The following is a 72,089-nucleotide window of genomic DNA, read 5'->3' as shown; positions in this document are numbered from 1 at the left end:
TGTGCCAATGATGCTCGAACAAAACTAATGAAAAGATCTTCTGACCTTACTTGGTCCGTATCCTCTATTTTCTCCCTAATCATGTACCCATCCAGGCGCCTCTTAAATGTTGCCAATGTGCCTGCTTCCACCACCTCCTCTGGCAGCACGTTCCAGGCACCAATTCTGCATGAAAAACTTCCTCCACACATCTCCTGAAACTTTCCCCCTCTCACTTTGAGCCTGTACCCCCTCGTAATTGACACTTGCACCTCGAGAAAAAACCTTTGACTATCCACCCTGTCTGTGCCACTCAATTTTGTGGACCTCTATCAAGCCACCCCACAGCCTCTGTTTCCAGCGAAAACAAACCTAGTTTATTCATCTTCGCCTCAGTCAACACCCGAGACCAGGTAACATTCTGTGAAGATTTCCCAATTCTTATACTCAGTGTCTCGGCTGATGAAGGCAAGCGTGCCATGTGCTTTCTTAATCACCTTGGCCACTGTGTTGCCACTTTCAGGGGAACTGTGGACCTGCACGCCTAGATCATTTTAAAGTTCCTCAGGGTTCTGCAATTTATAGTATAATTCACACATAAATTTGATCCTCCAAAATGCATCACCTCACATTTGTCCACATTAAACTCTATCTGCCATTCTGTGCCCAAATCTCCAATCTATCCTGTTCTATCCTCTGACAATCCTCCACAATAAATCGGCAACTCCATCAATCCTCATGCCATCTGTAAACTTACTCAGACGACCCACATTTTCTTTCAGAACATTTACATATACTACAAACAGATCCCAATGCTGGTCCCTGCAGAACATTACTAGCTACAGATCTCCATTCCGAAAAATACCCTTCCACCGCTACTCTGTCTCCTATAACCAAGCCAGTTCTGTATCCATCTAGCCAGACCATCCTGAATCCCACATGATTTTAGTTTTTGTACTAGTCTGCCATGTGGGACCTTGCTAAATGCTTTACTAAACATACATCTCATTCACTTGCTCTTGTTTTACATACCTATCACTTCAGTCATAGTAGTAGGGAAAAAGCTTCATTGACTGAAATCAGTGGAAAGTGGCAATCCCGTGTGTGGACAACAGGCAGAATATCTTGTTGGCTGCAATCTGAATTCAAATGGGCCACACTTGGCCCCTGGGCCATAGGTTGCCCACTGCTGGTCTCATGAGTAAATATCTGCTGTGGTGCTAAACAAATCAAGATGGGGAAAGGCCTAAAGTATCCATTCCTGATTCCTATCTAGAATCCTTGGCTACAGTAAGGAATGGTGCTTAGCTATTATCCTCCATCTCCTCCCCATCCTTCCTTCTTTGAGTCTTAAAGACTTCCAATAGTCAGTATTTCAGCTTGGCTGTATGTTACTGTCAAAACATTTTCCACTTTTGATCTTACCTGTATTTCAAAACATCATTTCAGATTTGAGTATTGTGTGAGATTAAAGATTGTCTTGATTAAAGATTCAAACATAAACAAGAGGGTCCTTCCATTTTACAATGTATCTAAGAGGAACATTGAGCTCAGTGTCTTCCTTTCTTGAATTCAATATTAATTGGTACAAGATCATATTTAATTTTTTCCTAGCAGCATGTACAAATCTGTGAGATACAATACTTTCTTACCTCCTGTTCTTCAATTGCTTTCCCTTCAATATTGTTATAATTCAGGTCAGAAACTCCAAAAAAAATGTTTTATGAAGTCTGCCCGGATCATACATTTTGCAATTTGAACTTGGCTAGGATAAGCATGAGATGTTTCACTTCAGGTATGATTCAAGTGGCCCATGAGGGAGTTTTTAATCAAACGAAGTTTATTTAAGAATACAGTTAACATACAGTAATTACTTTTACCAATTACAAACAAGAAAAGCATGATTTGTATAACCTTTGACAAATATGTGAAATATTCCAACCAAACTTCCTTATAAACATTTCCTGCCAGAGGTTTAACGTAGAAAATAAGAATGCTCACGTGATGCTGGAACTTGGGTCCTTTGGTTGAAGAATTGAAATGCTGTCTTCCCAGCCTTAGAACTTCAGTAGCCCTCTAGGTAAAGATAATGCCATTGCTTGCCATTAGCTTTCAGCCAGTGAACCACTGCAAGAGACAGAATTCTCACTCCAAGAAGGCAAGACGGCCTGCTTCCAGCTAGCCAGCAGAATCTACAGTACCAGGGAGAAACACAAACACTGCTTTTCAGTCTGATGTCCGAACACCTTCTACAAAACTGAAAAGAACGAACTCCTGTCACCTGACCTGTCAATCATTTTTCCCCCAACAATATAAAAGGTTGTAAAATCCTGGAAACAGCATGAAGCCTAGAGCAAAAGTAAACTAAACTCCATTTAAACAATTAAAGCAGCAATAAAATAACTTCTAAGCAGACAACTCAGCAGCAATGAAAAGAGAACTTGCTTAGAAACTGCAGAGAACACGATTAAAGCAAAATACATTCCTGAAAGGCACACTGGTGTCACAATATAATGCTCAAGATTTTGAAGTTTCTCTCCCTGTTTTTGTTCTATTTTGACCAACCTGGTTCTTCTCATGGAGCATTGTTCTTCAATTTGTAGAAAGATGAAAAGAAAGGGCTATTATAAGATTGCTAAGCTCTGCGAGGTTATTTGTTTAATTAGCTTTGATGTAGAATTCTCTTTAAAATCAGTGGAGGGCAGGTTTTTAGTAACTGTAATTAGGTGTCTTAAATTCTTTGTAGTTTAAAAGGTATGTGTAATACAAGAATTAGTTCGCATGTATCCTCTCCAATTTGCTCTTATTGTAGAAGATCTATCTTCCAGACACTTCAGGCATCCCTGTGGCATTTCCTGGTCTAAAACAACAAGATAGCCTTAAGTTTTTGGTTTCTCAGAGGTTCATTCCCATCTTTTTTGAGCAGGGATGTGGCTACATTTTCTTATGAGTTATTTTTTCGCCTTGGGCTGGTCTTTCTCAAGCCCACGTGGGTGGTCAGCCTCGTGGCATCTCGTAGGTTTCAGCTGCCATTGCAGAGCAAAAACAAAAACAGAGTGATGTTTCTTTTCGGCTGGCCTTTCAGCTCTTGTTCCCTGTTTGAACAATGTTTCTGATACCATTTGTAGCACTTAGGTATCTAAGCTCAGCAAAATACTTGAAAAGGCACAAATCTAAAGAATGAACTTTTATCCATGAAAGTCTCAACTGCGAAAGCCTTGAGGCTCAAATCATTTGACTGAAAAATTCACTCAGAAATCTTAGCTATAAAAAAAAATCAATAAAAGATTACAATTCTATCAAATATTCTCAAATTTCCACTTGAAAAAGAGAAAATACAACATGTGACAAAAGGCAGGAGAGACTGAAAGAAGAATGGTAAGCATAAGTGGCTCTTTGAAAAATAATTTTCAGCCTATGTGGAAATAGGGTCTTGGCCCTTCCCCTTTCTTTCGATACTCATGTCAGAAATGTTGGTATTGATTTTAAGGATCATTGAACAATAAAATTCCTACAGTACAGGAGGCCCATCGAATCTGCACCGACAACAATCCACTAAGGTCCTATCCCCTGTAACCTCATGCATTTACACTGCTAGTTCCCCTGACACTAAGGGGCAATTTAGCATAGCCAATCAACTTAATCCACACATCTTTGGAGTGTGGGAGGAGACTGGAGCACCTGGAGGAAACACATGCAAACAAGAGGAGAACATGCAAACCCCACACAGACAGTGACCTGAGGCTGGAATTGAGACTGGGTTCCTGGCACTGAGGCAGCAGTGCTAACCACTGTGCCACCATGTAAAATGTGGACAGCATACTCAGGTTAAAGGCTGAGGCCAGGTTTCATTTTTCTTAGTGGTCAGCCCAAAAAGCTGGTAAGGTAATCCTCGAATTTAAATTTTCTTCATTGCAGCCATCTCATGTGGAAACGCACAGTCATTGCTATCAACTGTCCGATGACAAGTTGTGCATGCAGTACCTTTCAAAACCTATAGGTTTCTGAATGGGCCTCAGCCACAAAGAGGAGACATGACCAAGCAGTGGCATATTTCCCCCTCACTAAATTGAGCATCAAAGCGGGTCATTGGAAAACGCATTTCAGATCTTCACCATACGTCCTCTTTTCTCTGGCTGCTGTCTGACAATAAATGAGCACCGCCAGTCCTGTGATGGCCACTGTCTAAGTCACACCCTGTTGCCATCAGAATACACTTACGATACATTAAACTGATCTTCCTCCTCTTCACCCTCAACATGTAATGCTGCAGTTACGTAATGTAACTGCAATATTATGGGGGCCATTCTCCCAGCCCACTGTGCTGTTCTAAAAGTACAATAGTGGGAGACATCAACTGAGGCCGTTTGGTGGGCTCCCTGCTGAGTGCCACAGCCTCCACGTGTCTTCAGACCAGGATTTTTAGCATCATTAGTTCCACGTTGGAAATTAGCGTGGAACTGATTTCCATATTTAATTCTGGTTGAAATATCATTAGCTAGACCAGACTGAAGTCCCCAGGCCAGCTAGCATCTCCCCCTCAGCCAGGAGTGGTTCATTCCAGAGAGGTTTACTCCTGCTCTCCACTAAATGAGGAGCAGGCGGCTGACCCCGTTGAAGGGAACAGAAGCCATAGAGGCCCCCCCAGGAAGTCAGGGAGCGTGCCCCTGGGCAGTGCTAGCCTGACAGTGCCAGCCAGGCCCCCTTAGAACTGCCCAAGAGGAAAACTGCCAATGCCCAAGGGACACCTTGGCACTTCCCACTGGGCATCAGGCAGTGCTGAGGGGGCAGTGGAAAAGGGGTTATTGATGGGGTTGAAGGGTGGCTGGCTAGGTGCCACTCTGCATAGTGATCACAGGGAGGGACGACAGTGATTGGGGCAGGCCGCCCGAGTTTGGGGGGGGGGGGGGGTGGTGGTGTTGGTGTTGGTTGGGGCTGTAGGAGATGGGGGGGGGGGGTGGGGGGTGGCTTGGGGCATCCAGGGGTGTGGTTGTCAGGGAGATTGAAGCAGGAGATTGAGTGGGGAGGGTGCTGGCCTGGAAGGCCAGCAATCAGGGTTTTGGAGGTGAGCAAGGGCAGTGATGGGGTGGGGGTCAGTGGTGTCATGGGCTGGCCAGCAATCAGGAAGCTGGAGGTGCTATGATACTCTGCAGTGTTCAGAGTGTGGGAGGTTCATTTTGAAAATCCTGCTTAAAAAAAAAACTCCACTTTTTATGCAAATTCAGCCCTTAGAATGGTTTTAGGAGCATTGCCCCCTATATTCTGCATCCTCTCCTTGCCTTCTCCCCTAAAAACTCTATGAAGAGTATGTTTTGGCTGTATAGCAGGCGAGAAGCAATACTTCAAATTGTATTCCAATACCTGCGACAATAATAAATCAAGTCAAATGTGGAGGGATATCGCAGTCGGGCCTATTCTTACACTTACTCAACATTCATGTATGTGTGCGCATGCACGTTACTGAAAACCAAACAAGAATAGTTACACAATCTAACTATTTCTTGAGTCTGCACCCACCACCCTGCACGGTTGCACAGTAATTGCACTGCTGCCTCAGTGCCAGGGACCCAGGTTTGACTCTTGGCTCAGGCCATTGTCTGTGTGTAACCTGCACATTTCCCCCGTCTGCATGAGATTTCTCCCACCATCTGAAAGACGTGCTGGCTAGGTGCATTGGCTATGCTAAGTTCTCCCTTAGTGTACTTGAATAGGTGGCAGAATGTGGCAGTTAAGGGATTTTCACAGTAACTTCATTACAGTGGTAATGTAAGCCTACTTCTGACACTAATAAATAAATAAACACATCCCACTAGGCCCCCATCCACTGTCCCACACAAAAATCTGAGGTATTGTCACGCACCGCCTCCCTGCCCCCCTCCCAGCTAACCTCCACAGAGACCAAACTGTGGACAGAAGAAATCTTAACTACAATTATACTACCTAACATCAAGGACAATTGCGTCATCTACCAAGCGTGCAATGATCTTGGGACTCTGTGTAATTTCTGCTTAAACCAGATAGCAGAGTGAATATTTACTGATACGTAGACTGTTGATCACACTTGCCTCAATTCATTACATGGTCTCAATATCACTTGGAGGCCTTTTCTTTCCTGTAATCCTAATTCCCCTTGTGTGCCATTTCTGCCTGTTAGAGATGTATTTTAATATATGGACAGGGTTGTTAATTTAACTGACACGATGAGAGATAATTGCCTGTGCTGAAATTAAAATGAATTAATTTCAGTGAAATATTGCTTTTAGTCCAAGCTGCAGGAAATGCAAACCTATTCAATATGCCGCGACACCCATCTGCATAAATAACTAACAATGTAATGATGGTGGCGTGATGGACCTTTTTACAAGAGTGTTTCTAACACTCACCACAGATGCTTATAAATAATCGGACATTTCTATTCTTTCGATCACTGTTGTGCTCAGTTAGTATAATCTTTGGGCATGCGGAATTCATGTGCTCCCTGACTCGATAGAATAATTATAAAAGGTCAGCACCTCTAAATAGCAATCTATTAAATAAAGCCACCTCCATGTCCCAGAAGTATCCAACTATAGGCAGGTAATGAAAGTTCTATCCTTGGTTGTACAGAAACAAAAGGTCATGGCTGATTCTCATCTGATGAGCTTCGTTTTCTCACTAATGGCTCCTGCACCCTCATTAAGCGACACCCGAAACTCCCAGTGGTGGTTGGTGAAGTGTATAAAAATAGCAATTAGTGTACAGGCGCCTGGGGAGGAATTATTCACTGAAAGAGAACCTCTTCTGTCCATGTCTCAACTACCACCAGAACACAATGTAGGGGATAAGGTAACAGAGCAAAGTAAAGCAACCAAAAACAAAGTAGAAAATATAACTCATGCCATGTTACTCAAGTGAATCCGAATACTTCAGGTGAGAAGTCTCAAAAGGAGTTTAGAAATCTGCTATCATCTAATGTCACCCAGCTAAATTGTAGTTTTCTTTGCAGTTCTCAATTAACAGTGGCTGTAAATGCTGAACGAAGCATATTGTGTTTCATTGGACTGGATTACTTTGTAATATCTGTGATGCTCCTGTCCATAATTTTATTTTTTCCTGTGTTGGGGATTAGATCCATGGACACCTAAGCTTCTCCGAAATGGGAATTCTTCAGCTGGTAGCTTAAATAGTGCATGGTTATAAATATACAAACCAGAACGTAGCACAGCCCAATCCTGTCATCATCTGAAAAGCATACACGGAAGGTGAGAAATTGGGCTAGTGAACCCTGTTTTTTTTTGCGCACTTAAAACCAATCTGGGAGTAGTTACACAAGCAAATTGTTTTCTGACTCTGCTCCCACTGCTCTGTACGGTTGCACAGTGATTATTAACACTGCTGTCTCAGTGCCAGGGACTCAAATTTGACTCCCAGCTTGGGTCACTGCCCTTAAAACTTCAGAACAGTGTTCACAGTAATGACTATGCCAATGATAAACCTGACTGCACCTCACTGCTGACAGTGAACTTCAGGTCATTAGGACAGATGATCCAAAGCTTGGTCATTGAGGTAGGCATTATGGGGAATAATAAAGGAGGTGAGAGAGGTAGAGAAGCAGAGACGCTGAGGAAGGGAATTCTAAAATCTAAGACCTAGACAGCTGAAGGTGTGGCCAAATTGGTTCAAGTTAGGGATGTGTAAGAGGCTAAAATTGGAGCGGTGCAGGAATCAAAGAGGATTGTGAGACTGAAGGAGGTTATTGAAATAGAAAGGATGGAGGCCCATGAAGATATTTGAAAATGGTTGAGAGTTTTGAAATTGGGGCATTGACTAACCAGGAGCTGATAGATTTGAGTTTGCAGAGAGGTAACTGGGGACTGCAAGTTAGAACCATAGAAACCCTACAGTGCAGGAGGCCATTTGGCCCATCAAGTCTGCACCGATAATCCCACATCTACTGCCCCATACTTGGATGCATAGGGCAGCAGAGTTTTAGATGAATAGAGTATAAAACATTGAGAAGCCAGCAAAAAAAAAAAAAAAGCAGCATTGGAACAGTGAATTCTTGTAGTAATCTCATGAAGTTGTAAAGAGAGTAGTTCTGTGGCTTTTTCATTCCAATATGGTGATTTGAATTACTTTTCCATTTTCTTTCCCTTCCACGAGAAAGAATACCAGAATGATGCTGGAGCTGAAGCATTTCAGCTATGAAAAAGGACTGAAAAGATTGGGGTTGCTATCCTTAGAACTGAGGGTTTTGGGTTTGAGGGGGGGGTGGGGGGGGGGGGGGGGTGGCCACTTAGGTGTACAACATTCTGAGAGATGCAAATAGGATAGATAGGAAGAAAAACTTTTCCCCTTCATAGAAGGGTTAATAACGAGGGGTCAGAGATTTAAAGTAAGGGGCAGGAGTTTGAGGAAAAACCTTTTCACCCAGAGGGTGATTGGAGCTCAGAACCCACTGCCTGAAAAAGAGTAGAAGAGGCAGGAACCTTCACAACATTTAAGAATCATTTAGCTGAGCATTGAAATGCCATAGCATAGAAGGCTAATGGACCAAGTGTTGGAAATAGGATTAAAATAGATGGGTACTTGAAGGCTGATGCAGACATGATGGGCTGAATGGCCTTTTCTGTGCTTATATTTGTCTATGACAGTTTTTAGTTATATTTTAGTCCTTTTTCCTGGTACAATTAGGGAATGGGAAATTGTTTTGATGTAGATCAAGTGGGAGCTTCAAGATGTGAAATTAAACAGCACAAAACCATATCCATATATGCACAGAATATTTTTTAATTGGGCCAGTGAGCCATCATAGTTAACATAATCCAGTTGAAAAGCAGTCACATGTCAAACAAGTATTTACACATTTGCATACTAATAGAGGTCAGCAGCCAACAATTTTCAGTGAATGATGTCAAGGGGACAACTGTGTAGACACTGTACCCAGCTGACATGATGAAATATCACATCCAACGCAAAAGATCAAACTGCTTCTTGCATTAAACAGATCTTTCATATTTTTCCCCAATTAAAAAAAATATTCATTTGCAGATTTCCACATCTTGATGGGGTTTCTGCCTATCCCCAACTAAAGATCCAGCAAAAGATCAGAAAACTGAGCAACATTTCTGCCAATGTCAATTTCAGCTTTCAGCTGTGAAGGTAAATGATTTGTCACTGCAAATTGACCTCAGTGCCTTTGATCCACTCTCTGCTATTTAATTGGTAAATGTTCAATGTAGAATTGTAGCATACTGGTCAAGAAGCTTTGATGTCTATTTCAGGTGAGCTGATGGCTGTCGTCTCCCCCAGCATTGAACAAACAATTGGTTTCAGTGCCATGGAATAACAAGGGTCAAAATCAAAACCACCCTTGGGGCTCCTGTTCCTAAACCCAACAGATGGACTCCCTACAGAAGGTCTATATGGTTGTCATTTTGGTAAGAATATTTTCCACTATGCAAAGGCTATCAAACCACATGAAGAAAAAGAAAGGTTCGGATAGTGCCCAGTGTCTTTGCAGTTCACAGAAACATAGGCCAGAATGTTACGGCCATTCGCGATGGCAGAAATTTCCCATCCCGCAGCAGTGAACAGAGATTTGGCTGGGCACAAATTCTTCAACTTTGTTGCATCAAGAGTGTGGCATGTACAGCTGATAAGATCGCACCCATGGAACAGAATCACAGAATTATACAGAACAGAAGGAGGCCACTCTACCCATGGCAGCTATTCAGTAAAGCTATCCAATTAACCCCACTGCTGTGCTCTTTCTCTACCCTTTACAAAACTTTTCTCTTAAAGTCCGCAGCACCATGGTTGACTTAGGGATTGGGGGGAGGGGAGGGGGGGAGAGCAATGGGAAGGGGATGAGATGCAGGAGAAATATTGGAAAAACAATAGTGATCAAGGATTCAATAGTTAAGAGAACAGTCAGGCATCTCCACAATGGCAGGCATGAATCCAGGGTAACATGTTGCCTCTGTAATGCCAGGATGTCACTGAGAATGGGGACAGAAAGAGCTCAACCAGATATTGTAGCCCATAGTGGCACCTGCAAATCCAAAGATGGATGGATACAGAAAGAGTAGAAGAAGATGTGACTGAAGAGGTGATGCAGGAGGGAAAGTTTTAGATGCTGGGGTGTTGGGACACGTTCAGGGGGAGATGAAACCTGATCAGGGCAAAATGTTTGCACTTAAAACAAAGCCAGGACCAATATCCCTCTGAGATGATTCACTAGTGTTACTGGGGAGGATTTTAACAAACTTGACGTGGAGATGCTGGTGTTGTACTGGGGTGGGCACAGTAAGAAGCCTCACAACACCAGATTAAGTCCACCAGGTTTATTTGGAATTTTGAAGTGCTGCTCCTTCATCAGGTAAGCAGTGAAGGAGCAGTGCTCTGAAAGCTTGATTATTCCAAATAAGCCTGTTGGACTTTAACCTGGTGTTGAGACTTTTAACAAACTTAGCAGGGGTGTTGGAAATGAGAGGAAAACCAGGGATAGAATTCTCTTTTTTTGGCAGATTGATGCAGCAGGATGGGAAAAATGGCACTAAAGCCAATGACCCCAATGGTGGCTCTCTCCACCATATTGTTCAGCTCATAGCAAAAGTGAAAGAATGGGTCTCACAACACCACTCAGGTTTTAAAAGATTGGACTGCCTACAAGAAAATAAACAAATGTCCCAGAATTCCCCAATATTCCCTCAAAGGAACACCATCATCCCCTCACCCACAGAACCTCCCCCCACTCCACCCCCTCCACCCAGTACATGCAACTCAACTCCACAAACTCCCTCCACAATGGACCTCAACCCCCTAACAATGCTCCCTATTATTATCTATTCTATTATCTATTAGGGACCTAAGAATGCATTTATGCATGGAGGCTGAGGTATTAAATCAATGCTTTGCACCTGCTTTCTTCAACTGCACCCAAACCACCACCTCTTTAAAAAGCACCCCATTGTCCTGTTATGGTTTTTCCTGACAATTATTGATCCCAATTTACCTGGACCAGATCTATTCTCACCTGCACTGAAATTGTCTTTCATCCAGTTCCATATTTTTATTTTAGACTACTCATTGTCCTTTTCCAATGGTGAATGGATCAAGCATAGAAGCCTGATAATCAGATGTGACATGTTTTAATTGGGATTCTAGTGCTCAATGTCAGTATTCCCATCACATCACAGGCAGGGGATAGGAACAATTGCTGTGGGAAATTCTAACAGTATAAGCTGCATTTTGGGCATCCTACAGGATTTTCCACACCTGCCACTGATCCTGCCCACCAAAAACAGGAGCAGAAAATCCCCCCCAGGTTTCACAAAGGATTGAGAGAGACAGATAATGCCCAATAGGGGTCTGGGACAGAATCTATTTAGTTAGAGCTAAGAAACAATAGAGGTTATTGACTTCCAAAGATCTCTATTTTTAAAGATTCTAATGGCCACCAACTAGTGGGAAAGATGTAAATAAACAAACCTGCAAGGACATTCCTGAGAGGTGCAAGAATTATGGAATATTTATAATGGGAGGCTTCAACTTTAATAATATGGAATAGTAATAGTGTAAAAAGGCAGAGGGAGAAAAAAAGAGTTTCTGCAGGATATTCAGGAGATTTTTTTCCCCCCCAGTGGCCAGAATTATATGGTCGACCACACCAGCAGGATCTTCCCATCCTACTGCAGCGAACAGAGACTTGGCTGGACACCAATTCTCCAACCCCGCTGCAGCGGAAGCGTGGTGTGAATGGCTAGTAATATTACGCTCAGTATGTTTCCAGTCCCATGAGGGAGGGGAGGCATTGCTGGATCTGGTGCTGGTAATGAGATGAGACAAGTGAATCAAGTATCATAAGAACATAAGAAATAGGAGCAGGAGTAGGCCATCTAGCCCTTCGAGCCTGCCCCGCCATTCAATAAGATCATGGCTGATCTGTCGTGGCTCAGTTCCACTTTCCCGCCCTCTCCCCATAACCCTTAATCCCCTCGCTTATCAAGAACCCATCAACCCGCTTCTTAAAAATATTTAGCGAGGCAGCCTCCACCACTTCAACGGGCAGAGAATTCCAGAGATTCACCACCCTTTGAGTGAAGAAGTTCCTCCTCAACTCCGTTCTAAACCGCCTCCCCTTTATCTTGAGGCTGTGCCCCCTAGTCCTACTGTCTTTTTTGAGCGGGAAGAGTCTCTCCACCTCTATCCTATCCATCCCATTCATCATCTTATACATCTCAATGAGATCTCCCCTCATTCTTCTAAACTCTAACGAGTACAAGCCTAGTTTATTCAGCCTCTCCTCATAGCTCAATCCCCTCAACTCCGGTATCAGCCTAGTAAACCTCCTCTGCACTCCCTCCAAGGCCAAAATATCCTTGCGCAGGTGCGGCGCCCAAAACTGCACACAGTACTCCAGCTGCGGCCTCACCAATGCCCTATACAGCTGCAGCAAGACCTCCCTACTTTTATATTCAATCCCCCTCGCTATGAAGGCCAGCATCCCATTCGCCTTCCTGACCACCTGCTGCACCTGCAAGCTGGGTTTTTGCAACTCATGCACAAGGACCCCGAGGTCCCTCTGCACCGTCGCCTGCTGCAGTTTTTCGCCACGTAAGTAATAGTCCTTCCTACCAAAGTGGAGAACACTTAGGGGACAGTGATCACAGTGACCTATAGCTTAAGTGAGCAATGGAAAAGGACAATGAGTAGTCTAAAATAAAAATATGGAACTGGATGAAAGACAATTTCAGTGAGGGTGAGAATAGACCTGGTCCAGGTAAATTGGGATCAATAATTATCAGGAAAAACCATAACAGAACAATGGGGTGCTTTTAAAAGAGGTGGTGGTTTGGGTGCAGTTGAAGAAAGCAGATGCAAAGCACTGATTTAATACCTCAGCCTCCATGCATAAATCCCTTCTTAGGTCCCTAATTGGCTTCTTCTTTCACCAACATTTGAACAATTCCATGTTTAATCCTCTCCTCCAATTCTTTTTTGGAAAATTACAGCTGAATTTGCTTCTATCTACCTTGTAGACCATGCATTCCAGAATACAACAACTCATTGTAATGCTTCCTCATCTCACCTATTGTTACTGACTGTTTTTTGCCATCGGAAACAGTTTCTCCTCATGTATTTCTTTCGAAATAATTCATGGGCCTGAATATTTGGGATGGAGAGCAAGCTGACTCCCCCATCTGAAGAATCGCTGGGGATGTGTGCATCAGTGCATAAGATGGCATCTGGGCTGTCTGTGTTGACAGGGATGCGCTCCCCACCAAATCAGACAGTCCAGGTGCCACTTACACTCGAACTAGATCAGCTGGTGGCTCTCCAGCAATAGCATTGGCGGTGGCTGGAAGAGGAACTACACCAACCACCAGAGACAAAGACAAATTTCCTGTTCTGCCAGCCACACGAACCATAGTGGGCAGGAACCTCAGGCAAAGGTTTTCTAGTCTTTGGGCGACTGCGAGTGGAAAATCCGCCCAAAGTCCCGGGAACTGGAGATCAGAAGTGAAGGGAATTTGGGGTCTCAAGACATGGAGGATAGGGAAGCCCCAGGGGGAGACAAGAAGGGAGTGATCAGGGTCTTGGGGGATAGACCAAGGGGGGACAATTGGAAGTGGCACTGGATGTCACCAGACTTTAAAGAGTGACCAGATTCCCAGTCAAAAGAAGGCCTCTGCAGCACCCTGCTTCCCATCAGGATCTAATGTTCCTTCTTTCCGAGATCTCCTTAATTACAATTAATTATGATCAGTTGAGGTGTGGGAAGGAAAGATCAAGTCCTGACACAGATCATCACTGGTTGTAACAGTATGTTCCATATAGTTTGCCACATTTTCCAATTCTGTGCCATTGGCAGATTTTGAACTTGCGTCCTGTCCAGATCTTGTGAACAAATCTACCTATTATATTTGAGGGGGAACACCACTAAATGGACACATTTTAATGGAAGCATGCTAAAAAAGAAAATGAGATATGACTTTGTTGTGTCCTTTAGATTGAGCTAATAGGTTCAGTTCCATCAGCAGGCAGCTCTATTCTTGAGCATAGACCATGAAGAGTCGGCGGACTTTACTTTGTAAGTTGCTCATTGACAATTTATAATGTGCATTAGTCGGCTTTCAATATCAGCACTCATGAACCAGAATTTGTTATTAACAAAGACAGGCTGCGTGCCAAATGATTATTGGCAATGTCTGATCAATACAATATTGTGACTTGAAATTACAGTTCCCTTCATTGAAGACTGTTTGCCTATCACTAAATATGGAATTAACAAACTGTCACTGGGGGCATAATCAAAACTTGTTTAAATGTGGCACTTAATTTCTCAGTTCTGGTATTAAAAATCTCTGCTCACATATCATAGAGCTAATGCCAGTAATATATGAAACACAGATAATTGGGGGAGTTCTCCCATCCCGCCCACCATGGAAATTGTAGCGGACAAGAGGGCAGATCATGCAAAGGTCCATTGCCCTCAGGCCAAAATTTTCCAGTATGGGGTGAGTGTGACTGGAAAATCCCACCCATGTGTTCATTGTACAGTTTAATCCAAATTTGTGGGGTATTAGGTGGCTATTTTAACTCGCAAACCTCACTTAAAAGTTGCCGATCCAGTTCCCTCTCAGAGCAGTTGGGGGTCAGCGGGATCCAATGCAGTGTGAACTGGGGCTTGAGCAAGAAAGTTGCAGGAGCTTTTCTGCAGGTTGGACATTTTTGTTAAAGCCTCCTGCACTTCATTAAAATAGTGGGATCTACTGGAGAGGGCAGCCAGTTCTAGGGCGGGATTTTATGGCCTCGCTCGTGCAAGACCAGAAATCCCTGCCTGAGGTCAACAGACATTTCCATTGTCCACCCCTCGCATGCTCAAATTCTGTGGCAGGCAAGGCAGTAGAATTCTGGTGCCAACATCTCATTCACAAAATGGCATCCCTGAAAGTGCAGTATTCCCTTAGTACTGCAGTGGAATGTCAGCTTAGATTGTTGTACTCCAGTGGGGTGGCACTTGAACTCAGAACCTTCTGAGCTCAGGAGGAGAGTGCTACTGACTGGAAAGCTGCTGATAATAAAGCTTTGAGTGAACACCAAACTAAATAACTCAGACAGAAATCCATCCTTTGTTTAAAAAAAAAGCAGCCTTCCAGCTTCAGGGTACACCTTTACCTTTCATCTTGAGAATGTTTCACGTTTAAATGGGTAAATTGCAAATACATAAAATTGTGCAACCAGAAGTATAAAAACACAAGGGCAACAGAGCACAAGCCTGTTGGAGTGGTGTAGGCAAACAGATAGGTTGAACTGTTGCATGTAGTATCAGTAATTCAGAGCAACAACAGTACATCAGATTTAATCCATGATGAACAGATTGGTGCTGATGTTTGTTATGAGGACAGTTGACGGCAACAGTCAAACCAATCAAAAAGCATTGTCAAAAGTTTTATTATATTGCTGCATTTTGAATCTTGGAGGTCACTTTCATCATAACGATTTTGCCCATAAAATTTGTTTCTTGATCAATATAAGCATTCTAAATATCAATTTCTCCCCCGCTTTCAGATTATCTGTCCGAGTGACATCTCTAATTATAGCAGTATAATTGACAACTCCAGTGGTTGCACTCGACAGTAACATGTATTGAGTGCACTTATGATGTTCAACTATTGACCAGTTTCTTCTAATTCAATTTCACTCCCAATATATGCCTCGCATACTATGGACTCTGACCTGCTAGAGGGTCACTCTAGAGATGGTTTGAGTCTGACCAATTTTGTTCCCTCCCTCTGCTCAATTGGATAAAACACGTGTGTAAAACAGCTTGCACTTGCATGTTACCTTGAACAGAGAAACATGTCCCAAGGTGCTTAAAAACTATAATGAGGATACACAGAGGTAACAATTTCTAATCGCGTTCTCCTGTGTAGTCTTATGATGATACTACTTTGGTGTGATTACTGAGAAAGTGCTGTCTTCAGGACAAGATGTTAAACTAAGGTTCCTCTCAGGTGGATTTAAAAGATCCCATGGTACTAATTGAAGGAAGGCAGGAAAGTTCACATGGCATCCTTGTCAGTGTTAATCTCCCCATAACACTGAAAATTTAGTCATTGCCTCATTGCCATTTGCAGGACTTTACTGCAAACAAATTGTCTGCCACATTCATCTATGTTGTAACAGTGACTACACTGCAAACATACATTATTGGCTATGAAATACATTATTGGCTATTAACACTTTGTAATGCTCTGAAGCCATGTAAGGTGCTATATAAATGCAAATTCTTTATCTTCTGGGGCAGTTTTGGAATATCAATGCTGGTGGGTTTCTTGATCATAGCCAGTTGAATCTTGCTATGTGCAGACAATATCCAAATAGCTACTATTTTGCTGTAACATCCTAGAGTTTAGCAGGAGTGGGATGTGTTTTAGTGGTTCACCATTCTGAACAACAGCAACTCAAAATGTCAACAACGCCCTCGTTCCTTCTTAGCAAACCTTCTGGAATGTTCACATTTTATATCCCAATCTGTCTTGTTATTTAAGCAAACACATTCATCATCAGTGCACAGTACCAGACACCCACGCACTAACTAGCGAGATGCAATTTTGATGTCACTTACTTGGATGGTTTGATACCTCTGCCCCAGCTTTCATCAATCACAAGTAGAGATGTTCTCAGATCCAGCAGCATGTGGGCTCTTTTGTTTTTGAAATGCAAAAAACTGCTTGAAAGTTCTTTACAGCTTTCATGTGATAACTTATTTCTCTGGCTGCCCAGCTGTTCCCTTTTTGTGTCCTTACCTTGTATTTATGTCTACCTAGTGTCAAAGCATCAGCTGAACACACCGAGTGACTCGCTAGGGTTCATTTCCAAAAGTGGGCTCAACTTTGCATACTCTTATTTAGTTTTTAAATACTTATAGAAACTTTTATTATCTATCTTGATATTTCTAGCTAACTTTCTCTTTTACTTGAATTTCTCCCTCACTTTTGTCATTTCTTTTGTTTTGTATACTTTGTCCAATCTTCTAACCTGCCACGAATCATTGCAGGATTGTACACTTTTTCTTTCACTTTGATGTTATCTTTAACTTCGTTAGTTAGCCAGGAAGGCATTTCCTTCCCGAGTCTTTCTTTCTCACTGGAATATATCTTTGCTAAGTGCTACAAAATATTTCCTTAAATGTCTGCCACTGCATCTCTACCGGCTGATTCCTTAACAATTTCCTAGTGTGCTTTAGCCAGCTCTGACGTTATACCCTTAAAATTGTCCTCATTTATGTTCAAATCACTAGTCTTCTAGAACAAAGAAAATTATAGTGCAGGAACAGGCCCTTTGGCCTTCAAAGCCTGCACCAGCTATGCTGCCCGACTGAACTAAAACCCCCTACCCTTCTGGGGACCATATCCTTCATTCCCGTTCGATTCACGTATTTGGCCAGACACCCCTTAAAAGTCACTTTTCTGCCTCAAAATTAATGTTAAATTCAAATCATATTATGATCACTGTTAACTTGAGGTCATAACTTACCAGTTAAGTATTACCAACTCCCTTGCTGGCTGTAGAGTGGGCTGATCTGAGAGATCCATCACAAAGTCTGCATCTTGGCCTCCAGCTCTGACATGGAGTCAAAACTCCGAGATACAAACACTGCAGACATGTTTTCTCCTGTGTTATATTGGTGTTCAGGACCTCCCACATTCTCCAGTCACATTACACCTGTCCTGTCGTCGTGTGTAATAATTAATGTATAGTTAATAAATAGTGCTGCACTAAATAACGTTAACTATTGCCAAGAAACCTTACTATTAATAAAGCCTTACAATTAAGTTACACAAACTTTGAAGTTAAGTATTCACCAACAAATCAGGTATCTATTTTCCTATGACATATTGATTTCTCTCAGAACATGATTACTTTTTAATAAAATTTAGACCTTTGAGAGTTACTAAGCCACTGCATGGAGTGGACAGGAAAAACCCTTAATTTATCTCTTTGCTTTCTCCAAAAACCAATTCAAACTCAAACTGAATCCAATTCATAGTCCCCACAAGAGAGAAACACTAGATCCAAGCTGACAAGATAAGGCATTACACCTGATCTTGGGCTTGATCTTACTCTGGATCTTAGCCAAAAGGCCGACAAGTGCTAGCTCTGGAGTCATACTGTACTGGACTGGATTGCTCAACTAGGTGCTGCTGACTGCCTCCAGGTGTTTTACTTCTTGTTAATAGAAATTAAGACAGTTTTACTGACAGAGGCATCGTAAGAACATAAGAACTAGGAGCAGGAGTAGGCCATCTAGCCCTTCGAGCCTGCCCCGCCATTCAATAAGATCATGGCTGATCTGTCGTGGCTCAGTTCCACTTTCCCGCCCTCTCCCCATAACCCTTAATCCCCTCGCTTATCAAAAACCCATCGACCCGCGTCTTAAAAATATTTAGCGAGGTAGCCTCCACCACTTCAACGGGCAGAGAATTCCAGAGATTCACCACCCTTTGAGTGAAGAAGTTCCTCCTAAACTCCGTTCTAAACCACCCCCCCTTTATCTTGAGGCTGTGCCCCCTAGTCCTACTGTCTTTTCTGAGCAGGAAGAGTCTCTCCACCTCTATCCTATCCATCCCATTCATCATCTTATACATCTCAATGAGATCTCCCCTCATTCTTCTAAACTCTAACGAGTACAAGCCTAGTTTATTCAGCCTCTCCTCATAGCTCAACCCCCTCAACTCCAGTATCAGCTTAGTAAACCTCCTCTGCACTCCCTCCAAGGCCAAAATATCCTTGCGCAAGTTCGGCGACCAAAACTGCACACAGTACTCCAGCTGCGGCCTCACCAATGCCCTATACAGCTGCAGCAAGACCTCCCTACTTTTATATTCAATTCCCCTCGCTATGAAGGCCAGCATCCCATTCGCTTTCCTGACCACCTACTGCACCTGCAAGCTGGGTTTTTGCGACTCATGCACAAGGACCCCGAGGTCCCTCTGCACCGTCGCCTGCTGCAGTTTTTCGCCACGTAAGTAATAGTCCTTCCTACCATTATTCCTACCAAAGTGGACCACCTCACACTTGCCAACGTTAAATTCCATTTGCCATTTCCTGGCCCATTCGCCCAGCCTATCTAGATCCTTCTGTAGACTCTCCACACCCTCCACGCAATTTGCCGTTCCACCAATCTTGGTGTCATCAGCAAATTGCGACACCATACTCGGTTCCCTCCTCCAGATCATCTATATAAAATGGTAAATAGCTGAGGCCCCAGCACCAACCCCTGGGGCACTCCACTAGTCACCAACCGCCAATCCATTATGTATCTTTGTCACATATCCTGAGTCCCATCATTATAAACCTTTTAAAGTCATCATTAAATCTTTATTTTATATTGTCTATTTAATGTTCTTCCCTCCTCTCCTGAAGCCATTGACGGTTATTGTAAAATGATCCCTGGCTACCAACTGCCTTCCAATATCTCGCTGCCAGAGCCACCTTTATATGATAGTTGGCAGACCACATGACCAGGGAGGCTAACACAATTGAGCCCAATTCCCTGACCTCGCCAACAAGTTTTTCAGCACAGGACACTAGACAGCAGTGAGTATTCTCTTTCCCCTTCTCTTCCCTAGCAAGGGAAGGCAATGGCCTTGTGGTATTATCACTAGACTATTAATCCAGAAACTTAGCTTAAGTACTAGGGACCCTGGTTTGAATTCTGCCAGGGCAAGTGGTGGAATTTGAATTCGATGAAAAATATTTGGAATTAAGAATCCACTGATAAGACCATTGTCGGTTGATGGAAAAAACTCATCTGGTTTACTAATGTCCTTTAGGGAAGGAAATCTGCTGTCCTTATCTGGTCTGGCCTATGTTTGACTCCAGAGCCACAGCAATGTGGTTGATTCTCAACTATCCTCTGAAATGGTCCAGCAAGCCACTCAGCTGTATCAATTGCTCTTAAGGGTAACTAGGGATGGGCAATAAATGCTGGCCAGGCAGTGACATCCACGTCTCTCAAATGAATAGAATACAATAGTGCCCCATCTAATATCTCTATCAGAGCTAAGCCCATTCCAGAATAAATTTGTGAAACACTTTGTCTACACAAAAGATACTGGAAATCAAAAATTTCTCTGCCTAAAGTCTGTGGATTCTGGGACAATTGAACTTTCAAGACTGAGGTCCATAGAATTTTGTAATGTAAAGCTATCAAGGGATATGAAGCAAAGGCAGATAAATAGAGATCAGTTGTGATGTAACTGAACATAGACTCAGATCAAACTAGTGGCCTTTCATTTGTGTAAAATACAGTTTCTGTATTTAAACAAGGAGATTCAAAGAAGAAATACAGATGACAAAATGTGGGAGGAAATTTTGAGCCAGTCAGTACAAAAGAACTTACAACAGTAAGGATTCAATTTCAGTTATCATTTCAAATATCAAATAAAAACAACTTGAACTCTTCTTGCAGTGCCAGGTTTGGAAGTTCTCAAAGCTATATTTCTTTAATATCTTCAATACTCATTATTTAACTGAATTGTTTATTAGCTACTAAAATAAAGGACAAAATATATCAGGAGAATTTACATAAGCCACACTGGTAAGAAATGTTGTGGTGCAAAAAGAGACCATTCAGCTTATCGTGTTTCTGCTGGCCAAAGAGAAGAAAATAAACTGTCCATTGATCTTAATTTCCCTCCTTCCAAACCCTGGTCCGTAGCCTTGCTGATGCAGATTTCAGCCTCGACCACTAACTTAGGCAGTGAATTTCCAATACCCCCAACCCTTTGGGTTTAAAAAAAAACTTTTCCTCAAGGCCCCTCTCAATCTTAAACAATCACTTTAAATTAAACAGGAATTTGACATCTTAGTTAGGGGAAAACATGTATTCCCCATCTATCCTGTCTAGGACCCTCAGTCTTCTGCACCTCAATTAGGTCACCCCTTTGCTTCCTCTGTTCTAAAAAGCTTATTCAACCTCTTCTCGTAGTTGTAATTTTCAAGACCTCGCAACAATCTTGTAAATCTCTTCTGCACTCTGTCCAAGAGCAATTATGTCTTTTCTCTAATATGGTGACCAGTGCTGTCCACAAAATTCCAGCTGTGGCGTAACCAGTGTTTTATACAGTTCTATCATTACACCTCTAAGCCTGCTTGATATAACAGTTGATGTGGCGAAGGTGCTCTTACCAACTCTGTAGGAGCCCCTTTGCCAAAGACATTGCAGTGACTCAAGGCAGCACCTTCTCAAAGGCATCAGGGGATGGGCAATAAATGCTTATCTTGACAATAGCATCCACATCCTGTGAATGAAAGAAAGATTGTTTATCCTTAAATTGCACATTGGATGTAATTATTCATTTGTATGTTGTCAGGTTGTATAATGCCAACAAGTTTAACCATCTGATGGTGACCACTTCATGGTGTCACCATGATGGTCTTCATTCTTTGGCTGTCTACTGATTGTAAAAGAAATGAACTGGCATTGAGGTAAAATAAACCCCTTAAATTGTAGAAGTTTCTCTTCCAAAAAGACCGTTCAAACTCAAAGGCAGAAGACAAGGGATAAGGACAATGTTTTAATGTTAATGTTGGCTTTTCAATGATCAGTCAGGTGAGGGAAAGCAACAGAGATCAAAAAGAGAACTAGGAGAGGGGAGAATAAATAAAAGTGAACAGATCTATTTGTAAATCTATATTGTACTGTGAGCTTATGATAAAGCTACTGCTGGCATTTGTTGTAATATTAGTCTTCAGGATTGTAAATTGAAAATTAAAACAAAATCGGGAGAATGCCACTTGTTGGCAGTTTCTGGGTGAATTGAAAAAAGATATTTTATTTTATTAAAATCTGTTTTCCTCATTTTTTCACTAAAGGTTGCAATTCTTCCTGGGATGAGTTCAATGCAGTAAGAAGTCACACAACACCAGATTAAAGTCCAACAGGTTTATTTGATAGCAAAAGCCACTAACTTTTGGAGCACTGCTCCTTTGTCAGGTAAGTGGGAGTTCTATTCACAAATACAAACAGGGCATATAAAGACACAAACTCAGTTTACAGAATAATGGTTGGAATGTGAGGCTTTACAGATAATCAAGTCTTAAAAAGGTACAGACAATGTGAGTGGGGAGAGCATTAAGCAAAGGTTAAAGAGATGTGTATTGTCTCCAGACAGGACAGTCTGAGATTTTGCAAGCCCAGGCAAGTCGTGGGGGTTACAGATAGTGTGACATGAACCCAAGATCCTGGTTGAGGCCGTCCTCATGTGTGTGGAACTTGGCTATCAGTTTCTGCTCAGCAATGCTGCATTGTCGTGTGTCGTGAAGGCCGCCTTGGAGAACACTTACCGAAACATCAGAGGCCGAATGCCCGTGACCGCTGAAGTGTTCCCCAACAGGAAGAGAACATTCTTGCCTGGTGATTGTACTGCAGTGTTCACGGGGAGTATGCATGGTCTCCCCAATGTACCATGCCTCGGGACATCCTTTCCTGCAGCATATCAGGTAGACAACATTGACCAAATTGCAAGAGTACATACCGTGTGCCTGGTGGATAGTGTTCTCACGCGAGATGATGGCATCCGTGTCAATGATCCGGCACGTATTGCCGAGGTTCTGTGGCAGTGTTCTCCTGAAGGCTGGATAGTTTGCTGTGGACAATGGTCTGTTTGAAGTTGCGCAGTTGTTTGAAGGCAAGAAGTGGGGGTGTTGGCTTGACGAGATGTTCGTCTTCAATGACACATTGAAGGCTCCAGAAAAGATGTCGTAGTTTCTCCGCTCCAGGGAAGTACTGGATGACGAAGGCTAGTCTGTCTGCTGTGTCGCATGTTTGTCTTCTGAAGAAGTCAGTGTGGTACTTCACGGCACTGCAAGCCCACGGATAACCTCACAATGCTCCAGTTCTCCAGCTTCCACCCTAAACACGTTAAAGAAGCTATTCCCTACGGACATGCCCTCTGTATACACAGGATCTGCTCAGATGAGGAGGATCGCAACGGACACCTCCAGATGCTGAAAAATGCCCTCATAAGAACAGGATATGGCTCTTGACTCATGGATCGACTGTTCTGACGCACCACAGCGAAAAACTGCATTGACCTCCTCAGAAGACAAACACGGGACACGGTGGACAGAGTACCCTTCATCGTCCAGTACTTTCCCAGAGCGGAGAAGCTATGGCATCTTCTCTGAAGCCTTCAACATGTTATTGATGAATGCTGCTCGACAATCACCAGGCAAGAATGTTCTCTTCCTGTTGGGGAACGTTTCAGTGGTCACAGGCATTCGGCCTCTGATCTTTGAGTAAGCATTCTCCAAGGTGGCCTTCATGACATGTAACAGTGCAGACTCACTGAGCAGAGACTGAAAGCCAAGTTCCGCATACATGAAGATGCCTCGACCAGGATCTTGAGTTCATGTCACACTATCTGTAACCCCCACGACTTGCCTGGGCTTGCAAAATCTCACCAACTGCCCTGTCTGGAGACAATACACATCTCTTTAACCTGTGCTCAACACTCTCCACTCACATGGTCCGTACTTTTAGGACTTGATTACCTATAAAGATTCACATTCAATTTACAAAATAATGGTTGGAATGTGTCTTTATATGCCCTGTTTGTGAACAGAACTCCCACTTACCTGAAGAAGGGGCAGCGCCCTGAAAGCTGGTGGCCTTTGCTACCAAATAAACCTGTTGGACTTTAACCTGGTGTTGAGACTTCTTATTGTGTTTACCCCAGTCCAACACCGGCATCTCCGCATCATGAGTTCAATGAGCAGCAACAATTCTCCAATATCTCATCCAATTGGTCATGCTTTATATCAGAATCTTGACTACAGGTGCCACCAAGTTATTCAATGACATTTTAGCAGCGAGACTACGACTTCTGATTTTTAGCACTGCACACCGATGTACTCAGGTTCATGCCTACAAAGAGCAAGAGCCTGATTAAAATATATATATTATTACACAATTAAAGACCACCCTCAGAGCTCATTGAGCCAAAAGCATATTTTCAAATCTCACCAACTTGACATTATAACAGTTTCAGCCAGAGTTCCCCTGAATATAAAGGTGATCATAGCCCCAGGGGATGAGGGACATTGTCAGTCAATGCACTGAGACTACCCCTTGGCACATGCTGGCACCAAGCCATGACTTGACACCGTGACAGTGTGGGTGGGATGTCAGGGGAAGGGGACTGATGTTGTGGGGAAGGATGAGATGCCAGCATTGACTGCTGGCAGTGTGGGGGAGGGGTGGCCTTGGTTGGGAGGGTTGCCAAATGCTAGCTGTGATCACTGCAGGTGAATGCTGGCTCTGATTGGGATGGGGCTGGAGTGCATGCCGGCTCTGACTGCGATAGGTTTGGCAGGGGGTGGGATGGGGGGTGTTAATGCCTGCACTGACTGTTGGCAGAAGCAGGAGAAAGAGAGCAGCCCCTGTGAGCTCTGTGGTGGGGTGGGGTGGGGGTGTTGTCACTCTTTGGTCTGATCGGGATGCCCTTTAAACATGGCACTCTGATGTGAGTGCAGCTAGGATTTGGGTCCCCGTCCCTCTACATGACGGCATGAAACATGCTCACCTGTTTCTTTGTGACAGAGTGTACTAAGAACTAGAGTGAAAACCAACCCATTTCTGTTTTTCTTGCTGGAACCAAAATTCTACTTTTTTGGTAAAATTTCACTCATAGATCCATGACAAGATGGTGTGTGGAGGGGAACTTGCAAGTGATGGTGTTGCCATGCATCTACAGCCCTAGATGGTAAAGGTCAGGGTTTAAGATGGTATTCCTGAAGATGCCATGTAGAGCTTCTGTAGTGCATCTTACATATAGTTCACACTGTGGCTGCTGTTGTCAGTGGTGGTAGAAGTGAATGTTTAATGTGCTGGTTGGAATGTCAATCAAGTGGGCTGTTCATTTTTTGGATGGTGTTGAGCTTTTTGAATCTTGTTGGAGCTGTACTCATCCAGGTTGATGGGGGAAAAAGGCTCTGGTAATGGGAACTAATCTCCAAAACAACATGAATTTTAATTTCAGTAATCAAAGTAGGCTCCTTGTTCTGCAGCACATTATTTTTCCATCAAAATGTGTCCTTCCAGAATTGCTAATTACTACAGTTAAGGGAGACAATCATTTCAGGTGGTGAAAATAGAAAAAGGAAACTTATTTTTCCCTTCGTATGTTACTATGATGTTATTTCCTGGATGGATTAGTTGGTCCTCATTCTAAACATTGTCGTCATTGCAATTTGCAAGCAGGTACTCCATTCGAAACTTGACAGCTGTGGATAGTCACTGCCTTTTCTCAGGTACTGGAAGATTCGAGTTACTAGATGATGTGAAAATATTGCACCTGCAGGGTTTGAATATCATCATTCCTTCACTTTTGTTATTTAAAGACTCATCCTAATTTAAATCTCGAAGCAGATCCTGGAGGTGAAAATCATCCTGCTAAATTTAACCTGGTGTTGAGAGACTTCTTACTGTCATTTCAGTGGCCAATATTTTTTTGTTTTTATTCCAATTCAATCCAATCAAGTCCAATTCACAATCTCAACAAGTTGAGACATTCCCGATCCAAGCTGACAAGACAGGGCTCACACCTCCTGTCTTGGCCTTGATTTATATGTTCCAAGCTGATAGGAGGAGCTATGCCTACTCCACCAAAACTGATCTCATTTGCATCTTAGCCAAAAGGCCAAGATGCCTTTTTTTTTTAAAATTGCTTCAAATGAAGCTAAAATGTAACCTAATGACTTCAACCAAGCACAGCACGTCTATACTCTACTTGATCTTAGCCAAAAGGCTGAGATGTGGCCAATATTAAGCAACACAAAACTCTGCATTTAAAAACATTTCTGGATGTTCATGTTGCTTCTGTTTTTAAACGCAGATGGATTTACTCAATGATTCTTGAGTTGAGCAAAGAAAATGAGGGTTACAGGTGGGACATTAACTTCTTGAATTGGAGTTTAAAAAAAACTGTTTCACACAGAGGGGCTGTTAGAACTTGATGTACCTTCACCACACATGGAACATGTAAAACATGCTGCTGATTTAGCTATCTAATATGCACTGTTGCACAGTCGAGATCGACTCCAAATATTTACTTTTGGGTTTTATATGGAACAAACTATGTATACAAATTCAAGGCAAATGTGCAGACTCCACACAGACAGTGACCCAAGCTGGGAATCAAACCCGGATTCCTGGCACTGTGGGATAGCAGTGCCAACCACTGTGCCACTGAGGTGGCAGGGATGAGACTGTAGTTGGCTGCTTCACTGAGTGCAATTTTAACCCAACTTCAAGAAACCATTAAGATCAGGTGTAACCTCCCCAGATTTCACTTTCTATGGTGTGTGACGACAGGCAGGGTGTAAATTCAGGCTTTCACCTGAGCCTGTTGACGGCTGGGAGTTTTTATCTTATGCATTATGCAAAGCAAAGATTCGCTGTTTCATAAACATGGTGAGAAAAAGATCAAAAATACGCAGCCAACACACCATCGGCCTGGCAACTTCCAGAATAAATTCAGAAAACACATTTCTTTGGAAATGGAACAGAAGCCATCAAACTTAAGTCTTTTTGACTAAACCTCCATAGACTGAATTTAGACATTTTGAAAGTGTCAGATTTACTCTTCTAGTCCCCTCAGACCGATCTTTAGTTTCATCTTTCATGGCAACAGATAGTCAGATTATCTGACCCTACCAGTTATTTAGCACAAGTATGGGATAATGACAAGAATTCTTGGCATCAAAATATCATTTTTAGTTCAAAAATATTTAAACGGTGCCCATCCAGTCCAAGTCTGCTAAAAGCAGCTGCCTCAGGTTAACCAAGAAACAAACAGTGATGATTGGGAGAGTGCAGTGTACAAAACCACTTCAATTAATTATTCTCACAGAACCTTGCAGGAAATCCCTGACAACAGTTTTAGGAGGCTGTTTTTAAATTCCAGCCAGAATTTAAAATGCAAAATGATTTGGTTAATGTTTAAAGATGTCTACTTGCAACCATATTGACTTAACTTCGATTCTATTTTTGTACAGCAAAGATTTACCAGAGTAATTCCTGGAATGGCAGGTCTGTCATATGAGGAAAGACTAAGTCAGTTAGAATTTTATTCATTGTAGTTCAGAAGAGTGAGCGGGGATCTCTTAGAAACTTAGAAAATTCTAACAGGATTAGACAGGTTCAGAAAGAAAGTTTCCGATGTGGAAGGAGTCCAGAACTAGTGGTCATAGTTTGAGGATAAGAGGCAAACCTTTTAGGACTGAGGTGAGGAGAAATTTCTTCACCCAGAGAGCACGAATCTGTTGAATTCACTACCACAGAAAGTAGTGAGGCCAAAATGAGTGATTTCAAGAAGGAATCAGATATAGGAGACAATTTTTCCATCCCACTAATTTCTCAGCACAGCAGGCCAGGAGAATCATGCCGTGATCAATTTGCAGGATTCCTGCGACCGTTCATGCCATGCTGGCATCTCCCAGACCCGGATTTCTGGCAGTGTGGTGCCAGAAATTGGTTGGGAAACAGGGCTAGCATTTAAATAGCATTTTATCTATTATTTAAATGACTATTCAGGGCCCGGGATTGAATTCTCCAGGCTCGCTAGCATCTCCCAACCAGCCAGAGTATTTCACTCCAACAGGGGTTGCTAAAGCTCCCCACTTTTGGGGAACTAGTGGGATGACTCCATTGGAGTTAAGGGGCTGCAATTGGGACCCCCCCCAGTGGGTTGGGCAGCAGGGGATGATGCCCCACTCACCTCAGCATAGTCAACTTGGCAATGCCAGCTTGTGCCCTAGCATTGCCCAAGGAGCAAATACCCATGCTTGGGGCACCTTGGCACTGCCCACCAGGCATGGGGCAATGTCAAGGGGATGGATGGAGCCTATTGGGAGTGAGGCCAAGGCCTGCTGGAGGTGGGGCATAGGGGGTTATTGGTGGAGGTGGAGGATTCTGCTGCCACTCTGCATTAGGATTCAGTCAGGGTTGGAAGGAGGCCAGCAACTGGAGTGGGCTGGGGCAGGGTGGTCAGTGGGGGGTGGGGGGGGCGGTCTGCCTGCAGGGGAGTCTACCTGGGAGGGGGGCTGGGGATCAGAGCAGGCCAGGATTGGGAGGAGGGTTTGAGGCTGGTCCGTGAATAGACTGGAGGGTGCGATCAAGCCTTGGGGGACTGGGGGGTGTCCTGAGCTGGCCAGCAAGTGAGAGCATGACACTTTGGGGCCACTGCGCATCTGCAGAGGTCCACTGATTTAAGTCTCTCCAGTGTGAATAGGTCCCACTCCCTGAAATCTGATGATATTCATGCTGGTGGCCTCTATTGCACAGAGGGTGGGAAACTCTCCTTTGAAGTCCACTGGAAAATAACCACCTGAATTACTTGAGTTTTCCCACAAATCTGAGACTTAAGATTTTTGGGGGAGAATGGCCTCCATAATGTTGCGCTAAAGGGAATCAAGGAATATGGGGGAAGGCTATCAGGATATTGAATTTGATGATCAGCTGTGGTGAAAATGAATGGCGCGGAGCAGGCTCAAAGAGTCAAATGGCCTATTCTTGCTGCTATGTTTCTACATTTTATTTCATTTTGGGCACAGTACTCCAGATACTAACTTATTGCATAAAATAACATCCCATCACTCTTCTGCCAATTATTTAAAATATGTACCCTCTTATTACTAATCCTCTTGTCAGTGGAAACAGTTATTCCTTACTTACTCTCGCTACCTTTCATTATTTTTGAACAGCTCTATTAACATCTTCCTTGAACTTTTTTGCTCAGAGAAAAATTACGTTGACTTATTTAGTTGAATAGATTCATAGAGGTTTATAGCATGGAAACAGGTCCTTCAGTCCAACTTGTCCGCAACACCCTTAAAAAACAACTAAGCTAATCCCAATTGCCCATGCTTGGCCCATACCCCTCGATAACCATCTCACTCATGTAAACGTGTCCTGACTGAAGACCCTGATCCTTGGCATCATTCTGATGATCCTCTAAACCTACTCCAAAATTTGAGAGAGAAACGTAAAAAGACAGATTGATAGATGAATACAGCGACAAAATTGGAGGCAAGAAACAGAGTGATTATTTTTTTCCATTCATAGAGGTAGATTAATTTCACTCTGGGTACCATTTGGGCAAGGGACTGAATGCCTCCTTACAGGATTTCCTATTTCTTTCCCAGAGCATTAACAGCAGCTCACAGATGTCAGCTATCATAGAGGAACTATTAAAAAAGGACGGAGAGTTCAGATTGGGGCATGTGAAATGTCTTTGAGAAATGAATCAAAAAGATTAGAGCAACAAAGCTATCTCAGACAAGGATGTGACAAAGATTTGACAGGCATGGTGCAATAGATCGCTGAACTTTTCCCCCAAGAATTTAACGTTGCCATTGCAAAATTTCAATCTGGATTTCAGAGTGTCTTTCCATCTATTCGCCTTCTCACTACACCTGACACAGCTGGCCATAGGTGCTGGCTGCAGAGTTCTAGGATCAGATACATGATTGACACATCCAGACCAGTGCTAAGGACATTTTATTCATGGCCTCAATCCCAGTTTTATCATGACACTTATGAGCTGGGGACTTTTGCTTCTGCCCACCCCCATTCTACCACTTGACGCCAGTGACAAATCAAAAACAGCAGAAGGCATTTAATAAGGTTAGTGTATAAAATAAAAGCTTATGGTGTAAGGGGTAACATATTGGCATGGATTGAAGCTTGGCTAGTTAACAGGAAATAGAAAGTTGGCATAAGTGGGTCTTTTTCTGGTTACCAGGTGTGATGACTGGTGCGCCACAGGGAGCAGCACTGGGGTGTACAATTTGTATGAATAATTTGGATGGAGGGACTGAAGGTATGGTTGCTAAATTTGCTGATGACATATCAGGAAAGTAAATTGTGAAGAGGATGTAAGGAGGATACAAAAGGGATATAAATAGGTTAAGAGAACGGGGAAACATTTGGCAAACAGAGTCAAATGTGGGCACATGTGAAATTGTCCATTTCGGCAGGAAGAATAAGAAAGAAGCTTGCAGTCTGAATGATGAGAGATTGCAGAGTTCGGAGTGCATAGGGATATGGATAGTATGCAGGTGCGGCAAGTAATTAGGAAAGGTAATAATTGTTATCATTTCTTGTGAGGGGAATTGATTATAAAAGTAGAGGTGTTATGCTACAGTCATATAGGGCATTGGTGAAACCATATCTGGTGTATTGTGTACAGTACTGGTCTCCTGATTTGAAGGAAGATGAAGGTTTACTGGACTAATATCAGGAATGGCAACATTGTCTTATGAGAAAAGGTGAAACAATTTAAGTTTGTATAGACTTTGGGAGAGTCAGAAGTGACTTGATCAAAACCTTTCAGTTCCTGAGAGATATTGACAGGATGGACATGGGATGCAGAAAGGAGTTTCTTCTTGTTAAAGAATTGTGAACTTTCAGTCACTTATATAATAAGGGATGGCTCATCTAAGACAGAGAAGAGGAGATTTCTTTCTTCTTGAGGGTCATAAATCTCTGAATTCTCTTCCTCAAAAGGCAGTGGAAGCAGAATCTTTGAATTTTTTTTAAGGCAATGCTGGGTGGATTCTTGATTAACAAGGCAATGAAACGTTATTGGTAGGTAGTAATGCGGGGCTGAAGTTACAATCTGATCAGCCATCCTCTTATTGAACAGTGGAGCCGAGTGGACTTAAAGGGCCGATTGGACGATTCGTGCTCCTTATTAGTATGTCTGCATGTCTGAAATGGCCAAATGGCTTGATGCAATGCAGCAGAGGCGATCTATATAGAAGGGTGGTGAGAATTACAAATTGGCATACAGCAGCTTCTATTAGCAGATTAATCCCTTATTCTTGCCTGCAATTCTCCCAAACAGCCAAAACTCCTCACTGCATCATGTGTGTAAACAGATTTTCTATTATCATTGCTGTTTCTCCATTTCAAGATTCAAATCCTCTTACACAAAATTTGAATAACCTTTAGTTGTAACAGCAGACTTCAAGATTTCAAGTGTAATGAGAATGCAATGATAAGTATCCTATGGTGTATATTATGAAACATCTGCCACAATCTTAAAATGATCTATGATTGTGAAATAATTGTAAGTATTTTTAAACTGATGAGGCAGTCAGATCACAAATTTGACATTTAACATATTCCTTGACTGTTACTGGAACTAAAAATTGTATCATATCCATGTTCTAACTCCTTTCATACAAATATCAAACTTCTTGAGGGTGATTTTGCCATCCTGCTGTGCTGCTATAGCAGTACAATGGGCTGGGAGACATCAGTGGAGGCCATTTTGTGGGCTTCCTGCTGGGCAACTGGCCCTTAATGCAACTCTGCAGCAAGGTTTTTAGAGTAGTCAGCTCCGTGCCAATTTCCAGCACACAACTGATTTCAATATTTAAATCTCTATCTGCATCTGATTAGCGGGCCTGGGATTGACGTCTCCAGCCCCCCCAAGTCTCCATCTCACCCCCCCCCCAACCCCCCCTGGGTTTACTCCAGAGTTTACAACTGCTCCCCACTAACAGGAAACAAGTGGCCAACCCTGCTGGAGGCAGAGGCTTCCCAGGAGGTCAGGAGTAAGGGATGGGGTACCCCGAAGCAGTGCCAGCCTGGCCTCCTGGCACTGCACAAGAGGCAAACTGGCAATGTTGAAGGGACACTTTGGCATTGCCCACCAGGCATTGGGTGGTGCAAAGGGGGCAGGGCCTATCTGGGACATTGCTGATGGGGTGGGCAATCAGTGAGTGGGTGTCCCGCTGTCACTCTGCATTGGAGGGGATTTGTGGGGCTGCCGGGGGTGGGAGGAAGGAGGTGTTTGGTGCTGCCAGGGAGGAGGGTGTCAGGACCGTGGGGGTTGATGGTTGGGGCAGGGGTGGTGGTTTGGGTCTGGTTGGCATCAGGGAGATCAGGGCTGGCCAGGGTATGGGGGCATCAGTGCTGGACTGTAGAGGTTGAGGCCAGTGATCGAAGACCAGGGGGGGGTGGGGGAAGGATTAGTAGGCGAGTGATAAGAGGCAGTTGGAGTTATCCAGCAAAAAAAAAAGTGACCTAGTCAGCAATCTGGAGGCTGGCAATGCAGGGCAATTGTGCATGCGCCAATCTCTGCTCTGGACAAAATCAGCACATGCACAGTGCTCTGCTCAGAGCAATGCTGCCAGCCTTTCCCCAGTTTTCAGAGGGAATCCTGCTAAGGGACTCTGCAGTGCTCAGAGTGTGGGAGATTCATTTGGAAAATCCCATGAAAAAAACCAACATGAATTACTCCCATTTTCAAGCGAATTGGAGAACCATAGAAATTCCAGCTCAGAAACAGGCCTTTTGGCCCTTCTTGTCTGTGCCAAACTATTTCTCGCCTAGTCCCACTGCCTGCACTTGGACCATATGCCTCCACACTCCTCTCACCCATGAGCCCGTCCAAGTTTTTCTTAAATGTTAAAAGTGATTTAGAATTTATTTGGGAGAATCCCGGCTCTCATTTAATTGAGGCTTGAATAGCACTGAAACTCAATTTACATCAAGGACTGAATTCAGTCCTTGAAGTGCCTCAGGTTAAAGGTAAAGGCTTTTTAATATTTTGATAATATGATCCTCCAATCCCAACATCCTCCTGCAAATTCTCTTTTACCCCTTGGATAGATCTCCTCAGAGGAGCACTTGTTTGATGGTTTGATAGAATTGGCCTCTATTCAAATCCAATCATAAATAGCTCACAGAAGCACATCAATTGAAAGCAAGAGGCTGGTACAATGTATAGAGACCTATGCTGCTTTTCAGAGACTCAAGCCAATGAACTAAGCTTAATTTACTGTTGACATGTTCCAGTACTCTGTAACTCAGGCAGGACATCTCCATTCCACTCAACAAACACATGCAAAAATCCGCTGAGTTACATTTTTCTCCTACAGCTTTAGTGTCAATTATACAGAAGAGCTGGCATAGTGGCACAGTGGTTAGCACAGCTGCCTCACAGCTCCATGGCCCCAGGTTCAATTTCTGGCTTGGATCACTGTCAATGTGGAGTCTGTAGGTGTTTCCTCTGGTCCTCCAGTTTCTTCTCAGTCTGAAAGATGTGCTGGCTAGGTGCATTGGCCATGCTAAATTCTCTCAGTGTACCTGAACAGGCACCAGAGTGTGGCAACTAGGTATTTTTCATAGCAACTTCATTGCATTGTTAATGTAAGCCTGCTTGTGACAAATAAATTAACTTTAAACTTTACAAAGATATTTCAGTGACCCAGGACAGGGAGAGATCTTACTAAAAAGCTCTGAGGCGGCTATTTGCAGTGACAAGCAATTATTTGTTATTTACAGTAACATTTTTTCCATTCCTGGTGTGAAGTTGGGTAATTCAAAATAATAATTTTACGAGGGACTGAGGAAATTAAGTATGTGTTCCAATTAATTGACTCAGTTGACGGGGGAATTTTAAATTAAACTTCAAGCAAGAAATAATTACCATGGCCTGTTTAAAAGTGTGCATAAACCAGTGTACTGGTTCCTACTCCTGTTTTCTTTGCAATCTGGAATAGTAGATTGGTACATCGTGTTGACATGTTCACAGGAAGTGATGTGATGGTAGCGCGTGGGTTCTCCTCCAGCATGGGCAGACACACAGAATGTAGGAGCTGCCAAGATCTCCAGTAGACAGCTTAACCTGTTAGCTCCTGGTCATCATTTCCAGCAATTTGACGCAGTGTCAGGAGCTGGCTGAGATGACAGATAACTGGACAATGTAACATCACAGCTTGAAGTGTTAACATCTCTTGACTAAAGTTCTTACTTTGTTGAACCTCCACAATCTCCTAAAGTCAATCCTGTGAACACCATGCAAAAAAAAATCTGGATAATGCTGCAGCCACTCAAAGGATACAGGAGAAGAAAAAAAATAATAAAAATCATCGCCTCACAAAAAAAAACAACGGCAGGAGTCAAAAATTGGTTGCAGCCATCTGGAGGATGAATGAAAATTCAAAGAAAATAATTTGAGAGAAGCTTGCCACGTGCCCCTCCTGAAACTTAACTCAATGGTTATAAGTAGCAATTAGTCCGCAACAACAAATTCAGAGGTGGACACTGCCAGCCATGTACCTGGGCAATCCCAGCAAGCATCCTTAGCACTGCCCACTGATGTACCAGGAGGCAGGGCCTATGGTGTGGGGCCTAAGGGGTGTTACCTGAAGGGACAGGGCATGAAGGGGAAGAGGACAGTGGCAGAGGCCTGCTGTGCGCTCTACATCATGATCAGAAAGGGAAATAGAGAGATAGTGGGGCCATTTTGCACTCTGAATCGCAATCAGATCAGGGGTTTGGGGAGGGCCCACTGCCATTCTGCAATGGGGTGAGGTCAGGGGGTGGGGAAGAGACATGATCAGTCTGGGTGGTGAGAGGGGCTGCAAGGCTAGATGGCCGTGTGTTCTAGGGTTTGTGATTGGTCACAGGCTCTCACGATTGTGGGGGACGCCGATTAAGGCTGCCTGCAGCAGCAGAGGCCTCACGGCTCTCTGTCGGTCGGACACCTGCTGCTGAAATTGTGCATGTGCGGGGCATCAGAGGTCTGCATATGAACTGCAGCTCCCTCTATAGGTTGGCTGGTGAATCAAGCCCAGCCCACTGCCTGAAGCAGCTAGAACAGCCTACACCATTTTTTTAATGACTTAGAGTGGCATGGTGGCAGAATAGTTAGCACTGCTGCCACACAGTGCCAGGGAACCAGTTTCAATTCTGGCCTCAGGTCACTTTCTCCCTGTGTGTGTGTATGGATTTCCTCTGGGTGCTCTGATTTCTTCCCACACTCCAAAGATGTGCCAGTTTGGTTGATTGGCCATGCTAAATTGCCCCTAGTGTCGGGGGGATTAGTAGGGAAATGTGTGGGGTTATGGGAATACAGCTTGGGTGGAATTGTGGTCAGTACAGACCCGTTGGGCTGAATGGCCCCCCTCTTTACTGTAGGGTATCTACGATTCTATGAAGTAGATAAGATTGGGTGTGAAAACACACCCAAAATGATTCAGGAACTCTCTCATTTCCATGCTAGCTGGATACTTAATCATTCTCAAAATTCCACCGATAGCGTAACTTGTCATTAAGTGTACTAACTATTGCTGGTGTTACAAATCAGTACTGGATCACTAATGGATTGGCAGCAGGTAAAGTTGGAGGTGGACAATGGGGCAGCAGTCTTACTGGTGCAAAAGGCTCTTTATAAAAAAAAACTTCAACATATCTCTCTGAAACACTCAAGTTAACATTGGAGAATTGGTTCTGTTGTGCAACTTTATTGATCTGACAGTACAATTGGACAGACGGATGGCAGTTTTGTCCTTGCAGATAGTCAACGGAAATTACCCAGCCCTAATGGAAAGGACTTGGTTGGAAAAGATCAGGTTAAGTTGGGCTAATGTCAACCTCATAACAGTATCTGAATCATGTCTTACCTAAATCCTGGAGAAACATGCTATTATTTTCAATGGTTATCTATGAGTGTGAAAGTTATCTCAGTAAAATTGATGATAAAGAAAAGGATTAAGCAAAATTCTTAAAGGCTAGATCGGTGCTCTGACAAAGTGGAGGCAGAATTTGAGCGACTGGTCAAGACAAGAGTCCAAGAACTTGTTAATGTGAGTGAATGGCCTACACCAATAGTGCTAGTTAAGTTAGTTAGACAAGTTAAGTTAGATAAAACAAGATCAATCCTTATGGATGTGTTGATTTCAAAGTAATTATTAATCCTGTACTCCACGCTGAACAATACCTTCTACCCTTGATAAATGATCTGTTTGCAGGGTTGTTTGGAGGCCAACAATTTCGTAAGATTGACTTTAGTCAAGCGTACCTACAAAATATACTGGGATCAGGATTCACAACAGTTCCTGATGATTCTGACACACAAAGGATTATTTTGATACAAAAGATTACATCCCTTCAGCTCTGGCATTGTTCCAGAAGGCTATAGACCAAATTTTAAGTGGGTTAAATGGAGTCCCATGTTACCTGGATAACATCCTAGTGACTGGGGAGAACGAAAAAGAACATCTCCACAATTCAGATGCCACATTGAGTGATTAGAAGATTATGGAATAAGAGTCTGAAAAGACAAATGCCAATTTTTCCAATATTCAGTCAAACATCTGGGACATGTAATTGACACCAAGGGACCATATAAGTCACCTTCGAAGGTTAAAACTATTATTGAGGCACCTGCATCTCAGAATGTTAACCAACTTCGATCTTTCTTAGGTTTACTGAATTACTTACAAAGGTTTGCCTGCAATCTGGCAACTTATCTAAAACCCTTGCATAATTTACTGTGACAAAATAAAAAAAAAATGGAAGTGGATGGAACAGCATGAGAAAGCATTCATGTAAACCAAAGAGGTCTGCTCAAGTCAGAAGTGCTAACACATTTTGATCCAATTCTGCCCCTGCAGTTGGCATGTGATACATCACCTTATGGTGTTGGGGTGGTAGCTTCCCACACTAATCAGGGGAAAAGAAGCCTTTCCATCCAGAACATTGAATGAAGCCAAAAACAATTATGCACAAATAGAGAAAGAAGCCCAGGAATACATCTTTGGGATAAAACAGTTTTAGGAGTTCCTGCATGGGAGGAAATTTACCTTACACTTGGACCATCGTCCATTAACAACAATATTTGGACCACATACTGGGATTCCATCACTGGCAGTGAGCAGAATGCAAAGAGGGGCATTACTGCTGTCAGCACACAGGTATACTATGAAGTATCATCAGTCAAACCTTTGTGGTAACACGGATAGGCTTTCTCAACTACTGTCACCAGATAGTTCATCGATATGTAGCTTGGGTGGAAACATTTTCTACTTTGAGCAGATAATATTCTTGTAACCACAGGAGAAGTGAAGAAGCGTACTCCAAATTATCCTGTACTTTCCAAGATAATGGACATGGTGCTTTGAGGCAAGACCTCAGCTGTATTCCACTTGAAGACCTGAGTTTTCTATACAGGCCAAATGACTTGTCTAAGGAATGAAACACCATTCTACCACTTGAGAAAATGTGTATTGAACCGATTGCACAAAGGCCATCGTGAAGGTGAAAGAAACAGCAAAGAGCTATTTCTGGTGACTTAGTTTAGATGCTGAAATAAAGAAGACGGGAATGTGTTTGTCTTGAGCAAAAGCGTGTAACTTGCCACCATTGGTGCTATTACACCTGTGGGAATGTGCGGAAGAAGCTTGGTAATCGGTACACATTGATTATACAGGACTATTTGAAGGATGCATCTTTTTCATACTAGTTGATGCTCATTCAAAATGGCCAGAAGTTACCATCATGAAATAAACTTTCAGAGAAGACAATTGTGAGATTGGGAGAAATCTTTAGCTGGTTCTAACTGTGGTCAGAACCAGCAACTGTTGACACAGGTAGGTGCTTGAAATCAAAGAGAAAGCCTGTTGTAAGAAGCTCTTCAGATATCATCAACTGTGAAGGGAAAAAAAACAAAAAAGTACTGCCTGCTGTGAAAAAGCCTGGCATTCTCAACAATTGGCAAATGATATCAGACCACAGTTCATACCTCAAGAGTTTGAAAATGTCTGAAGGAGCGTGGAATACAGCGTATCAGGTCTATGCCACGCGATCGGCTACAAGGGGACTGGAAAAAGGTTTTGTGCAAATGACACAGTGCACTTTAAAGTTCAGAGTTCATTCACCAACACTTGTGTCAATTCCTGCTCAGGTACAAGCATACAGCTCACTCAACAACCCAAGATTCTCCTGCATTGCTAATGGATAAACATCAACTGCATACAGAATTCAACTTACCAAAGCCACATTTTCCAGAAAAATTAAATAGGATCAGGTTTTGCAGCAGGAAAACAAAACAGAGTCCAAATTCTTTTCCGAGAGACGGCCTGGATCTGCCTAGAAACCTGAACCTATTGGGGAGAACAGTATCTTAATCAAACAAACACTAAGTAACCTCATAACTTTGGCTCCGGTTAAAACAACCTCTGACAATGGTCGTACCAAGCTAAAAACACCAGGGGTAATAGGAAGCATACTGCAGAAGCAGAGATTGCTGACAACAGGATGGCACGATGGCAAAGTTGTTAGCACTGCTGTCTTACAGTGCCAAGGACCCAGGTTTGATTCCTGGCTTGGATCACTGACTGTGCAGAGTCTGCATGCGTTTCCTTTGGGTGCTCCAGTTTCCTCTCAATCCAAAAGACATGCTGTTTTGGTGCATTGGCCACATTAATTTCTCCCTCGGTATAACTGAACTGGTGCTGGAGTATGGCGACCAGGGGATTTTCATAGTAATTTCATTGCCGTGTTAATGAAAGCCTACTTGTGACATTAAAAAATAAATTTTAACCAGAGAGCAATGACCTCCAAAACGTCTGACTGTCGTTGTTAATTGATTGTTTGTGTGTGATACTGTTTAATGTGTTGGGAATATTTGATTTAAAGGAGGAGGAAATGTTGTGTATTTATATTTTTTTGAGATTCCTTCCAGCAGCTGTGCAGGTGAACATGGACACTTTAAGAGAAAGCTTGCAGGATATCAGAGATGATGTCATCGGCTGTTTGCCTAGGTAACTGAGCAGTGTAACATTGCAGCCTGTAGCGTTAACTTTTCCTGAATAAGAACCTTCATAGCCTCCTAATCTTGTGAATACCAGAGAATTGTGTGGAGAGGTTTAGTCAGGTGCCATTCCTCGGGATGCTCAGAGGTGTAAGAGGCACTAAATTCTGCACGGCCAAGGTTGGCATGTCACTTTGCCTGGCTTTAATGCATTGGAGGGTGAGTTGTGCCATTGTGATGTGGCCCACTAACTGGTTGTGGGGAGGGAGCAAGCTGAAGTGCACTGTCAGAAAGAAGGAGGAGTACTAATGATAAATTCTATTTGTCTCTTTCAGAAGGAAAGAGACCATTATGTGGTGCAGTGCTGGAGAACAGTGGGGGTGGGGTGCCCAATTTCTATGTCACTGGCAGATATGGATTGGAATTGGAGGGCTACTGACCAGCTCACTCCATTGGTCATGAGCGTGGGGTTCTCAAATGAAGGTTAAGAGTGTAGTGCACGGATACTTGTCTAGTGGGGAATGCAAACATTATGGGGTCCTTGCATCTGAAATGGAAATTTACAGCAAGAATGGCTATTGAAATTCCAAAGCAGATGACACCATGTTGCAAGCCACCATTGTCTCCTCAGCCCACTTAGTGTGCACAGTGACTATTTGTTGATTAAATGTACTGATATATTGTCTTCTTCCCACAGGTACACCATCTGTAAAAACCATCGGTGATCCTGAGGACCACCCATTAAGCACTGAAGACATTACACATGTGCCAGGGTCACACCCTGTCTTGGAACCAGGCACCAACATTAGGTCATTAGCTCCATGGATACCCTTTGGTGAGGGCACATCACAATCTTGTGAGGAATTGGCAGAGGCAGAGAGGTCCCAGGATGCTGCTAGTAGAAGCACTGCTGGAGACCAGGACCATGCTGAGTCCAAAGCAAATGGCGAGCGTCTGGAATAGTTCATCAGGTGACAGATGCTAGATGTCCAATGGGATGCACGGTGAGATCTGATGGTGAGGGTCTGCATGGCATGGTCTCTGTCATGGAGGAGTTCATATTGAGCATGAATGCTACATTGATCCTGGGAACTGACTAGCATGAGAGATCTGCTGATGCCATGACAACTGAGGAGAGCCTTGCCACAGCGCTGGATGCATCCTCCCAGGCAGAGGCTGCTCAGAAAACAGTTGCCAAGGTCATCATTACGGCCACCAGGACAACAAGGTCAGCTGTCTGTCTCCACTGCCACTGCTATCAAAAGGCAATACCCACAAATCAAAGGTGAGGGCAGCAAGAACACAGAGGCTTATTATTTGTATTCATTATTTTGAAATTTGTGTTTGGTGGCAGTGCATGTTCTTTGTTGGTTCATTTATAAGAACAATCATTTATTAGTCTTTACTGGGCTGATTTGACTTGATACGTACCAAATGCAGCGCAGGTTTGTAAATGCGATGGGTATGATCTTACCTGCCATTCACACCACACTCACTACGGTGATGTTGGAGAACTTGGCAGCCAGCCAAATCTCATTCACTGCGGCGGGATGGGAAAATCCCACTTGCTTTAACGGTGGTAACATTCTGACCATTACACCGGGTGCTGCTGGATATCTGAGTTGGTCTAGCAAATCATAAATGTTTGTCAAAGAGATAGGTGCTTCCACATGTCAATGGCACTAAGACTAGCTGAGTGTATGAAAGATCGAGGCATTCCTGCCTCATTGAATGTTCCTCTCGCTCACTTACATGTCCTTTCCCTATGCCTCCTGGAAATGTTCATCAGAACCATCATTGGAGACTTCCTCCTGACATGTGGAGCTGCCTGGTTTTCCTCAGCCTCCAATGGGGCTCCCTTGATAAAGTCAGGTTGTGCAGACTGGAGCATGCTACCACTAAAAAGGAGAGCTGCCCTGGGGAATGTGGTTCAATATTGATGATCTTAGAAATGTATGCAGATTTACCAGTTTTCATGTTCTGACCTAAATAATAGTGTGGTATGACGAGGGTCATCTCTCGCTAGCCAGATTATGGGTACTTCAAGGCATGCCATATTTAGTATTGGTCACAAGTCATGGAAATTCCAAACAATTTCAGAGGGACATCTATCATATGAACAATTATACTTAATATTATGAAAAAATATTTCAAAGAATTTTTTGCAAAAAGTAACTGAAGTTCAACTATTTTGTGATTTGTTCAACAAGAGGATTTAAGCGAATTGATTTTTTTTTTAAAACAACACTGGCTTCTCTAGGTACTTGGCCTCAGGCACAACAGAAAAACTTGTTCCAAATGCCAAATACTCTGAGACTTTGAGCTCAGATTCATTTGAAATTGCATGAATTTAGCAAACAATAGACCTTTTATTCTTCTATGGATGACACGAGGGATTTCAATTAAATATCCATATCATTTAACAGGAAGGAGATTAAAACAGAGACTTCCATAAAAATCTGAGGCTGGAATTCTCTGATTTCATACATCCTGCTGCCAGTGAAAAGGGAGAACTGGGCATTCAACCAAATCTCCATTCACTGCAGTAGAACTGGAGAATCCCAGTTGCGGGCGAGGTCAGAGAATTCCAAATATGCAGAGATAATCACTTACGGAAGCATGAATTGGTCCTATTACTTTGAGTCAAATCATGGTAGATCAAAACAGACAATTTCCATTTGTCGGATGCCTCTGTTTACAGAACTTTCTTTTTCTTAAAGTTGCTTCTCAGTCAGAGTTTAAACCACCTTACCTTTAAGTAATTAGGCAGACAAGCAACAAGAGTTATGCTTTATTGTTGTGCCTGTTGTGCCTTTGTCAAAATCTATCAAACATGTCAAAGTTTTATACCCAAAAGTGTCCTTTCAAATATATTCTCATCTTTGAGAAGACAGTTTGAGAGACAAGTTCACTTTGCTTGATCATTTGGCAGCAAGTTTCGTTAATACACGCAGAAGAATGCTGACAGTTGCCTGTGGTGTTTAACAAGTGTCGTGCGTGCTAACTCTACCTTGTAGAGAATGTAGCCAGTTATATACATTAGGTGTTTGCAGCATTGAAGTGTGCTGCTTAACTGATTGACTTATACAGCCAGTTAGTCACACAAACTATTTTTTTCCACAATGCATTCATGTGGTATCAAAAGATTAGAAGCCATTTTTTTCATCATGTAATTAAATTGTTGGCTAGTTTGTCTTTGGTTGAAGAATATGTTTCTTCTGAACTCTATCAATCATTTTAATGCTCCCCACTGGTTATAGTATGGTAGCAGATTCAAGGTTTTAAAATGGGACTGGCCGATTTTCAGCTGGAGCTATAGAATCACAGTGCAGAAACATATGGAGGCTTGGAAGGGTAGGCTAGGTAGACCAATGATCTCCTGCCAAAGCAGGAAAACTATCACACTAAAATTGGCTCCTGCAGGTACATGAGAAGAAAATGCATATAGGCAATGCCAGCCAAATGGCAGAAATATTAAGGAGCTACTTGGCGTCAATATTTACCAGGGAGGCTAACATGCTGAACATGACATTAAAAGAGATAAAAGAGATGTTAAAGCATTTAAGTGTGAAATGGGGGAAATCGTTGAAAAAAAAAAACTAATCAAATTTTGAGAACAGAAAATCACAAGGGATTGCATCTGAACATATAAAAAGATAGCTAAGGCATTATTTCAAATAGAAAGGGGAGCAGGGCCAAATGACTGGCAGCAGGACTAGGGAGATAAATTATGGGCCCTTGTGCTTCTCTGGTTTTCAGGCCCCTTATCTCCTCCTCCACGCTTAAACATTCCCTCTCGCAACATTTACGTGTCTAGAATTTGGGAACCATAGTCACAATGGAGTCAAACTACTTTTATAGGTTTAGCAAAAACCTCCTGGTTTTTGTTAACGCTCTTTGACATTCCAAGTTGTACTATGATATACTTTACAAGCATAGCTTTGTCAGACAAAACAATACTTGATTATTCATATTATGTGGCCAGCTCTGTTTCTTCAAGTCTGACCCAATGCAATATTCAGACAGTAAAATGTGAAAGACTTGAGCCTCATATGCACCACAAATAACAACCTCACATTCAAATGAAAAATTTCTCGAATTATCAGTGACATATTCTATTGGTGCATAACACCTAATTATTGGACATTTTACTTAATATCAGCAGCAGGAAAGATTAAATTTACTCAAAAACATAATAGAAAACATCTGGAAACTAACAATATAATAAATCAGAATCAGTATGGATTTCAAAACACTGAACCAGCTTGGGGTCTTTTTCCTTGAAGGGAGAAGACTGAAGGATAACCTGATAAATGAGATTAATGAAGGCATTTCCTCAGGTAGACACACAAAAGATGTTTCCACTTGTGGAGATGTCCAAACTTGAGGTCATACAAATTAGACAGCAGCTAATAAATCCAAGAAGGAATTCAGGGGAAATATACAGGCATGGGTAGATATATCTGTTGCTTACCTTACAATCACAAGTGTTCCCTGGAAAGGGAGCACGCAGTATCCGTGAGTGTAGTTGACACCTTCCACGCCCACTGGGCACCGCAGGGGCTGGTGTGTGTTTATAGACCCTTACAGCCACATTTTGATTTAATGTTTTAAGTTTCCTTTGGTCTTTGGTTTCTGTTTGGGCCATCCCCCTTCCTTTTTGAGGGGCTGCCCCTCTTAATTTGTCCCTAAATTAATTTGAATTCATTTTACTCATTGGGTACCTAAAAAGAACTACCAATCACAAGTGTATATTTGTTCTGAAGCCATTGATACCTAATTACAACCAATAGCTCTGATCACTTCATTTACATCAGGTGAATATAATTAACCAGTTACAGCCTCTCTATCCTCATCTAATTATAACAATTAATTATTAACAAGAAACCCCTATATGGTTACACCAAGTAAACATTTACACCTGACATTCCCTCTTGTAGTATTCAAGTACTCACCCTTTGTCCCTTGATCAGCTTGGTTGTGCTGCCCATCTGCAAGTGTGAGAACTGCATTGAAACATTTTCACAGCAGCTTCCCATGGAACTGTGCTGTGCTTAATTCACAGGGGAACTCAACTGCATTCAACTATTTGAACCCCTTCAAAGAGGAAACATTCTCTCCACATCCACCCTGTCAATATTTCTCAGGATCTTAAAGGTTTTGATCAAGTTGCCTCTTATTCTTCTAAACTCTTTTGGATACTAACCTAACCTGTCTAATCTTTCCTCAGAAGACAGCCTATCCAATTCTGATATAGTCCAGTAAAACTTTTCAGAACATTTTCCAGCGTATTTACATCGTTCCTTAAATAAGGTGCCAACATTGTTTAGTACTTCAAACATGGTCTTGACAATGCCCTGTACAATTGAAGCATCAGTTCCCTACTTCAGTAATTACTTCTCTTCACAATAACAATAACATTCCATTCGCTTTCCATATACTTGCTGTCGCTGCATACATGGCTTCTGTGATTCATGCATTTGAACAATCAGATCCTTTCTGAATCTCAGAGCTCTGAAATATCTCACCATTTATTCCTCCTGCCAAAATGGACAACTTTGCATTGACCCATATTGTATTCCATTTGCCAGATCTTTGCCCACTCACTTAATGTCTCTACATCCCTTTTGTATCTGTTTTATGTCCTCTTCACAACTTACCTATTTTTGTGACATCAGCAAACTTAGCAACCATCCTTTTGGTCCCTTCATCCAAGTGATTTATATAAATTACAGAAAGTTTAGGATCCATCACTTACCTATGTAATACACGACGCTCCACATGCTTCCAGCCAGAAAAAATATCCGATTTATACTAACTCATTGTTCCCAGTTAGCCAAATTTATATCCATGCCAATATGTTACCCCCACGACCATGAGCTTTCATTTTCCACAACAACCTTTGATACAACAAGTTATCAAATACCTTCTGGAAATCTAAGTACAGTACATCAATTAGTTTCTCTTTATCCACAGCACATGTGACTCCTTCAAAAAAGTGAAATAAATTGGTTAAATATGATTTCCCTTTTTTACAAAACCAAGTTGACTCTGCCTGATCGTCTTGAATGTTTCCAAATGCCCTGCTTATAACATTCAAAGACGTGCTTTTTAGGCTGATTGGCATCAATAAATTGTCCCTTAATTGGATCTCCCTTAATCTGGCATACATACAATTCCCTAAATTTCCACCCCCTTTATTGTGGAGTTCCACTAGAGTTAGACAAAAACGTCAACGAGCAACGTAAGACTCGAATAAGGCACTCACTGACGGATGTTAGGTTAACTGGCTAGAAGATTCCTGCTTTCTGTTTCTCCATTTTTGAATAAAGAAGTTACATTCGCTTTCTTCCAACCCAGTGAAACTTCTCCCAAATATAAGAACTCTAGAAAATTAAAAGCAATGCATCATGTTTCTCATTAACCATTTCTTTCAAAACTGCGTGAAGTCTATCTGGACCAGGAGATTTGTCAGCCCACAAACCAAACAATTTGCTCAATACCATTTCCCTGGTAATGGTATTTTCCTGAGCTCCTCTCTCCCTTCCATTTCCTGATTTATAGCTATTTGTGAGATGTTACTTGTGTTCTCAATAGTCAATGCAAAATCCCTGAGTAATTCAAAAGAATAAAAGCTGCAAAATCTCAGCAGGTCCGGCAGCAACTGTAAGGAGAGAAAAGAGTTGATGTTTTGAGGGGAGGGGGGATGAATGGGTGGGAGTGAGGTAAAATTTAGAAAATGGGAGAAAGGGGAAGAAAAGGTAAGGAAAGGGGGATAAGGTAGGGGGAAAAATGGAGGATAAAGTAGGGGGAAAGAGAGGGGAAAAACTGAAGGAACAGCATCTCATCTTCCAGCTAGACACTTTACAACCTTCTGGTCTCAACATCGAATTCAACAACTTCAGATGATTAGCTCTAACCCATCTCGACCCCTTTGTTTTCATTTTTTTTACTGTTCTCTACCTTTCATTTCTTTATTGTCTTTCTTTATTCCCCCTCCCCCCACTCTTTTTTGAGCATCCACAGTCATTTGCTATTATACCTGAGCAATTCATCCACCATAGCCCTACTTTCCATTATCAATTCCCCAGATACATTTTCTGTAGGACCAGAACTCACATTGTTAACTTCTCTTATTTAAATATCTATATAAACATTTACTATCCATCTTTATGTGATCAACCAGCTTTCCCTAGTAATCTAATTTTTCATTCTTTTTAATTGTTTTGTCACTTTGGGATATCCTGAGATTGGGCAAGGCACTGCTACATATAGTGTATATATATGGGATGTTCAATCAGCTAGTTCCTGCAAACTGAAGTAGGGACCACCAATTGCATATTTATACTATGTCTGTTCAGCGGAATGTAGGCAGGATGCCAACCTTGTGCTACCTGCTCATCCCAATGATTTCTGCATATGTCCAGTGCTAGCCAGGCTGTTCAGTGGCAGCACACATCAGCAGGGGGCCCAATATTGTTAGTGCCAAGGACTGCATAAAGCCAGCCTGCTGTTAAAGGGGAGGTGCACTGTGGCTGCTGTAAGTGCTGAGCTCATTGTGAATCCAGTGAAATGGAAGAATCAACAATGGCTGACTATGGAAAAGAGTGTGCAGCAAGGTTTTTGGAGACGGCATTAGGGGTCTTAGTGACATAGGGAAGATGTCTTAATTCCACAGGAAGGTCAAAAGCCTTTCAGACACATGGTCAGAATGTAATGGTTAGATATAAAAGTGAAGATCAATGCCTGAATTATAACTCCAAGAGAAATAGATGCAATGGAAGGTGAAGTTTATTGACCTCACATGAATGGTTAAGGTCATTAAATGCACTTTAAATGCCAAATCTCACCAAAATCCACAATAGACACAGTCAGCAATAAAACCCCCGCCATTCATCGTGACTCATTCCTAACACTTGCTATACCTTGCACTCACACATAGAACTGTTGCAAACCTCACACCCACATCTCTCACAGACAGTGCCAAATATTGAAATTCATCAGCCACCTCACCCACATAGATTGCATGATACTGAAACACTTCCCTCTTACCTGCAAGAAGAGGTGGTGCAAAAGTGGATACAGGAGGAATTAATTGAAAGGGAGAGCAATGCCTGCATGCTTGATCTCCCATTGAGGAGATGATGATGACCATTATGCCTATAGGAAGGTCTGATAGAAAGGTATGGTTGTTAAATTATCTGACAACACAAAGACAGTTAGGAAAGTGAATTGGGAAGATGTAAAGGGGCGACAAAGAAATAGCTTAAATGAGTCGGAAAAAAATTAGGCAAATGGAGTATAATGTGGGCAAATATGTAATTACCCATTTTGGCAGGAAGAGATAAAAAAGCATATTATCTAAATGGTGAGAGATTGCAAAAGTGCAGAATGATCTCGGTGTCCTACTGCCTACCCCACAAAAGTCAGGCACAGCAAGTAATTTGGAAAGCTAATAGAATATTATCATTTATTGTGAGAGGAATTGACTACAGAAGTAAGAAGGTTATGCTTCTGACGTATGGGGCATTGGTAAGACCACACCTGGAATATTGTGTGCAGTATTGGTCTCCTTATTTAAGGAAAGAAGCAAATGCATTAGAAGCAGTTCAGAGATGTATAACTAGACTAATATATTGAATGGGCAGGTTGTCTTATGAGGAAAGGTTGGAGAGGTTAGGTTTGTATCGACTAGAGTTTAGAAGAGGCGACTTGATCAAAACGTTAAAGATCCTGAGGTGTATTGATGGGTTGGGGGGGGGGGGTTACGTAATGTGAAGAGGATGTTTCCTCTCAGCAAAGGAGATATAATTAGGGATCACTGTTTAAAAATAAGGGAACACAAATTTAAGACAAAGATAAGGAGAATTTCTTTTTCTGTCAGAGGGTCAAGAGTCTCTGGAATTCGTTTCCTCAAAAGGCAGTGGAAGCAGAGTCTTTGAATATTTTTAAGACAGAGCTAGATAGACTCTTGATTAACAAGGGAGAGAAACATTGAAGATAGTAGCAGGAAGAGGCCATTTGGCCCTTCGAGCCCGCTCTGCCATTCATTACGATCATGGCTGATTGTCCAACTCAATAATTTAATCTTGCTTTGTCCCCATAACCTTTGCTCCTTTTCACCCCGAGTGTTATATCTAGACTCCTTTTGAATACATTTAATGTTTTGGCATCAACTACTTCTTGTGGTAATGAATTCCACAGGCTCACCACTCTTTGAGTGAAGAAATGTCTCCTTATCTCTGTCCCAAATGGTCGACCCCGAATCCTCAGATTGTGACCTCTGGTTCTGGACTCCCCCACCATTAGGAATACCCTCCCTGCATCTACTCTGTCTAGTCCTATTAGAATTTTATAAGTCTCTATGAGATCGCCCCTTGTTCATCCGAACTCCAAGGAAAACAATTCTAAACTAGTCAGTCTGTCCTCATTCATCATGGAAAGGTTATCAGGGCAAGATAGGAACGTGGCCTTGAGGTTATAACCAAATTAGTCATGATATAAATGAATGGTAGGCCAATGGCCTACTCCTGCTTCGAATTTGTATGTTTATATGTTCAAAAAAAGCATAGAAATGGAATCTCTTGTGAAAATCTGTTAAAAGGGTGCTGTAGCATGGACAGTGAGTGAGAAGGGGAGTGGGGAGGGAAGAAGAACAAAGGTTCTCATTTGCAAGGTGAAGTTTCTGCTGCCAAGGTCTTAGATGATGACTTCAACCGGCAAGGCTACAGAAGGTGATTGCTGTGTCAAATGGTTGGTACATTGGAAAGGAAAGTCTGCATTTAATGTCAAGGAGCATGGGAGAGAAACTTGGCACTGGGCTTTACACAAAGCTTGAAGCCCATCCTTTCTAACACGGATTGGTGGCCACCTCCATCAGCACCAAAAATGATACAGCATCTGATGGCTGATGTGTTGGCTTCCATTGGGGGGAAACAACATCCACTCAACTGCAGATGATCCTCTGAACCCTGTCACGTGATTTCACTCAGACTGTGGCCACCTTGGCTCTGAAAACCAGTGCGCAAGCAGGTTCTATCCTGGCCTTTATTTACTTCCCCAATCTACTCAATGCCAAGAAAAAAGTCCATTAACCTACCAATATCTGGAATGAATACATTTTTCCAAAAACGAAAAAATTTCAGCACCTGTTGAACTATTTAAATTTAATGAAATATAGAAATAATCCAAAACTCATTGAATGGCAGCAACAACTGGAAGTGGTCTATAATCGCTTTAAATAGCGCTGGTAGGGGACTCCTTCGTACTGTGCTGTGGAAAGTAAGGAATTAATACAACAAAGTGAGCTGCGGTGGAACAACACTGCCTCTCTCACTGTGTTTTTCCACCACAACCCTTGGCCTACACATCTGCTATTGCTTTGCTAGATGCATTTTGTTAGAAGTGAAGTCAGTATAGCCAATAAGCCCGAGCTGTTTCCTTCCGAGTTGTATTTTGTTTTCTTCACATCCTATACTTTCCCACTAACTTGCAGACAAAACACAGCTGGCCAGCTGCAACTGCATTGTGTGTAAATGTATACTATTGTAATTGCTATTTGAGAGATGGCTTTGAATCTTTCCCTTGGATGCTCTTAATAAATATTTCCTAAACTTTAACAAAGTCTGGACTCCGAGATCTGCATGTCGTCAGTTGAATTGGTGTGTATGCATGAATCCCTTTGTAAATATGGCATCTGGTTGGTGATAAAGCATTTTAAAGTTCACTCCTGTCTTCTTTCATTTCAGAATGTCAGAACCACTAACAAACAGCAATCATTTGTTTCTTTTTTTTGGTGTGATGCAACAACACAGCAAAGGGTTAAATGTAACAGTTTCCAATTTTTTTCTCAATTTCATCACTGCTGAACACCTTAACCTCATCTGTACTCTCTGATGGTTCTCAATAATAGGGTTGATTTTGCATTCAGTGGTGAACCATTGGCATGGTTGCTGATCTCAAAGAAAGGTGCTCATAAAGGTCTCTCAGCCTCTGTGATGTGGATATCTGCCGTCAAGGAGGTCTCCAGGCATCCAGCAATAGTGGTGTCATCAAGCAGTGTAAGTAGCCAATCATATTGACCAATGCCAAATCAAGAAGTAAAAAATAAAATCACTCAATCCATTCACTTTTTATTTTCAATTTTACAGAAATTGAAATGAATGATTGGGCCACAGACATGGGCTTAAGCCAGAAGTTAAAATTTCATGTACATTTTTTTTAAATTTTAAAATGTGGATTTTCTGATCATAATGGAGAAATTTGCTGTTGAAACAAAAAATAGAACATACCCTTTCAGAGCCAGTGACGACGCTTGACAATAGTTAGGAGCTTACTAACTTGTTTAAGAAAACCCAGTTGAATTTCATTCAACACAGTGTTACTTTGCAAAGGGCTTTTAAATCCGACAAAGCATAAAATGCCAAGTTGTCATCAATTCAATGATTTCTCATTGATTGCAGTTTTGAGGGACATCAACAGTGTATCCTGTGGACAAACATAAGCTCGCTGACAGCTATGTCTGAATCTTTACATTTAACTGCGCATGTGCAGACTCCATAAATTGCTGTCAGTCTCAGAGGACTGAAGGTGGCAAACATTGAAGGATTTGCATAGCCGCCAATCACATAGTTCTGGCAAAAAGATCTCTCGTCTTCAATTGACAAGCATTCTGACATACGAACCCCACAACATGAAAGACAGTGGGCAATCTTTGATGCAAAATGGATATGAAGTGAATTAAATGTTATTCATTCATGGTTGTCAGAACGAATACAGTACATAATGGAATGAACAGACATGACACTTGGTGATATACACACACCAGATATGTGAAGAAAATTGCCACCAACTGAATAAAAATAATTTGTGTCAAATATTTCAATAACACAATTTACACAAGAGCTTTTTTCTTCAGAGTAAATCAGCTGACTATGGCTCAAGTGACTTTTTACGTGATGGACTTACTTTTTGTTTGATATAGGTACTTGTAGGTCAATATTACAACTGCTGTCAGCCTAATTCTGAACAGTTCTTTAACTTAAGCAATTTGCGCTGAAAGGCAAATTTCACTGCTGATTATGAAGCTCGGTTTTGACACAATAATTTGGAATAAGTAGGAGAATGTCCATATATGAAGACTATTTTTAAAATCAACTGGGGGTTGCTATGTAGCGATGAGTGGGAGGCTGCAGGGGAGAGATTATTTTAAATAATTATGGTTCCATTATAAACTCACCAAATAAGTATTTGTGAAAAGAGAAAGCTCTGTCTGGTACAACAGTGAAAAAACACACTGGAGTTGCATTACATCTCATTATTTAAAACTAATGTACTGGCTGAGTTAATCAGGAGCGTCTGCAGTCAGGATTGAATTGAGAAATACGCATGATACATAATGAAAGGGGCAGCATGGTGGCACAGTGGTTAGCAGAGCAGAAACACATTCCTAATCCCTAATTTGAGGCATTTAAATTAATTGGGCGGCATGGTGGCACTGTGGATAGTGCTGCTGCCTCGCAGCACCAGGAACCTGGGTTTAAATCCAGCCTTTGGTCACTGTCGATGTGGAGTCTGCACATTCTTCCTGAGTGGGTTACCTCCAGGTGCTCCAGTTTCTCCCTCAATCCAAAGATGTGTGGATTAGGTTGATTGATCATGCTAACAAGTGGCCCTTTTCCTATTAGTCTGATTGCCCTCAGGCAACAGATAAAATGGCCTTTCAAGTTGTACTTAGTCCCACTTCTGCTAGGATTATATCATCACAAGCAAATGTGCTTGTTTTGTGCATGTGTGCACTGTACTCGGGTGACTGAGGTGGCTCTGACAGGAATTTGGGTGTCATCTTGATTGTACCATATCCTTTACTGATATCAGCAGAGATACGGATGGGAACAAAAAGTGCCTGACCCCACCTCTGGTGGAATACCTGCCCCTTACTAAAGTGTGTGCAGGAACCAGAGCCTGTATAAATAGGCTAGTTAACAAGGAACTTAGGAATAGCCCCGTTCACAGGATCATACACCGCAGAAGTAGCCCACTTAATCAACTCCCCATGTCTGTGGGGGTTTGTTGAAAGTGCCACCAATTAGTTCCAAGTCCTCACTCTTTTCCCATTATTTTGCAATTCTTTCTGTTTCAAATGATGACCTAATTTACTTCTGTCAGTTACTATTGAATATACGTCCACTGCCCTTTCAATCAATGGGCCGGATTCTCCATCCTGGGCAGGAGGCCCATACGTATCCAATTCCCATAACCCCATATATTTACCCTGCTAGTTCCCCAACACCAGGAACAATTGAGCAGGACCAATCAACCTAACCCCCCCATCTTTGGATTGTGGGAGGAAACCGCAGCACCTGGAGGAAACCCACGCAGACATGGAGAGAACGTGCAAACTCCACACAGATAGTGACCTGAGGCTGGAATTGATTCTGGGTCCATGCCATTGTGAGGAGGCAGTGCTAACCACTGTGCCACCATGCTGCCCAAATGTCCCCTTAACCTTCCCTACAATAAATAGAACAGTTCCAGCTTCACCAGCTCACCAGATCCTCATCCCTGGTCCCTATCCAGTAGATCTCGGGTGGAATTTTCCAGTCATGTGCGCCCCAAGACCGGAAATTCCCACCCGAGCTCAACGGATCTTTACATGGTCAACAGAGTCTTCTATCTCACCTGTGATTCCCATGGCTGGTGGGATGTGAAATTTTCAGCCCTAATCTTGCATCCTCTCCAAAGCCTTGACATCCTTCCTAAACTATGGTGTCCAAAATTAGATACAATACCCTAGTTGAGGACTGACCAGCGATTTATAAATGTTTAATTGATATTTGAAGATGATAGAATTGATTAATTGTTTTTGCAAAAAACCTGCTAGCACTTCCCCTTTGTCAGAAAAGGAAACAAAGTTTAAAAGAATACTTCACGATCGATCACCAAAGCATGAACCAGTCATGCCTGACCACATCAGCCACAACCCTCAGGGATTATGCAGTCTGATGACATGGTGGTGCATTTTACTGTGGACCACCCTTGTGGAAGTGTTTGTTTGATGTGGTTATTTTTTGGGAGGTTAAACAAAAATGAAAGAGTGTTGTCGGTTAGTTAAAGTGTGCTTACACACATTTGGATTGTTTGAGTGCACTTATCCTTGTTCCCGTTGGGATGGAGCAGGTTTATCCAGAATGCATACACACTCGCATGTTGCCCAGATTTTAACTGTACCATGCTGACACAAGGTGGTACAGTAACAGGGACAGGATGTGGCAAACTAAAGAGAATTAATTAACAAGGACGTGAGATGCAGGGGGATCCAAAATTTGGATCTTTATAGTTACTTTCATGTGGTATAGTGTCCCAAGATACTTCACAGGAATGTAATTACATATACCAAATGACACCAAGCAAAGGAAGGACACATTGGGACAAAAACCCGGTCACATGAACAGGTATTAAGGAGTATTTTAAGGGAGAAAATATTTGTAGAGGCAGAGATTCTCAGGTAGGGAAGGACAGAGCTGTTGGTCTGATGACTGAAAGTACAGCTGTCAACGTGGGGCAAAGAAAGTGAGGGATTCAGAAGAAAATATTGTTGGTGAATGCAAACTTTTGGAGGGTTTGTGGAGGTTACAGAATTAGGTAGGGACCAATTTGTATTTATAGATATCCATGTAAAACAGTCACCAAATTGGAACTGGGTTATCTGGATTGTTTTGTAACAATGGAAGTTGATCAGCTTGCCACTACATTGAGCCTTCTTCTATCACCTTTGCATCTGCTTTCAACTCTTGGCCAAGAGCACAATTCCTCTTATCCATCTTCAGTATTCTCCCTCCACCGAGAACCCTCCCTCCGGCCTCTTACTTTCTCTAGCTCCTTTCATTGAGAATAGCTGGCGAGACATTGGCCATCGCACATCTCATCCCTTCTTTTGCATTCTGAACTTACTGTGCTCTGTTTTCTCAGATCCTACCCTAGCATCATCCTCAAGCCAGCTGAAAAGGGTGGCACTGTTTGCATCTGATGCCCTGGCAGAGGTCGATCGCTAAATCTCTCTCACTTCCTCTGGGCTCCCCTTGGACCATGACCACACCACCAAATATCAAACTATTGTCTCCATGTCTATCACTGCCCTTACCTCCTCTGGAGATATTCCCTCCACAGCCTTGAAGTTCGTGGTCGCTTAATCCCAAACAGGCTGCTCCTATCTCTTTCCCAAGATCCACAAACAGGACCCTCCTATCCATTAAAATGTCATCCCGGTCTTGGTGAAGGGGGGCTGGCCAGCGTGCCACCCCTAATCCACATTTTAATACATTAAAGCTGAATGAATTCCACCAGGAAGTTGCTGTCAGGACCTTCAGGAAACAATCTGGTTTTCCTACTGACAGCAGCACTTGGGCTTCAATCGGAAGAATCGTGCCCCTTATCTCAACTTCACTTTTTTCCTCAGTCCAATCTCTATTCACTGACATCTGAGATTCTTTCAATACCCCCCATCACTTTGACAGCTTCCAATGACCTGGCTCTTACATTCTCAGCTTCACCAGGGATGTTTGATATCTTTACACCTTCATCAGGACAGTCTGAGGTCTCCATTCTTCTTCCTGTCCAAGTGGTCCCCATCCACCTGGCTGAGCTTGTTTTTGCATTGATCTTCTCTTTTAATTTCACTCACTTCCTCCAAACAAGGGTATTGTCCTGAGTATCCGCATAACTGGTTTTTTTACAGGATATGTTAAACATTCTTTGTTCTAGCCCTACTCAGATCCCCTCCCATAACTATTTTTCTGGTACTTTGATAACTGTATTGGTGCTGTTACCTGCTCTCACTCTGAAATAGAAAATTTCATCAATTTTGTCTCCGATTTCTATTCTTCTTTCACCTTCCAAAGGCCCGTCTCTGACTCTTCCCTTCCATGATTTCTCCATCCCGTTACTGGGCACAGGCTATCAACACATGTTCAATATAAATGCATTGTCTCCCATATCTACCTTGATTACACCTCCTCACACCCTGCTTCCAGTTTTTCCTTCTCTCTTACACTTGTACCAATGATGCGTCCTTCCACACCAGTGTTTCGGACATGTCTTCCTCATTCCTCAACTGAGGAATATCCTCCACCACCCCCCCCCCACACACAATGTTGTTGACAAGACTCTCGATCGAGTCCTTTCCATTTCCCACACTTTGTTCTCAATCCTTCGCTGGCTTTTCAAAATGATAATTGAATTCCTCTTGTCCTCGTCTTCCACTCAAGCCTGATCATAGGATCACAGAGTCCCTATGGTGTCGTAGGAGGCCATTCAGCCCATCGAGTCTGCACCGATCACAATTCCACCCAGGCCCTACTTATTTACCCTGACACTAAGGGGCAATTTTAGCATCGCCAATTAACCTCACATGCACCCCTTTGGAGCGTGGGAGGAAACCGGAGCCCCTGGAAGAAACCAACATATCAATTGCCTATTATACACCACCTTCAATTTTCTATTTTTGTAACATGCACCAAAATCTTGCTGCCATTTACACCGGTGGAATCTTATGGTCCCACTGACTGGAGCATGAGATCCCACTAGCAGCGAGCGGCGCATGGCCTCCTGCTGCTGTGAACACATTGCGGAGAGGGAGGTAAATCCCACCCATGGTGTATAATTCTAATTTGGCACGGTGGCATGGCGGCTAGCATTGCTGCCTCACAGTGCCAGGGACCTGGGTTTGAGTCCCAGCTTGGGTCACTGTCTGTTCAAACTCTACACAGACAAGCTGGGAATTGAACCTAGGTCCCTGGAGCTGTGAGGCAGCAGTGCTAACCACTGTGCCTGATATTACCACTAAATATATCTTCCCCTACATTCTCAGAATTCTGAAAGCAAAGGTTCCTCTACAATACTCTGGTTCTGTTTTTTATTCCCACCCAACAGCCTGCCCCCTTTCCCCTGGGCGCTCTCCTTGTAAGCACAAGAGATGAAATACCTATCCTTTCCCATCTCTCTCCTCTCCATCCAAACAAACGTTTAAGGCGAAACAACACTCTATGTGCACTTCTTTTCTTTGTTTGTTGACCACAATGTGATCTCCTCTGCAATGGGGAGACTAAATTCAGACTGGGTGACCGCTTTGCAGAACACTATAGTTCACTCCTCAAGGGTGACCGTGACATTCCTGTTTCCTGTCAATTTAATTTTCCAATTTTCCACATTGACAACTGCTTTCTGCTGCGTTCCCATGGAGTTTAACATAAGCTCAAAAAGCCACACTTCATTTTTTGATTTGTAATTTTGCAGCATTTTGGACTCAACGCCGAATTCAACAATTTCAGATCTTAATCCCTGCCCACAACCACACCCCACCGCCATTTTGTTTCCCTTTCTCTTTGCATATTTCAATTTTAACTTGTTTTCCTCTTGTTTTGGGTTCAGATGGTAACAGTTCATCATTCTGCCACTCACATGCTCACTATACACATCTTTTGTTTCTTTACCTATCCTGTTACCACGTATTTCCCCTGGCCTTTCACCACCAAGCCTTTTGTCATTTAATTCCTGTCCTCAAACCCACCACAGATTTTCCATTAGTTCTTCTTCCCAGCCTCCTCATTTTCACTTGTTCAAACTTTACATCCATAATCTTTCTTAGTTCTGATGAAAGTTCTGAAACGTTAACCCATTTTTCTCTCCATAGATGCTTCCAGATCTGCTGCAATTTTAATCAGTTTCTGCATTTATTTCAGCTTACCTGTACCCAATTTGCTTTTATGGTCTAGATTTAAACTTGATCTACATGCGCATCTTTGATATGTCTAAGATTGTACTGCAAAATGATATGGAAATTGAAAATGTCACACAAGTACAATTGGGGGGTGGCGGGGAAGAGGGGTGGGGAATTGACTGTCTGAAGATGGAGTTGTTACATTCCTCAACGAGAGCAGAGAGTGTGTGTCACCTTTGTAACTAACCCAATCTAAGAGTGCTTGATTTTGACACCAACTGTTCAAAGTGGAAAATGTATCGATTCCCAGATCTGACTCCATCAATTTGGCGAGCACAGAATGGATCAAAATAAAAGCATCAATAAATTGATCCTTAAAAAATAGAAAAACCCAGCCGAATCTGACCTGAGTTAAAATTCAGGTTTGCTTCTAAATAGACCCACGTGGCATTAGCTTAGATGGTGCAGGACTGTTAGGAGCTCACTGGGAATTTAAACCATGAGTTGTATATGAGAATCTTGTCTTCAGCAATATCAAAACCATCACAAGCAAGTGCAAATACTTAATCATTATTTGATTGCAAGAACACCAAAACAACATGATTCTGTCTGATTTGCCACACATCAAATTGATCATGGAAGGGCAATGGTGGTCAGTTTGAAAAACAAAACTATTCGCAACAGAAATATGTATATTTAAAAGTAGAATTTTCCATGTTATGCAAAATCATTGTGTGGAGATGCCAGAGTTGGACTGAGGTGGGCACAGTAAGAAGTTTCACAACACCAGGTTAAAGTCCAACAGGTTTATTTGGAATCATGAGCTCTCGGATGCTGCTCCTTCATCAGGTGAGTGGAGGAGCAGCAGTGATGAAGGAGCAGCTCTCTGAAAGCTCATGATTCTGAATAAACCTGTTGGACTTTAACCCCTTGCTGTGAGACTTTTAACTGTTCAAAATCATCAGTGGCAGAGAACTGGTGACAGAGGATCAATTGAAATGCATTTGCCAATGAATTGGTTAGGTTCCTGAATGCTGAAAGTTGTGGGATTGAGAGGAGGTAAAGGATTGTGAATGGTAAGACTGGCCTTGTTGGTGATCGAGATTGAGTATAGCCTCGCTGTTAGAAGTGGGAAGCATGAATTTCTATGCTGGGGTCACAAAACTTATAGCACTGTTGATTCTAATATTGTGGCCCTGGCAATGTTGAGAGAAACTAACGCAAACAAAATTAAAAATGTATATAAATGAAGAAAGGTTTCTTCCTATAAATTATAGATATCAAATCAGAGAACCCTTAATGATGTTAATTGCAATATAGAGATCCACTTAAAATTTATCTTTGAGTAAAATACGCCATTTAAATGACAATTAAATGCCAACTGGCATGGCTTGTATCCTCAAATCTTCACAGGCATTTTGAATCACAGATTAAACTTCCCACATCACAGTATACCATACATTTTAATCTACACATTAACTCCTTTAATGGTGGAAATGCAATTAATCTACTACTTGAAAAGGGAAATCAGGGAGCTGATCCATGCTGAAAGTCAAGCACAACAATTTGACAGGACAAAGACCACGACAGTTGACCTCTCGGTCAATGCTATTCAACTAAATACATTTTTGTGGTGTTCGTTGTGGCTACACTCTGAGCAATATGTATTTATTTAAATCACAAGCAGCTGTGAAAGGCATTCTCAATTCAGACTAATTAATCTCATTCTTTGTGGTGAATGGGAGTGAAAAGTTAGACTGAATGTGTTTAAGGTCCGCAAAAACTCAGTTTTTGCGTAATATTGATGGTACAGTGTGCTGGGATATTGATTCAAATATATGTGTATTATATATAGCATTGGTTCAAATTTTTTTTTCAAGGTATTTAGTGAAAAAACTCACATAGAGTAACGTAAACTTTGGGAGATGGCATAAAACAGTAAAATTGAATCAGTTGTCCATTATACACCACCCTCAATTTTCTATTATTGAACATGCATCAAAATTTTGCTGCCATTTACACTGGCGGGATCTTAAGGTCCCGCTGACAGTGCACCCCTGCCAGGGGAAGCCCCATTGATAATGATGGGAGCATAAGATCCCACCATCAGTGACGCATAGCCTCCCGCTGCTGTAAAACCCGTCGCAGAAAACCTCACAGCACCAGAGACCTGGGTTTGAGTCCTGGCTTGGGTCACTATGTGTGTGGAGTCTGCATGTTCTCCCCATGTTTGTGTGGGTTTCCTCTGGATGTTCTGGTTTCCTCCCACAGCCTGAAAGATATGCTGGTTAGGTGCATTCACTATGCTAAATTCTCCTTCAGGGTACCTGAACAGACACCGGAGTGTGGCAACTAGGGAATTTTCACAGTAACTTCATTGCAGTGTTAATGTAAGCCTACTTGTGGCAAATAAATAAACTTTTTTGAGAGGAAAACAGAAAATACTGAACATATTCAGCTAATTTGGCAGAATCTGCGCATAAGCAAAACAGAACTAATGTCCCAGGTCAATAACCTATAATCGTATACTTAGAGGATCACTCGAGAAAAGGGTATTATTATCTATTTGCTATGAATTGAATCAAAAACCTAACTTAAACACTGAAACTGAGCTGAGCGATTGGCCACTTGCAAGTCTCAGGTTACTTTCTGAACAAATTAAAAGAACAATAACATGGATTTCTAAAATAAGAAGCTGGTTAAAATTATAGTTTACTTGAGAGGAGCAGGCAGATGGTTCCCTTAGCTTTTCACTGGGGGATTTTTCATATTGTGTCTGGGTCATTTGTCAAATAATTGCTAGAGGTTGATCACTGAAATTAGACAACAACTCCATTATCAATGTATCATGTGACTACCACACAGCAGTGGGTGAAATACATAACATAAGAACATAAGAAATAGGAGCAGGAGTAGGCCATCTAGCCCTTCAAGCCTGCCCCGCCATTCAATAAGATCATGGCTGATCTGTCGTGGCTCAGTTCCACATTCCCGCTCTCTCCCCATAACCCTTAATCTCCTCGCTTATCAAAAACCCATCAACCCGCGTCTTAAAAATATTTAGCGAGGCAGCCTCCATCACTTCAACAGGCAGAGAATTCCAGAGATTCACCACCCTTTGAGTGAAGAAGTTCCTCCTCAACTCCGTTCTAAACCGCCCCCCCTTTATCTTGAGGCTGTGCCCCCTAGTCCTACTGTCCTTTCTGAGCAGGAAGAGTCTCTCCACCTCTATCCAATCCATCCCATTCATCATCTTATACGTCTCAATGAGATCTCCCCTCATTCTTCTAAACTCTAACGAGTGCAAGCCTAGTTTATTCAGCCTCTCCTCAATGGATGGACCTGGACAAGTAATTCCAAAGTTGCTAAAACAAAAGGCTTACGTTAAGTGTGAACAGACTGGTTCGTAGTTTGAAAGTAATGTTGGATTAGTTACTGACCTATTTACATTGACACTCCAAGTGCCTTCATCTTGTACAAGATCCTGAATTGAATGATCACAGAACATACTAGTTTAGGTGAGATGCCACTTGTTACCACAAACAACACAGCAATATAGTTTGAGCCTGTCTGTAATTATCAAGTATAAGTGGTTGTTGAGCTATCTATCTCAAAATGGTCTGGGCCTCGTGGTCATAAAGTGAGTGACGGTCTGTTCCATGCATTTTGACCATAGATTTTACTACCGCAAATATGTAAATAATTCGTACAGTGCAGAAAAGAAAACGTGAAAACCACCTTTTCCGGTAAAATATTCTATCCTTCCATGAATCTTTGCATGTGATTAAATAACTGTTATAATCAGTGAGGAGCTATGACAAACAGCATTCAGAGAGTCATCACAGCACAGAATGAGGCCATTTGGCCCATCAAGCCCATGCCGGATTCTCTATACAGCCATTTAATCAGTCCCATTCCCTCACTCCAGCCCCGTAGCACTGTAAATTTATTTCACACACATGCTCATCTAATTTCCTTTTGACATTATTCATGGTCTCCACTTCCACTACCCTCATGGACAATGAGAACAAGGTCGTTAATACTCGCTGTGTAAAACCATTCTTCCTCACATTCCCCCACCTCTCTTGCCCAGATTCTCAAATCTTGGCCTTGTACTAATTTGAACAACTTTTCTTCGTCTATCTTATCTTAATCTTATCTTACCTGTCATAGTCTTGAACACGTCCATCAAATATCCCCTCAATCTTTGCTCCAAGGAGAACAGTCCAGGTTCTCCAACCAAACCTTGTAACTAACTTTCCTCGTTCTCTGGAACGATTCTGGTAAATCTCCTCTGCATCATCTCGAGGGCCCTCATATCCTTCCAAAATTGTGGAGAGCAGAATTGGAAGCAACATTCTGGTTGTGGCTAAATCAAAAATTTATTTTAGTGAGGCTTCGTGCTTATGTTGGCATGTATGAAGCACAAAATCTTTTCTTCTTTGTTAATTCATCTCTAAATATATCCAACTACATTCAAAATCTACGCATGTGAACATTCAGATGTTTTTTTTCCTGTTCATGTTTATGAACTGTGCCATTTAAACTATTTCTTTTTCAATTCTTCATTCAGAAAATATAGGCATCTTTGGCAAAGCCAGCATTTTTGTTGCCAGTCTAGAGTTTCATGGTAAGAATGGCAGATTTCCTTCCCAAATGGAAATTAATGAACCAAATGGGTTTTTACAACAATAATAATTCTCATGATTACTATTACTGAGACTAGTTTTCAATTTTAGGTTTACTAACTGAATTTAAATTCCACCAGCTACAATGCTGAGATTAGAATCTGTGATCCCAGAGTGCTATCCTGGACCACAATGCCGCCATCTCCATCAATTACCTCCCCCTTTGCTTCTGCCATCAGAGTACATCACCTTAGACTTCTCTGTGTTAAATTTCATTTGCGTCTTGCTCTCTCATTCTGCTAGCCTGTATGTTTGCAGTTGCAGTCAAATGGCATTACCTTAGCCACATCTTCAAGTTTGGAAAATTGTCAAATTTTGAATGTTTACTCTTCAATTCAATGTCCAAAGGTGAATTCTTGCAACTGGCCTGCAGCGATTTTGGTGACAGATGCAGAAAATCTGGCAAGTGCCAAAAAGCCAGAAAACTTCCAGCTTAAAACCCAGTGGCAGGTTAATGGCGGGTTGGTCATCCCATTGGCAGGTAGTGTAAATGACATTTTCATTTACTTGGATCTCATGAACGCTCATTAAAAAAGCTGCCCTTCGTGATCTATCAGAACTTTGAAGCTTGTGTTGTGCCATCAGGAAATCACATTGGCATCAGAGCCAATTGCTAAAGAGTAGTTGCACAAAGCAGTCCTCAGTTCACCAGAAACTTTGAGGTCAGTGCTATGTTGTTGTTGTGCTGTTCACCAATCTGCTGGGCAGACCAGTTCCTGCCGTCGTTCTCCATGCCGAGCTGGTCCTCATGGGCAGCACCATGCTGCTGGACCCATGGATGCCCCTGTGTCACCAAGTCAGATCAGTACAGTGCTTGGGGTTGGGGAGTATATGGCTCTCTTCCCCCATGGTGCCACACACCGGTGTCTCTCTGGCCAGCACTTGCTGTGGGGCTCATGCAGTCACCGCAACAAAAATCTGAAGTTAGACTAGGAGTTGAGTGCATGGTGGAGGGCTGGGTGGCCTGCCAACTAAAAGAGAGGGGCAGGAGGAGGGTAGGGCAAGGAGGAGATGGTAGGGTGAGCAATCAGGACAGCAGGTAGAGGGGCAAGGAGGTAGATGAACCATGGAAGTCAGAAGGAGCACAGAGAGGAAGGAGGCTGGGCCCCAATAAGGCTGCATGAAAAGCTCACAAATAAGGGGGGGGGGATGGTGAAAAGGATACCACATCATTTACTGGAAGGGGATGGATGAAGACTCCAGGTGTGCTGGGTTGAGTGGGCCATGAGCGCCTCATAGGTGATGGGCTTGGGGGAAGGTGGTTGACTTAAGGAACAGATTTCCACTTGAGGCTGCCAGCCTTTTCCCTCCGGGTTGCCGACATCTTGCACGGTCTGGTGAAGGCAGGTGGACTGGAGAGAGTGTTATGTATGTGTTGGACTGATGTTTAAATATGACACCCGGACCTTCGAGCCCATCAGGTGAGGGTGGGTGGATGAATCAGCTGCTGGCCCACCAGGAGAATTGGAGGGGAACTTTCATGTGCATAATCAACGAAGATCTAAACACTGAATCCGGTGCAGGATCCTGCCATTCTGCTGTGCGGGACAGGTGTCATCAGAGCTGTCTCCCACCACATTTAGTCCCAAAATAGGAAAATTCTGCTGCATATTTCCCAGGGGAACACCACAGTTCACCATCCTATTATTATGTCTCGGCACATTAAAACTAGCCCAATTGATCCCTTTTCTTTTTAAAAGAGCATTGTATCATATCTTCAGGTTACAAACAGAAGCTGCATTTTCAGGTTGGAATTTCCCCTTTTAATGAAAAACAGGAACACAACTCTTCGCCATAATTAGTAACCCATGAATAAAATTGAACCAATGTACAACTTTGAACCATACAACCATGCAATTTCGTTAATGGGTTGTTAATTACACAAGAAAAGTAAGTAATTATCCTGTTTTTAATTAAAAGGATTTTGCCCAATTTAAGGCTGGAATCAGATTTTCCAGACTGGGCAGTGCCTGGATTGTACCAAAGTGAAGTCAGACATGCTGTATTCTTAAAAGGATTTCGAGTAAAGTTAGTACACTTGTATCATTCAGATGCACTGCCAAATCTGCATTTAGAATCATAGAGTCAGATACTTCCTACAGTGCAGAAGGAGGCCATTCAGCCTATCGAGTCTGCATCGACCACAATCCCACCCAGGCCCTATTCCCGTAACCCCACATATTTACCATGCTAATCCCCTAACACTCGGGTCAACTTGGCATGACTAATAAACCTAACCCACACATCTTTGGACTGTGAGGGGAAACCAGAGCACATGGCAGAAACCCACGCAGACACAGGGAGAACATGCAGACTGTGCTCTGAGGCAGCAGTGTTAATCATTGTGCCACCATGCCATCCAATTAATTTAAATACCTGAAATTAGGGATCAGGATTGTGCTTCTGCTCTGCCAAATTTGAACAACATTTTGCTGACATAACAAGTCAGTCAAAATTTAAAGCATTTACCCATTATAGCAAGTGAAGTCATTTTGAAGCCAATATTGGAAATGATAACAAAGTGACAAAGAAGCAAGCCCATTTCTCGCTCTGAATGCTCGCTATTCTGTGTTACCTGTGATGTTGGCAACCCTACAAAGAGGGTTGTGAATCTTTGGAATTCTCTACTCCAGAGGGCTGAGTCTGTTTCAGGTAGAGATTAATAGATTTCTGATTAATGATGAGTAAAGAGTTATGTGGATAGTATCATAGAATCCCTACAGTGCAGAAAGAGGTCGTTTGGCCCATCAATTACACACCCACCACAATCCCACCCAAGCCCTATCCCCACACGTTTACCCGCTAATCACTCTAACCTACACATCTCAGGACACTAAGGGGCAATTTTAGCATGGCCAATCAATTTAACGCACACATCTTTGGACTGTGGGAGGAAACTGGAGGAAATCCACACAGGCACGAGGAGAATGTGCAAACTCCACACAGACAGTGACACAAGCCGGGAATCGAACCCAGGTCCCTGGAGCTGTAAAGCAGCAGTGCTAACCACTGTGCTACTGTGCCACCTGGCGTAAAAGACATTGAAGGCTAGCGAGTTGACGAACAGGGAGAGAGTGCAGATAAACATGTGGCTGAAGAGATGGCGTAAGAGAGAGGGTTTCATTTACATGGATAATTGGAGCACATTCAGGTGGGACCTGTACAAACAGCATAGTTTGCACCTGAACCAGAGGGGCACCAATATCCTGGGAGGGAAATTTGCCATGATGTGGATGTGCCAGCCTTGGGCTGGGGTAAACACAGTAAAAAGTCTGACAACACCAGATTTAAGTCCAAACGATTTATTTGATAGTACGCTCACTAGCTTTCAGGGTTAGTCCCTTCGTCAGGTGAATGGAGAGTTCTGGCCTCAGACAGAGCATATAAAGCACAGACAGTTTACAGATTACTGATTAGAATGTGAATCTTTACACCTAACCTGCTGTTCAAGTCCTAAAGTGGTCGACAATGTGAGTGGAAGGAGCACTGATCACAGGTTAAAGAGATGTGTATTGTCTCCAGACAGTACAGTAAGTGAGGTTTTGCAAACCCAGGCAAATCATGGGGGTTACAGAGAGTGCGACATGAGCCCAAGATCCTTGTTGAGACTTTTTACAGGGAAATTTGCTACAGCTCTTCAGGGGGCGTAGGGGAGGTTAAACTAGTTTGTCGGGGGATAGGAAAATGAGCTGTAGTCCAGAAGCCAGTGTTGAGGGTAATGAGGTACTGAGGAAGGTATCAAGGTCGCAGGAGTGTATAGGCAGACAGGATGGGGGGTTGAAGTGTATCTACTTCAATGCAAGGAGCATCCAAAATAAGGTAGGTGAACTTGGAGCATGGATTGGTACTTGGGACTACGATGTTGTGGCCATTACTGACACATGATTAAAACAGGGATAGGAATAGTTGTTGGCGGTTCTGGGATACAGGTGTTTCAGTAAGAGTAGGGAAGATGGTAAAAGAGCATTGTTAATCAAGGATAGTTTAACGGCTGCTGAAAAGCATTTCGAGAGGGATCTGCCTACTGAGGTAATATGGGCTGAAATTAGAAATAGGGGAAGAGTGGTCACATTGTTAGGAGCTTTCTATAGGCCCCCAAATAGTAATAGAGGTGTGGAGGAGGAAATGGCAAAGCAGATTGTGGATAGGTGTGGAGGTCACAGGGTAGTTAGTAATCATGGGTGACTTTAACTTTCCAAATATTGATTGGAACCTTGATAGGTCGAATAATTCGGATGGGACACTTTGTACAGTGTGCGCAGAAGGGTTTCCTGACACAATATGTGGATAAGCTGACAAGAGGTGGGGCTACATTGGACTTGGTACTGGGTAATGAACTGGGCCAAGTGTTAGATTTGTTTGCGGGAGAGCACTTTAAAGATAGTAACCACAATTCAGTGTCTTTCATTATTGCAATGGAAAGGGATAGGGTCACATGGCAGGGCAAGGATTATAATTGGGGTGGGGTAATTATGATGAGATTAGGCAAGAATTAAGGAGCATAAGACGGGAACAGAAACTCTCGGGTAAAGGCACAAATGAAAAATGGAGCTCATTCAAGGAACAAATACTGTGCATCCTTGATAGGTATGTCCCTGTCAGGCAGGGAGGAAATGGCCGATTGAAGGAACCATGGTTCACAAAAGAGGTTGAATGCCTTGTCAAGGGGAAAAAGGAAGCGTATGTAAGGATGAAAAAACAAGGTTCAGTCGGGTCGCTTGAGCGTTACAAGGTAGCAAGGAATGAGTTAAAAAAAGGACTTAGGAGAGTGCATGAGAAGTCCTTGGCAAGTTGGATCAAAGAAAACCCCAAGGCTTATGTGAGAAATAAAAGAATGACCAGTGTGAGGTTAGGGCTGGTCAAGGATAGTAGTGGGAACTTGTGCGTGGAATCTGAAGAAATAGGAGAGGCATTGAATGAATGCTTTTCTTCAGTATTCGCTACTATTCAGAAGGATTTGTTTCATGGCAACCATGTTGTATTTCTGATTGGAGGGGTGTCCCGTGAGTATCTGGAAGGGTGGGTGTTGCTGTTGCTCATGGGGTCCGACTTTGGCGTCTCAGGATGGACCTAAACACTGACCTCGGTTCTTAGCGTTGGCTTTGGGTCCTAGTGCTGGCAGCAGCAAGCACTGTTGCTGGTGGGGGATGGGCTGGAAACTTTCTGAAATGAAAGTGCTATAGCCTCAGGAACTGCATGGGCTCTGAGTATGTGTTTGTGAGTGGGGAAAAGAGGGGGGCTTGTTGCCATTCTGGGATCCATGGGGGGGATGTTATGGGGAGTAATGCTGGGAGTCCGTGGGGGGGCTACAGGAAGTGTGTGTTGCTGGGGGTCTATGGGAGGAGGGCATGGAGAGTGTGTGTTGCTGGGAGTCTATGGGGGAGGGGTATGGGGAGCATGTCTTGCTAGGCTGGGGGTGAGCAGAGTTGTTGAACTACAACATGCCCACATGCAATATAACAGATGCAGCATACTATAGACAGCGCTAAGAAATCTCACAAACAAAACTCTGCAGTTCTGTCACACCCGGTCATGAATGGCGGTGGACAATTAAACAGCTAATAGGGGGCTCCAGGAACAAACAGTGCTGATATTTAGTAACATTTGGCTCACTTCCTGATTCACCAAAGCCTGCCTACCCCCCACAAGGCACAAGTCTGGAATGTAATGGAATATTCTACACTTGTCTGTATGTGTGCAGTTCCAACAATACTTAAGAAGCCCAACAACAGCCAAGATAAAGCAGCTTGATTATTGGCACCCCAACCACAGATTAAACATTCAGCCTCTCCACCACTGATGCACAGGGTATTCAGGATGCACTGCAGCAACTCATCAAGATTTCTTTGACAGCACCTTCCAAACCTGTGGCCTTGAGCGCTAAGAAGGATACATTGGGAACACCCCTCCAAATCACGCTGCATTCTAATCTGGAACCATATCACAGTCATTTCATAGTCTCTGGGTCAAAATCCTAGAACTGCCTCTCTTAAAGCACTGAGGGTGCACCTACATCACACAGACTTGGGTGATTAAGAAGGTGGCTCACCACTGCCTTCTCAAGGGCAATTAGGATGGGCAATCAATGCTGGTATTTCTAGCAAAGCCCACGTCCCATGGAAGGATAAAACAAGAAGAGATGCACCACGTCAGGTACATTTCATAGGTATATTTCTACACTGGTCGAGTATCATTCTTGAGACCTAATAGTTTAGTACAGTATGAATGAATGCTCCTGGAGCCTTTATGTGCTATGCATCCAATGATATTCTCGCTGTGTAAATATTCCACCTTCTCTGGCAGTCTGGGGTACTCTGTGCGTGTAATTCTCTGAGTGCCTGATTTCCTGATGCCATGGAGACTATTTCCCAAGTGTTGTAAATTCTCCACCCAATTTGAGTTTTGACAGAAAGAATGCATTTTGAATGATTTTCCATCCTGCTTATTTGGACCAAATAGTGTTTCCGAGCTGCATCAGAAACACCAATTCAGCAGATTCAATCATCTGTAGACAACACACGATTTTTTTGTTAGAATTACAGGCTCCTGCCAAGTGTGGAATTAAAACCCAATTCAACCAGGTTTAAAAATTGCACAGTTGGTAGGGCAGAAGCAAAATAAACTGCCATTTAAAATTTATCATTAAGTTTATAATACATTTTACAAGGGTGTTTTTTTTTCATTATAAATTATAGCAATAAACCTATCAATCTTTCATACATTGCTGAGTGCTAAACGTCACAACGTAAATCTTGTCTGCACCATCATCACTTCATTAGTATAAATGACCACCTTTGAAAAATGTGAATGTGGAAATATATGGTCAGGGCAATTAACCACTCTGTGAAATAACATAATCCAAGACACCTGTCAGATGTTATTCAGGGCTCAGAATATAAAACAGGATCTCAGATAATTTTAGATGTTACATGTAATGTTACATTATCTATTTGATTATATTAAATGTTTTTTTTCCATTTTCTTTATACTATCCAACCCCAAAACCTATACAAAAATATCTAATAGAAAAGCATCTGCATTTTGGCCAGATGTAAAATTATCCCTTCTGATTTTTTTCTGCTAAATTACTGATCACAAAGAGAACTACCTCCAAACATAATTTTTCTATCAACAGAAAGAACTTGTGGGTTTTGAAAGGGAATCCTTGATACAGATACAATCAATAGAGTGGGATCATCCATTGGCTGATGTCAAATGTTGGCTGATTGATCTTCAGCTAACTCGGTGGATATCATTGCCTATATCCAAACTTGCACCAGGCCCTGCATAATTAACCCTCTGCTCTCTGAACTACACATGGCTCCCATGTTGAGCAATTTTCAAATTCTCATCTTTGTTTTCAAATCCCTCCCTGACCTCACCCGTCCCTATCTCTGTACTACAACCCTCCAGCGCTACAACCTTCTGAGATATCTGCATTGCCCCTATTTTGGTTGCTTGAATATCACCAATTTTAATTGTCTCAGAATTGGCAACCATGCTTTCAATTGCCAAAGGTATGAAGCTCTGAAATTCCCTTCCTAAATCTGTCAGCATTTCTAACTCTTTTTTCTTGTTTAAGTTGCTTGCAAAAAGCAATCTTTTTGACTAGGTTTTTGGCAATCAGCACTGATTTCTCTTTATTTAGTGTCAAATTCTGTGAAGTAATGCTGCAATGAAGCGCCTTAGGGACATTTCACTATGTTAAAGGTACTATGTAAATGCAGGTTGTTGCTTTTGAATGCTAATGTTTCAGGATGTTCCTAGATCAGCACAAGTATAGATTATTCTTCTCATCCACATTCAAAATGGCAGCAGGTGTGACTGCAAAGACCTGGAAGAATCAACTGTTAAAACGTAAAGGACAGATTCCGACCAGCCCATAATGGACAATCCATAAGCTGTGAACAATGTAACATGACATTGAATATTATCCACAACCACATTGAAACTATCGACCCCGGCATTTATATCTGTCTTATAGGACGTGCATATATATTGTGCATGTTACATGTAGTTAAGTTAATTATATATAAATTAAACATTGTTTTATAAAATAAATTAGCATTCATCAATGCTGTTATCGGAGAAAAAAGACACCATTTATACATCATCTCATCACCATAGAAGTGTCTCAGAAAAGAAGAAATTGCAGAACTGTACATTTATCAGCAATCTCCAGGTCCCAACAGCTCAGCCAGCTGGATGTTAGAAGGATTACAATTCATCTTGATTGTTTCTTCAACTTTCGCGTGGTAGGATTTTCATTACTGTTGTTGAAATTTGGCAAAAGTCACTATGAATTTCCTTCAATTCATATAAAATCCAAAGCATCTGAAAGAAAAAAGTCAATTGACTAATTTAATGCTTTTTGAACTCAGTCATATTATCCAATTAGTCATAGAAATTTATAGGTATTAGAGGTAGGTAGCATTCTTGGTAAAATGTTTAGGTTTCAGACATCCCTTAGAATGGTTAGAACCTCGAATTTCCTTAGGCCATACTTAAATGTGCTTTGCCCTCTCTGGTTATGGTAAGCAATATTGCAGTAATGCTGAATGCATTATTAAATCACATGAGTTATTTATGCTCACTCTTAAAGGGTCATGACATGGGAAGACCAGAAGAACAACTGCAATCCATCAACATGTTAAGTGCTTGCGTATTAAAGAGAAGCAATGCAGTTTGCTGAGGTTCATATTGGCAACAGAATGATGGCCAAACTTAAAGATGTCTATAGCCTCTCTTCATTTTGACTCATCTCAACTTTAATGCACTGTAATAAAGAGGTGGGAGGTTCTTTTCAACTAATTAATGTTGAGAGATTAGTGACTGTATTTGGATCACATTAAAAACTAAAAATTTGTAGGCTGAACCTACCAGAAGAAAAGTATGTTTGAAATATTACAAATACTGTATTTTCTTGATCATTTGGAGTTACAAACAGGAGCACACTCATTCTTCTAGCCATTCTAAGCCACTGCTGTGACACTTCCTCCACAACACTGAAGGCAGTGAGAGTAAGGTTGATTCTATTGTAATCAAACTACAAAAAGGGAATAAAATCCCAATTGCAATTTGGCTGCCCTCGATAGAAAGTGCCTAATTTTAATTGCCATTAATGTTGATCAGTGAGGGGAGCTTGTGGAGAAGTGGGTGAGCCTCAATGTCTGGTAAATGAGGTTGGAACATGACCATGTGATTGCTGCTTGTTTCGGGGAAGATTGAGATGTAAGGATGCGATGTCTAATCAATGAGGCAACTGGAATGAAGCCCAAAGTTGGGGCAAGGAGGACTCCCTACTGTACCTGCTAATTTTGGTAGTTTTCTTGATTGGCCCTATCTTGGCTCAACAGAGTACGTGAGAAAATTTGGAAGAGGTGTTTGAAGCATGATCAGAAGATTGGTGTCCAACCTGTACTTCAACATGGTGGTGGAGAAGGATTAGAAGGTTATGGGCGTTTGAGCCCTTCCTTTAATTATAGGTATGGGGTACAGTACTCCGACATTCCCTCTTCTCACAAGTCAGTCTTCATTTCCAATACTGATCCCCGGGCCAACTTCTGATCATTATCTGAGCTGACATTAATGTAAAGACAATGGGTTGAAATTTCTCTTCAAAAATTCTCAGACATTGGAATCATATATGGATGCTGACCCCAATAGTGTCTGAATCTCATCCATATGTTGTACATTCCAGAGGTAGTCAATTAAGAGATGCCTCTGTGAGTGCCATCCCATTAGTGATAATGGACATATTTTGTAGGTGGGAAGGCCACTTGGAGTGGCTCAGGTTGGGCATGGCTGAAAGCCCCACCAGGAGAGGTAGATGCTGTTGACATAGGCAGAGGACAGTGAAGACACTTTAAGATGGAGTGGACCTCTCTGGAGATCACTTAAATTGTTAAAAGGTACAAATGCCAGGCCATTGGTGTGGAAGGGAACTCACAGTTGCAATTCCAGGACAGCCGTGGGTCTGGGGTTGTGGGTGGAAGGAATAGAAGGAGATTTCATTGGCCCCTCAGGGCCTGTCATCACAAGGCTGCTTCCATCCATCTTTGGTCTTTAGCTTCAACAGAGGTCTTCTCTTAGGAAGGTTCTGATGGTATCACTAGTTTTCCCCTAAGTGAGCACCTAATTGATAACAATTAATTAGCCACCAGCATTGGGAAAATAGCCATTGCCAGAAAGACCCCGTTTCAAGATTGTTCCAAGGTAAGAACACATCTGGATAATTCCCTGATGTAAGATTTACTAATTTTGCTCCTAGTTCTTCCTCCCAATCCGTCACTGCAACATGGGGAAGATTCCACTCAGTGTTGCCTACAAAAGTACGTAATCTCCTGTGTATTCTAAATGACTGCAGAATGTGCCTGTGCAGTGGCATAGTGGTATTGTCAGTAGACTAACAATCCAGAGACCCAGGGTAATGCTCTGATGGCCCAGGTTTGAAAAATGAAATTAAATATTTGGTAAAAGTTGAATTCAATAAAAATCTGGAATTATAAGTCTACTGATGACCATGAAACCATTGTTGATGGTTAGAAAAACCCATTTGGTTTGCTAATGTCCTTTACAGAAGGAAATCTGCAATCCTTACATGGTCAGACCTACATGTGACTCCAGACCCACAGTAATGTAGTTAACTTTTAAGTGCCCTCAGGGATGGGTAATAAATGCTGGCCCTCCCAAAAATGCCCACATCCCAACAAAACATTTTAAAAAGTTAAGAGTTAAAAGTATTCTTCACCTAAAAAGAACAATATGTTCAGACTGTTAGTGCAGGGACCTTTACCATTGCTACCTGAAGGGAGGTTCTAAATAATTGCCATGAATTAAATGTGTTAATTGAACTTCAATGTTTTGGTACTACCAAACTCTACAGCAGAGAGATGTAAACTAATTTCTTCTTAAATTTATATACATTTGACGGCATTCACTATAAAAAACATCTTAAATAGACAAACAGTAAAAAAAAGTGCCCCTGTTGGGCAATACATGAAGAGATTTATTTATGTGATTTAAATCCATTTATTTATCGGTCTATAGGAAGAAAACAATATTCATTTATTTCCCATGGACCGATCAAAACACATT

The sequence above is a fragment of the Carcharhinus amblyrhynchos genome, chromosome 3 (genome assembly GCF_965287045.1).
Source record: "Carcharhinus amblyrhynchos chromosome 3, sCarAmb.v2.hapA, whole genome shotgun sequence".
Taxonomy (NCBI): Eukaryota; Metazoa; Chordata; class Chondrichthyes; order Carcharhiniformes; family Carcharhinidae; genus Carcharhinus; species Carcharhinus amblyrhynchos.
This window is presented reverse-complemented; position numbering follows the sequence as displayed.